General features: G+C 49.3%; 2 protein-coding genes across 3 annotated transcripts in view; both read right to left on the reverse strand.

The window, feature by feature from the left end:
• Nucleotides 1-1,653: 1,653 nt before the first annotated feature.
• LOC142388331 (uncharacterized) lies at nt 1,654-37,313 on the reverse strand. Of its 2 annotated transcripts, none has more exons than XM_075473465.1 (21): nt 36,210-37,313; nt 33,683-33,733; nt 33,063-33,271; nt 32,636-32,678; nt 32,406-32,531; nt 32,201-32,305; nt 31,342-31,560; nt 31,115-31,261; nt 30,769-31,002; nt 29,562-29,780; nt 29,186-29,332; nt 28,615-28,839; nt 27,850-27,996; nt 27,520-27,774; nt 26,704-26,808; nt 26,487-26,624; nt 23,904-24,011; nt 23,616-23,650; nt 21,141-23,505; nt 15,308-15,419; nt 1,654-1,891 (listed from the first exon to the last, which is right to left on the reverse strand). In XM_075473465.1, the coding sequence occupies exons 1-21, from the start codon at nt 36,996-36,998 to the stop codon at nt 1,731-1,733; spliced, it is 5,940 nt and encodes a 1,979-aa protein (XP_075329580.1). In that variant the 5' UTR covers nt 36,999-37,313; the 3' UTR covers nt 1,654-1,730. The 2 variants fall into 2 exon arrangements, with proteins under 2 accessions (XP_075329580.1, XP_075329571.1); XM_075473456.1 differs by lacking the exon at nt 1,654-1,891 and adding an exon at nt 7,223-8,237.
• A 6,134-nt stretch (nt 37,314-43,447) lies between these two features.
• cul9 (cullin 9) overlaps nt 43,448-71,007 on the reverse strand; it is a 62,625-nt gene continuing 35,065 nt past the window's right edge. Inside the window, exons 28-44 of the mRNA XM_075473956.1 lie at nt 70,124-70,295; nt 69,372-69,517; nt 69,153-69,279; nt 66,895-67,100; nt 66,522-66,778; nt 64,965-65,076; nt 64,616-64,867; nt 62,302-62,442; nt 62,060-62,224; nt 54,817-54,980; nt 53,616-53,709; nt 53,127-53,201; nt 52,516-52,626; nt 49,682-49,799; nt 49,452-49,585; nt 47,978-48,060; nt 43,448-45,224 (exon numbers count right to left, since the gene is read on the reverse strand). Coding sequence (XP_075330071.1) covers nt 45,002-45,224; nt 47,978-48,060; nt 49,452-49,585; nt 49,682-49,799; nt 52,516-52,626; nt 53,127-53,201; nt 53,616-53,709; nt 54,817-54,980; nt 62,060-62,224; nt 62,302-62,442; nt 64,616-64,867; nt 64,965-65,076; nt 66,522-66,778; nt 66,895-67,100; nt 69,153-69,279; nt 69,372-69,517; nt 70,124-70,295 — 2,580 coding nt within the window. The 3' untranslated portion in view covers nt 43,448-45,001. The remainder of the gene's footprint in view (nt 45,225-47,977; nt 48,061-49,451; nt 49,586-49,681; nt 49,800-52,515; nt 52,627-53,126; nt 53,202-53,615; nt 53,710-54,816; nt 54,981-62,059; nt 62,225-62,301; nt 62,443-64,615; nt 64,868-64,964; nt 65,077-66,521; nt 66,779-66,894; nt 67,101-69,152; nt 69,280-69,371; nt 69,518-70,123; nt 70,296-71,007) is intronic.

Below are 71,007 nucleotides of genomic sequence, written 5' to 3' on the forward strand. Positions count from 1 at the left end.
GTCAAAAGAGGGTCTCAAAACATCACCCTAAATCAGAGGTCTTCAACAGGGGGTCCGCGACCCCCAGGGGGCCCGCGGAGGTACTGCAGGGGGTCCGCGGAGGTACTGCAGGGGGCCCGCGGAGGTACTGCAGGGGGTCCGCGGAGGTACTGCAGGGGGCCCGCGGAGGTACTGCAGGGGGTCCGCGGAGGTACTGCAGGGGGCCCACGGAGGTACTGCAGGGGGTCCGCGGAGGTACTGCAGGGGGCCCACGGAGGTACTGCAGGGGGTCCGCGGAGGTACTGCAGGGGGTCCGCGACCCCCAGGGGGCCTGCGGAGGTACTGCAGGGGGTCCGCGGAGGTACTGCAGGGGGTCCGCGACCCCCAGGGGGCCTGCGGAGGTACTGCAGGGGGTCCGCGGAGGTACTGCAGGGGGTCCGCCAAGTCTTTGGTTGATTAGACGATTTTTAACGTTTTTAACACCTTTTTTTCAAACAATTTTTTCTCACAAACGTGTGCAAACGTGTGCAAACGTGTGCCATCCACAGATGCTTTGAGGATGCATTGTCCCATCTACATGCATGTTTAAAGTTAAAACCTGAGGATTATTTGAATAGCTCAGTGTTGTATGTACATTAACAGAGGAGCTATATTTATACACGGCACTAGGCCCCGTTAAATATAAAACACAATTGTATGCCATATAAATAGTAGGGGGTCCCTGCTCCAACTCTCCATCAGTTTGGGGGTCCCTGGCCTGAAAAACGTTGATGTCTCAGGCTACGGCTACACGAAAACGAAACGAGGTTTTTTTTTAAAACGGGTACGAAAATTCTTGCGACCACACGGAAACGCGCTGCTGTCCAGACGAAAACGATGAAACGATGCAGTACACACGCCACTGTGTCACGCCACGCTGTGAGACAATAGAGAAGTGTTAAAATTGGCTCACAGCGTCAACGTGTGACTGACGCAAAAACGTTTTGGCTGTAACAATGGAAACGAAACGAGGCCGTTTTCAAACTTTCCCACTCTGGAACCCGTTCTCAAAAACTATCGTTTTGGGGTAGTGGGAACGCCGGCTCCGTGTGGCCGCGACAGCGAAACGATAAGAAAAAGTATCGTTTACAGTGAAAAACGTTTTCGTGTAGCCGCAGCCTTAATGTCACAGGGGGGGGGGGGGGGGTTTCAGGGCCGTCTTTCAAAGCGACAGTAAAACTTCGGTTCAGCCGGCAGTTGGTCAGATGCCTGAGTCCCATCCAGACAGAAGCACGAACAAAACTGCCAGTCCAACGATCAGTGCAACATATCCAGCTCCACCCTCGGCTCCTCCACCCTCGGCTCCTCCACCCTCGGCTCCTCCACCCTCGGCTCCTCCAGCTCCCTTCCCTGCAGGTCAGAAACAGGTGTGAGTATCAGGTGATGACTGAAGAACATTTCTAACTGCTGTCCCACATCATCTCACTGCACTCTGACCAGCTGCTTTCTGCAGAGTCTCAGCAGCAACATCTTTAGAAAACACCTGAAACATCTGATCTGAGATGTTTCACATCAACAACCAGGAAGCTGCTTCAGCTCTGATCCAGAGACAGACACAAACTCACCTGCTGGAGGAACATCCAGGCTGATGGTGCAGATAGGATCCCTGGATAACTTCTCATCATTTATTCCTTCCAGGGCGACTCGACACTCGTAAGTTCCGCTGTCCTCAGCCGTCACATCCTTCAGAATCAGAGACACGTCTCCATCCTTCATCTGTCTGTCCTGCAGATCCACCCGGTCCTTAAAAGATGGATGCTGCTCTGCTGGTACAGGCAGACCATCACGGACGACAAAAACATGTTTATCACCCAGATCAGCTCTGCTGGCAGAGTGACATCCTGTCCAGGTTCAGCTGGGATGGTTTCCTGTCCTGCAGGAGAGGAAACAACACAGAGCAGAGAGGTTAAAGAGGTCAAAGTGGAACTCTGAACTTCCACAGCAGCACCAGAGAGACCACGCTGCTCTGAGCTGGACCTCAGAACCTGCTCTGACTCTAAAACCCGACAGGGTCAGCTTTTATCAGAGGATTAAAGGGACATTACAAAGCTGGAACAGTTTTCTGCTTTTAGAGTGAGAACAATGATCTGATTATTCTGTAAAAACTGCCAATAATCAGCAGAAAGTGGCTCCACACAGAATCTGTGATGGAAGTCAGAAATAAGACGATAATTACACCCACCCCCACTGAGAGGGTTCAGGTGTCTGACATAAAAAAGAAGCTCACAGGCTGCCGCTCAACATGAAGACTGACAGAATTTTAACAAACACTTAAACATTAAAAGTTAATAAATAAACAAGTTTCATTTAGACTAAAACAGTGAGTGAAGCTGAGTCTCAGAGACGCTGCTAACGAGGCCTCATCCTGCAGCGTGTCGCCAACAAACACCGGCGTAAACAGAAGCTTTGGAAACGTTCTCACGATGTAAAACAGCATTCTACTTTTCCTTCTTCACACCACAGATACAGTCGGTTTGGTTTAGCTTCCCGGCTAAAGCTCACCTGATGCAGCCGACACGAGGCCGACAGCCAGCAGAGTCAGCAGAGTCGAACCGTAGCTCGGATCTTACAGCTAACATGTTCTGCTCTAACACAATATCTGCTGACACCTGCACCTGTACGTCGTCTTAACCAATAAAGTGTTTTTCATCCTGAAATCGTCACATTCTCAGGTTCATACGATGCATTCAGTCGGTGCTGCGCAGTTCAACTCAGAGGCTGAAAGTCATTACGCAGCTGGCCCAGTCTGAGGCTTTTTGCTGTGATTCTTCCTTCATTCTCTCTGCTCCCTGTTCTGTTAAATAAAGTCCTCACACACCTGAAAAGCCTTGAATTAAATTAAAAGATGAATCCCGCTGAAAACTGATTCTTTGTCAAAGACGATCTGAGGAAAAGGAAGTAAATGTTCACCCGCGTACAGAAAAACATGCTCTGTTCATCATAAAAACTGCCTCCATTCCTCTCTGTCAGCAGAAATATTAAGAATAATAATGATAATAAAATTAATAATAAGACTTGCCTTTGATTCAGAAAGCTCAGAGAGGAGAGTGAACAGCTTAACTCTGGCTGCCCGACCTACAGACTGATACCTGCCAGGTGTTCTTCTTCTTGCTTATTTTATTTCAGCATGCAAACACAGATTTGTTTCTTCCCATTCACCATTCAAATGTGAGCTTTGAAGTCAGCACAAATTAGCTGGACAAAGGAACGAGTCCACACGTAATAGTTTGTTGTTCAGCTTTTAGATAACCATGCCTTTTGAAGTCTGCCTGCCACCCAACCCACATGAGAGGATCGGGTGCCGATAAGAACCAGACACGGCTGCCCAAGGGACGACCAGCCGCAGCCGGGGGGGACACCGCGGGCTCCGACCAGCCGCAGCCGGGGGGACACCGCAGGCCAGTGGCGGCTGCTGACTTTTAAAACGGGGGAAGCCCACATTACGCTTGGCTAAAAGCATGTCAACTACATTTACTGTCGCTAACTGCTTAGCTGCGAGCAGCTACTAGCTAACAGGACAAACAAATGCACAACAGGAATATGACTGACAAAACTTCCAAACAACAAGGATGTGTTTCTTATTTACAAAAGTGTGTGTGTGAGGATGGAAATGGAAACGATGGGAAATGAGAGAAACTCCGACAGCACTTTCACAGACAGCCAGTCTCTTTGGTATCCGCTTTGGGACTGAAGTTCCCACAGGAGCCAGGGGGGGGCCACGGGGGTCTGACAGGGGTCCCACAGGAGCCATGGGGGGACCACGGGGGTCCCACAGGGGCCCACAGGAGCCATGGGGGGACCACGGGGGTCCCACAGGGGCCCACAGGAGCCACGGGGGTCCCACAGGAGCCACAGGGGTCCGACAGGGGTCCCACAGGAGCCATGGGGGGACCACGGGGGTCCCACAGGAGCCACAGGGGTCCGACAGGGGTCCCACAGGAGTCAGGGGGGGACCACGGGGGTCCGACAGGAGCCACGGGGGTCCGACAGGGGTCCCACAGGAGTCAGGGGGGGACCACGGGGGTCCGACAGGGGTCCCACAGGAGCCATGGGGGGACCACGGGGGTCCCACAGGGGCCCACAGGAGCCATGGGGGGACCACGGGGGTCCGACAGGGGCCCACAGGAGCCATGGGGGGACCACGGGGGTCCCACAGGAGCCATGGGGGTCCGACAGGGGTCCCACAGGAGCCATGGGGGGACCACGGGGGTCCCACAGGAGCCATGGGGGTCCGACAGGGGTCCCACAGGAGCCACAGGGGTCCGACAGGGGTCCCACAGGAGCCATGGGGGGACCACGGGGGTCCCACAGGAGCCATGGGGGTCCGACAGGGGTCCCACAGGAGCCAGGGGGGGACCACGGGGGTCCCACAGGGGCCCACAGGAGCCATGGGGGTCCGACAGGGGTCCCACAGGAGCCATGGGGGGACCATGGGGGTCCCACAGGAGCCACAGGGGTCCGACAGGGGTCCCACAGGAGCCATGGGGGGACCACGGGGGTCCCACAGGAGCCATGGGGGTCCGACAGGGGTCCCACAGGGGTCCGACAGGGGTCCCACAGGAGCCATGGGGGGACCACGGGGGTCCCACAGGAGCCATGGGGGTCCGACAGGGGTCCCACAGGAGCCATGGGGGGACCACGGGGGTCCCACAGGAGCCACAGGGGTCCGACAGGGGTCCCACAGGAGCCATGGGGGGACCACGGGGGTCCCACAGGAGCCATGGGGGGACCACGGGGGTCCGACAGGGGGCCCACAGGAGCCAGGGGGGGACCACGGGGGTCCGACAGGGGGCCCACAGGAGCCACGGGGGGGACCACGGGGGTCCGACAGGGGGCCCACAGGGGTCCCACAGGAGTCATGGGGGGACCACGGGGGTCCGACAGGAGTCCCACAGGAGTCATGGGGGGACCACGGGGGTCCCACAGGAGCCACGGGGGGACCACGGGGGTCCGACAGGGGTCCCACAGGAGTCATGGGGGGACCACGGGGGTCCCACAGGAGCCACGGGGGTCCCACAGGAGCCATGGGGGGACCACGGGGGCCCACAGGGGTCCCACAGGAGTCATGGGGGGACCACGGGGGTCCCACAGGAGCCACGGGGGGACCACGGGGGTCCGACAGGGGTCCCACAGGAGTCATGGGGGGACCACGGGGGTCCCACAGGAGCCACGGGGGTCCCACAGGAGCCATGGGGGGACCACGGGGGTCCCACAGGAGTCTCACAGGAGCCATGGGGGGACCACGGGGGTCCCACAGGAGCCATGGGGGGACCACGGGGGTCCCACAGGGCTCCCACAGGAGCCACGGGGGTCCGACAGGGGGTTCGACAGGGGGCCCACAGGAGCCATGGGGGGACCACGGGGGTCCCACAGGAGTCTCACAGGAGCCATGGGGGGACCACGGGGGTCCCACAGGAGCCATGGGGGGACCACGGGGGTCCGACAGGGGTCCCACAGGAGCCACGGGGGGGACCACGGGGGTCCGACAGGGGTCCCACAGGAGCCACGGGGGGGACCACGGGGGTCCCACAGGGCTCCCACAGGAGCCACGGGGGGGACCACGGGAGTCCCACAGGGGGCAGAAGTGTTTGACACTGTGACTTCTCTGGTTAGAAAGTCGTTAAATCGACCACAAACTGAATTATTTTCCTGTTTTGTTCCCAAACACAAAACTTTGTAAAACATTAAAGTCTGATAAACAGTCAGTGAAACCAAATAAGAGATTTTTCACTCAAACATTCATTCTGAATCCAATGAGACACACAGAGTTTCCTTCTGGTTCTTTATTCAACAAACAACAACATCAGATATCCAGAGATTCATGTTGTTCTGGCTGCTGAACTCCTGGAGACTGATCCGGTCCTGATCCGGTCCTGATCCGGGTCCTGATCCGGTCCTGATCCGGTCCTGAGCCGGTCCTGATCCGGTCCTGATCCGAGTCCCTTTGTTCACCTTAAAGTTTAAAGTTCTAAACCAAACAGAATCCCTTCAGTTCCAGAGGAACGATAAAAACCTGCAGAAGGGGACCCGGTGGGAGGAGCTTATAGAAAGGGGGCCCGGTGGGAGGAGCTTATAGAAAGGGGGCCCGGTGGGAGGAGCTTACAGAAAGGGGACCCAGTGGGAGGAGCTTATAGAAGGGGGACCCAGTGGGAGGAGCTTATAAAAAGGGGGCCCGGTGGGAGGAGCTTATAGAAAGGGGGCCCGGTGGGAGGAGCTTACAGAAAGGGGACCCAGTGGGAGGAGCTTATAGAAGGGGGACCCAGTGGGAGGAGCTTATAAAAAGGGGGCCCGGTGGGAGGAGCTTATAGAAAGGTGCCCGGTGGGAGGAGCTTACAGAATGGGGACCCGGTGGGAGGAGCTTATATAAAGGGGGACCCAGTGGGAGGAGCTTATAAAAAGGGGGCCCGGTGGGAGGAGCTTATAGAAAGGTGCCCGGTGGGAGGAGCTTACAGAATGGGGACCCGGTGGGAGGAGCTTATAAAAAGGGGGCCCGGTGGGAGGAGTTTATAAAAAGGGGGCCCGGTGGGAGGAGCTTATAGAAAGGTGCCCGGTGGGAGGAGCTTACAGAATGGGGACCCGGTGGGAGGAGCTTATATAAAGGGGGAGGAGCTTATAGAAGGGGGACCCAGTGGGAGGAGCTTACAGATTAAAGACATATTGGACGTTTATACGGTGGAGGAGCCGGGTTTATCCACAGGATGAACACTTTGGACCTCGGTATGAGTGTTTAGTTCGGTTTATAAAACCCAGAAGAGAAACTCACTTTGCTTTTATCAATTTTATTATTCAAATAAAAACAAAACATCCATCCATCCATCTTCTTTACCCGCTGAATCCGTCGGTCGGGTCGCGGGGGGGCGGAGCCTATCCCAGCGGTCATTGGGCGAGAAGCGGAGTCCACCTGGACAGGCCGCCAGTCCACCGTGCAGCCGAAAAACAAACTTATTAAAGAAATAAACAAAACTTAAATCTTAAGATAGAAAATTGAGTTTTGGAGGAAGATTTTATTTTTAGGCCACATTTTGTGATTGGGGTGCATCAGTCTCACTTCTTTATGTCCCAGGTTCTGGATAAACTGACCAACATTCGGGTTTCTGAACCAGAACCTGGATCACGTGTATCCCAGGTTACACACATTTTCCATCTTTACTTTCATTAAATCACTTCTTGTTTGATGGTTTAATAAACAAAACATGAAATAAACTCTGTTGAAGCTACTTTTTATTGAGTTAAACAAAAGCACAAACAGTGTGACATCATCGATGCGTCATGACAAACCTTCGCCAGCCAAACACTTGTTAGCAGTTCATAGTTCGACACCAACAGATGGAGTAAAGTCTTTGAACCAAACCGGAGGAACTCCTACACCTCTCCAGGAACGACTACACCTCTCCAGGAACTCCTACACCTCTCCAGGAACTCCTACACCTCTCCAGGAACTCCTACACCTCTCCAGGAACTCCTACACCTCTCCAGGAACGCCTACACCTCTCCAGGAACTCCTACACCTCTCCAGGAACGCCTACACCTCTCCAGGAACTCCTACACCTCTCCAGGAACGCCTACACCTCTCCAGGAACTCCTACACCTCTCCAGGAACTCCTACACCTCTGAGTCCTCGGAGCCCACCTCCGACTCCCACCTCTCCAGGAACTCCTGCAGGTTCAGGTTGAAGACGTCGATGCCCTTCGGGGACAGGTGGACGCCGTTGGCCCGGTACAGGCCCGTGTTGGCGCCGCAGCGAATGTTTTCGTGGCTCAGCGAGACGCCACCCAGCTCGGACACGATGTTGTGGATCCGGCGGTTCACCGTGGTGCGCACCAGGTCCACCTCGTGGCTGTCGGCCGAGTGGCGCCACGCCCTCCGGGGCAGAATGTTGGACCACACCAGGACGCACTGCGGGAAGATGCTCCTCATGGAGGTCAGGTCCTTCTTGACGGAGGCCAGCAGGTCGGTGGGGCTCTCGGTGCTGAGGTCGTTGCCCCCCAGGTGCATGATGATGACGTCCGGGTTGGGCCAGGTGACCTTCAGCTGGTGCAGCTGTGGCAGCAGCTGGGGCCAGGTCATGCCCTGGGTGCCCTTCCACCACACGGTCACCCTGCTGGGGTCCATGCCCAGCTGCATACCTACCTCCGGGGACTTGGCCCGCGACTCGGCCCAGTAAACCAGAGAGTGACCACAGATCCAAACGTTCTTGGGCTCACTGCTCATCGGCTTGCCTAAAAAAGTTCAACAGGACACACATTTAAATCTCAAACCTTCAGGATCATTGGTCAGTTCACAGATTACTGTAGACCTCCGGCTGTTTCACAAAGATCTGCAGGAGTCCTCTGGAGACCTGAGGGAAATTAAAGAGGAACTTCTGGTGTCTAATCCGTCGACCCTCTGCATCATCTGTTAGCTCAGCTGGAAGTCTGGAGGCTGGATATCAGCTGGAAAAACCACAGCCTTCATAGAAGGTTACCTGCACCGATATCAGGCTGAGCCAGAAGGTGATTCAGAGGGTTTATGGTTTAGATCCAGAGTCCTGATCCAGGCCTCTTTTATTTCTGACCTTCCTGTAACCTTTAAAGTGTCCTGATCAACAGTTCTGCATCTTCCTGTTTCTCTTTAGACATTTCCTTGTTAAGCCACTTAACTCTGAGCTACGAACCATTCAGGCAGGAAAAAGGCTCCTAACTCAAGGGATGAACCAGTTTTGGGTCCAACTTAGCAAAGCTCAGAGCAGATAGTCACTTTAAAGCTGCTCAGAACTGAACTAACTCTGGTTCTGACTCAGATTCTGGGTTTATGTTCATGTTGGAACATGTTTCAGTGACGCTCTGCAGCTGTTACCATGGAAACATCTGCAGATATTCACTTTAAAGCTGCTCAGAACTGAACTAACTCTGGTTCTGACTCAGATTCTGGGTTTATGTTCATGTTGGAACATGTTTCAGTGAATCTCTGCAGCTGTTACCATGGAAACATCTGCAGATATTCACTTTAAAGCTGCTCAGAACTGAACTAACTCTGGTTCTGCCTCAGATTCTGGGTTTATGTTCATGTTGGAACATGTTTCAGTGAATCTCTGCAGCTGTTACCATGGAAACATCTGCAGATATTCACTTTAAAGCTGCTCAGAACTGAACTGACTCTGGTTCTGCCTCAGATTCTGGGTTTATGTTCATGTTGGAACATGTTTCAGTGAATCTCTGCAGCTGTTACCATGGAAACATCTGCAGATATTCACTTTAAAGCTGCTCAGAACTGAACTAACTCTGGTTCTGCCTCAGATTCTGGGTTTATGTTCATGTTGGAACATGTTTCAGTGAATCTCTGCAGCTGTTACCATGGAAACATCTGCAGATATTCACTTTGGTGTCTGAAGTCTCCCTGACGGACTGAAGGCTGCAGATCTTTGTGAAAGCAGCCGGACATCAGCTGCTTAAGGTTACCAACACAGTTATAAACTAATCCTTAATCAAACCCGTTTGGCTAACCGTTCAGCACCTGTTCGAGCTTCCTGGCTCACGACATTAAGCACGATGTAAATGACTGAAGTGATAATTACTGCGTCAGGAGACACGTTTTTATGTCCTGAAGCTTCAGATGTAGACGATCACAGAACTACGTTGGAGATGAATGACGTTCCCAGCCGCGTAAGATTACGACTAACGATAGATTTAAGCTTTTAAATATCAACGACTGCAATCAATAGATTAAAACCATCACCTACCTTGACAATCAAGACCGTATCGTCTTTCTGCGAGATCTCTGTTAGAGTTTAAGTAGCGATTCAGACATCAAGCTGGGTCTGAACCCTTCATAACGTGTCCCTAGCTAACAGACTGTCCACGAGACTTTAACGCTGGGAATCATGCAAACAAGAGGCTCTAAAAATCTTATGTTTTACTTGAACAATCTTCAGTCCTTTGACAGTAACTGGAGCAAAAATCTTCACTTTTCTTCTTTCCAAGTTTCAGAAAAATTCTTATTCTAAGTCCAGTATTTCATTTTGGGAAAAGAAATGATGTCAGATCAGACGACCCAATCAGACTTAGAGTAAAAGCAGGGGGTTAGGGTTAGGGTCAACCCTAACCAGGCATTAGCAGCAGGAGGCCGAAGTCACAGGGGAGCCATTCGTACGAGGTCATGCTCCCATCCCAGCATGCAACACGGTATGGAGTGTGGTCATCTTTCCCATAGATATGTATAGAATGGCTAGATGTGTTACGTCTGAGTTTAGAACGTCCGCACCAGTCGGCCATCTTACCACAGGGTGAGATGTCCGGGAGACAGTCAAACCTGAGGTAACCATAGTTACGGTAAGTGATCTGCTCTGACGCCATTATTCTTATCTCGCAGAAATCTCCACCATTTTACATACTAAAAGACCCTGTGCGATATTTTATTTATTCGGTCATCTGTGCAATAATTCACGTCACTACTGTGCAATATCTTATCTATTTATGGTCAGACTATGTGCATACAATGTGTAATTAACACATGTGTAGTGCAATATGGGCAATAACTCAACCATAGTGCTAACTTATTTTATTTAACTCTCTTTACTTTGTATATCTTGTATAGCCTATATTCTTTTTTACACTTTGTTTTAGATTATTCTATATTAATTATATTTTAATTATATATTATATTAATTATTCTATATTATACTGTATTTTCATTTATAGAGATCCTATGTGTGTTTGGAGCTACTGGGGACTTGAATTTCCCTGAGGGAGTCATCCCAAGGGATAAATAAAGTTGAGTCATGGGGCAAATAAACGTGAAATATTTACGTTTTTATTTAAAAAATAAATATGGACTTCGTCTGTAGTGTGATAATTAGCTTACTACTTTGCGGTTTATAATAACCTAAACGTTTGAGAATTAAGCAAGTTATGTCTTGAATGTTTGAATGTTTCACCATCAACACAATGTGGTCGGCGAGAGAGCTGCCTGTGGTAAGATGGCCGCCATCTGCGGACGTTCGACTCCGTTGACCAGCAACGCGGACGAGACATCTAGCCATTCTATACATATCTATGGTCTTTCCTAACACTGGAGGGCCGGTTCTGAATAGTGTGGACAATCATCAAACTATAGGGACCACTGCTTCACGGGCTCTTCAAAACTCCTGGAGTGTCTCCGACTTCCATTTCTGTTCCCAAACTCCATACTGGACCAAAGTGCCCTAAAGCGAGTCTGAGGTCTGGTTGTCCACCCTGGGAACGCTCACCGGGGTGTTACCTGTTACCTGGGCCAAGGCGTAAAAGAAAGGATGAATTAAAGATGAGTCTTGCTGTGTGACAGATGGTCTGCGATGGAGGTGAACCTGCGTCCACTAAGCGGCGAACTTCAGACACGACGTCTGTTCGCCGTCAGTTTCATGAAGGGAATTTAACAGTTCTACATGCTAACTGGCTAACTGTACCAGCAGCGCCCAGAGTTCAAAGTCTAATCCAAAGGCTTATGATACCCGAAAGCTAATTTCTGAGTCTGAGTATGTGTTAGCTTCCGTAGCTAACAGTAGCGTTACTGACTGAAAGGCTAGTTAACAGCTGAGATCATTTAGCACAAATTACAACTTAAACGTACTTGTGATGTAGTTAAACAGCAGGATTAAGGATTAAGAGGCGCAGCTGGTAACATGTCATAAATCAAGGCGTTCAAAGTAGTCGTAGTAGCGTTACCTGTAGATGTGAACACTTACCATTCTGATGGTAGTTTTTCTCAATCTGCTACAGTAGTGAAATGCTCTTTCTACTTTAGCTTTCTGGGCTAACCGGTACTGGAAGGCAGCTCAAACAAAAGTTTGAAATGTAACAAACTTGAATGCGGTTTAACTTCGTGAAAATGAGACTAACGCTCTGATGCTTTCACATTAGCTTCCTGAGCTAACATTAGCAGGCACAAGTTTGTTCAAAGGTAACTTAAAGCACTCCTAACTGAAACATATCATTTACCTGGATAACATTTAGCTTGAACACGATGCCCCATAGTTTACCTCAACGTAGAGTCGACCGTTTTCTGCGTTAACACTGGACTGACGAGGCGTCGTCTTCCTGAGCTAACGTTAGCAGGCAGGAGTTTGTTCAAAGCTAACTTAAAGCACTCCTAACTGAAACATATCATTTACCTGGATAACATTTAGCTTGAACACGATGCCCCATAGTTTACCTCAACGTAGAGTCGACCGTTTTCTGCGTTAACACCGGACTAGCGAGGCGTCGTCTTCCTGAGCTAACGTTTCACTTTCTGAAGAACTAAAGTCTTCATCCCTTCGTCTGGTCTCCCGAAACACAGAGCGACAGCTTGACTAAGACTCGAGGGTCGGTAACCGGACTACATCCCTGCTTAAAAACATCGAGCTGAAGCGTATTCTGAACTTCCTGTGAAGCATCTAGAGCGAAGGTGTCGTTAGCAGTGCGGCACATGTTCAGCTCATCGTTAAAACCGATGAAATTAATGTCTCCAAGCCAAATAAACCACTTCATCGAGTAGAACACAAACTGTTTACCCCCTACATGAAGTAGGGGGGCGTTACGTTGGATCGGCACGGGTACGAGAAGTCCTCTCAATTTTTTCCCGGGCAGTCGAAATAGCTGGCTTCACTCGGCTCAAGAGTGTCGAAAAACAGAATTGAGCAAACTTGACTTACCCTGATGGGCTTTACCTGGACCTGCCTCACAGACTTACCACGTTCAAAAGGGCAAAATCCTGCGTAACAAAGGAACACAGGGTGTTCCCACATCTTCAGGAAGGACTTTGGGCAGAAAGGAACTCAAGTGAACATGGCTCGAGTCTCATTCTGGTCAATGAGGGGTTCATGAACCAAATATTAAGAGCCGAATTATTTCACTGGATTAATTTCAACAATCTGAGTTCAACCCTTTAAAACCTTTACTGAATTAATTTATAAAGCTCATAACGATAATTAGCTTTCCGGTATTTTACAGAACTCAAATGGAACCAGCACCTATTCCCTCTAAGGTTGATTACACTGAGATGGTGCCACAGAGGCTAATAAATCCTCTATGAAAGTCATAGTCTACCATTCCTACCATTTACAGGGGCCACTTTCACACCTCCAGAACATCTGTGTCCATATCTTAGCTCAGGACTGCCCCTCACAGTACAACCCCAGATGTCTACAACCAAGAATTGATAATCAGACTCAGTCCTGGAGTGTTTAAGCCACGTCTATAAAAGCCTGAACTACAGAGCCACCTAGTCTTCATGCAGATGTTCTTCTGATAAAATTGCACAAGAAAATCCTATTTGAGCAGATTTCATGTTGACAAGAGCGATACTATCTAGGTTTAGGTAGGAATAGGTAGTGCTACAGACAAATACAATTTACAGTACAAACCAGGTCCTGAGTGGGATACGTCTTTTATCTTCCTCCTATTGATCCGTTCCTGGACAAAGTTCCAGGTTTATCGCAGCTTTGACATCCGTCTGCAGTCGTTACTGACAAAATCATGAAAATGCTTCCAAGCTTTTAATCTAGCTGTATGTGGGTACACTCAGTGGTCACCAGTGGTGGCTTCTTTGGTCTGGTGGGGGCTATCGTGGATACTCTAAAGTCGTGTTTATCTTCTTATTCTGAAAGATTAAAAGACTCATAACAGGATCCCAATTAGCAACCACGATGGCTTTGTTCCAACTCAAGTCGAACCCTTCACCATAATCTTGGGTTGTAAGAAGAACAACCAGCTGATCTTTCAACCAGCGAGAATTAGATATCTTTATTCTTCTGTTTATGTTTATGCATTTAGCAGACATTTTTATCCAAAGAGACCAACCCAGGGGGGACCAACCCAGGGGGAACCAACCCAACCCAGGGGGAACCAACCCAACCCAGGGGGGACCAACCCAACCCAGGGGGAACCAACCCAGGGGGAACCAACCCAACCCACGGGGAACCAACCCAGGGGGGACCAACCCAACCCATGGGGAACCAACCCAGGGGGGACCAACCCAGGGGGAACCAACCCAACACTAGGGGGAACCAACCAACCCACGGGGAACCAACCCAACCCACGGGGAACCAACCAACCCACGGGGAACCAACCCAACCCACGGGGAACCAACCCAACCCACGGGGAACCAACCAACCCACGGGGAACCAACCCAACCCACGGGGAACCAACCAACCCACGGGGAACCAACCAACCCACGGGGAACCAACCCAACCCACGGGGAACCAACCCAACCCACGGGGAACCAACCCAACCCACGGGGAACCAACCCAACCCACGGGGAACCAACCCAACCCACGGGGAACCAACCAACCCACGGGGAACCAACCCAACCCACGGGGAACCAACCAACCCACGGGGAACCAACCCAACCCACGGGGAACCAACCCGGTGACCACTGAGTGTAAATGTATTTAAGCTGGAAATGGCACTAGCTTGCTCAAAATAACATCACCACATCTACACGTCTAGCTGATAATGAATGCGAGGCATTAAACTTAAATTACTTACACACTAATAATGTGTTTGTAGCGGTGAACACTGAGTTTAGTTTACTTCTACATGAATCAAACAAGAAGTATGATAATGATACAAACTTTAAAAAAAGCTCCTAACTTTACCAAATGTCTAACTTCGTAACTTACGATCTCAACTGAAGTGCGTTCAGGACTCTAAGAATCAGACACCAATGAATTTGTAGAAGAAGAAGGCGTTACTTTTGTAGAGCTCAAATCGCAGTCGGCTTCTTTTCTTGATCGGCAGGACGAAACACAAGCAAAGAACAACTGAGCGCGGTGCGTTCGGCTCTAAAGACGGGTTTATGGGTTCCTGCGGCACATCACTGAGCAGAGCTTCTGGTTACGCACCAGGCGTTCGGATCGTGTCGGGTGCCTGTAAAGCCAGATCCAGGGGAAAACATTCTGGCTTTGACCGTCGGTCTGTCACAGAGTGGAAACAGACGCCATCCTGATACAGAAGACATCCGTCGGATCCAGTTCCTGCCTTCTGGGGATCCTAGATTAGCACCTGGACTGGACCTCGCTAATCTGATTTACACAAATCACAGATTTACGCATCGATCTACAGTGCAGCTACGCTGTAAGTTATCTTCTCAAAAGATGCTAATCAATCTCTGGGCTTCTCAAGAGCGCCTGGATGAAAAGAAAACCTTAAAAAGTGCCCAGTTCGATGAAACCGAAGCAGCGGCACCGGCAGAAATTAGAGGCCCAACACATGTAGAGAATAACTTTACTGAATGCTGAAGGGATTCAAATGTTTCTAGTTGAGTCTAATGTCTGTAAACCAATAAGTTGTGATACCTGGTGGGACCGGCGGGCCATCTTTGTTCTTCTCTGACTGTTTCTTACGGGAGAGCATCTCTTTATACTGCTGCTTACTCTTCTCCAGAAGCCTCTGATTGTACAGATCCAGCTGCAAACACAAACACATTTATACTTTTATCTGGTTCACTGAGATGACCTGAGCTTGCATAAAGGATGTTAGACTGTCAGGATTACAGCAGATCTAATCTAATGGTTCCACAGAGGAACTCTGAGGAACAGCAGCTCAGAAGCCGACACGTTCCTCTTTAAATCTGCACCAACCACCACAAACCTCCGGATAGGGATGGGAATCGAGAACGGTTCTTGTTGAGAACCGGTTCCCAGTGTTTCAATTCCTTGGACTCGTTTGGCGATTTTGCAAACGATTCCCTTATCGATTCCAGTGGGCGCGAATGACGTCACCACGCAACGTTGCGTGGCGAGTCCAGCGCAGCCAGCAGCCAACAGTAAACATGGCGCCCAAGCGGTACAAACGCTCGAAAGTTTGGTTACACATCCCTAAAAAAGAGACAACAGGGCAACTTGCAAAGTGAATATTTCACCAAAGGGAGGAAATACTACCAACATGCAATAACTATGAATGAATGTCACGTTTTCGATCTGCTCCGGACTAACGTTGGTGAATCTGAACCCAGCAACGTTAGCAACGTTAGCAACGTTAGCATGTCCTCGGCTAACACTGCAGGTCACTAACAAACAAACACTGCCTATCATGTTAGCACCATTTGCCTCATTGTAAAAGCTGCAGTTAGTAACGGTTAAGGTTAAATGAATGCAGGAACAGCAGGAGATCCCAGTCAGCCCCGGCCCGGCCGGCTGTTCAGCTGACAGAACTTCGGAGTGGGCGACGCGGCGGGAGGTTTTCACGCCACCCCAGGCTGAGGAGCAGCTTCCACACATGAGAGCACGTAAGACTCGAAACCCAGTGATCAAAAAACATAAACAATTTAAATTCTTCAGGACATTGAATCAGGCTCGGACTGTATGGGACCCATCTTTTAAAAGGGGGGGATTGTTTGGGGGTTATTTAAATGTTCGCAGCCTGGTCCCAAAACGCGAACAGATTGAACATTTATTATGTAACTCCAACGTTGATTTTATTGGTCTAACTGAAACATGGCTCACTAGCTCTTCACCAGAAGCAGCGGTATCATTACCAGAGTACATAACTTTCAGAAAAGATAGGGGGCAGGGGAAGGGAGGGGGAGTTCTCATGTATGTAAAGAACAAGTTCCAATGTAATGAGATTAAATTTCCCAGTGGCATTTTCCTTGAATGTATTGGTGTGGACATTCACCTCTCTCAAGAGATGTCTCTTACAGCTATTTGTGTTTATCGCAAACCCACAGCTGGCCCAGAATTTTATGACCAATTGAAAGCTCTCCTTGCGGCATGTAATCATAAACGTGAAATACTCCTCTTTGGCGATTTCAACGTCAACTGGGAGAACAAACAAGACAGAAAAAAACTTAAACTTATAACTGACTATTTTAATCTCACACAGCTAATAAAGAAACCCACAAGAATCACATGCCGTACGCAGTCCACAATTGATCTTCTGTTCACCAATAAACCGGAAAGAATCCCAAACACTCTTATTTATTAACAGGTCTCTCAGACCACAACGCTATTTTCTTCTCCAGGAAGCTTAAACGAGCAGACAAACTTCCTTCTCAGAACAAACACAGGCCTACTAACACTATGACCATTCCCAATAACCAACATGAAAACGTGGATAATGCGTTAAAAAATGTGGACTGGAGTGTCTTCTTGGCCTGTAAAGACGCGAGTACTAGCTGTGATTTATTCCTATCAAAAGTAAATGAGGTTGTGCTTTCTTTCTCCAGGAGGGGGCGCCCTGGAAGGAGGAATCCCAACTCTCTTCCTTGGCTTAACCCTGAATGTTTAAAACTAATAAAACAAAGGGATCAGCTACTCAAAAAATCAGTCGAGTCTGGGCTTAACACAGACAGACTGAACTTTACATGCGCGAGAAATAAAGTAACATCAGAATTACGTAAAGCCAAGGCAAATTTTTTTATTCAGATAATTGACAATGCCAGAGGAGACGGTAAAAAAATATGGCAAAGTATTAATAAACTGACAGGGAAATGTCCTAAACAAGAAAACAAAGGTTTACAATTAACAATTGATAATCAGCTAGTAAGTGATCCCGCTGTCCTATGTCAAGAACTTAACTCGTTCTTTATTAAATCCATAGAGGACCTTGTCAAGCAATTCACACTCACTGGGGGCTCTGAGCTGTTGAGTGATCACACTGACAATGAAAATAATTTTTACATCCAACAAATTACAGAACAAGATATTATCAAGATCATAACTGCCTTGAACAACTCCAAAGCTAAAGATGTTTATGGTCTTGATTAGGGCTGGGCGATATGGACCAAAAGTCATATCTCGATATATTTAGGTTGAATATCGATATACGATATATATCCCGATATTTTTTTCCGCAAAGTGAGAGCTGTGATATGAAATGCTCAGTCAAAGTCAAAGCCAAATACGAGTACTTTTATTGAAAACTCACTATAAAATGTAAACATAAACACTGTATAACAAAGCTCCGTAAGGTGCACATTTAAATAAAAAAATATCTGAAATAAAATTAGCCTATAAAATAAAATAGGTCAATCTTTTTCTGAGGGCAGCATTTATATATAAAGAGATAACAAAATAAAGTGCTCAGTTTAAGAAAAACGTTTTTAAACATCAGCTTGAGATTACCTGTTTATTTTTGTTAATTTAATAGCTTCTCTGAACAGTCTCAACCAGTTGCCAAGCTGTTTTCAGCTCCCAGTCTTGCATGAAGTGAACTGTCACGCTCATATAAGGTTCGCACAGGTTCTGCTTGACCACATATCGCTGGTCAAAGCAAAATGGGTGACGTTAGCGAGCCGGCCCGCAACGTTCTGTCTGACTTCACTATACATTTGCGGCAGTGCTTCTCGTGCAAAATAGTTGCGACTGGGAAGCTCGTATCTCGGGTCCAGCTTTTTAATTAGCTCTTTGAACCCAACCTGTTCCACTGTTGCAACAGGGACCATGTCTTTGGCAATGTGAAAGGACAGTTGTTGCTTTTCTTCTCATACGGCCCACAGTGGGAAAATGAAGCTTGCAGTGAGCTTTGTCAGGTTGGGGACGGCTTGTGCCTGTGGCTGCTGCAGCGCGCAGTTTCACACACTCTTCATATTGCGCTTTGTGATAAAAAAGATTCGTAGTGCTTCCAGCACTGGCTGCAATGTGCTTATGGCACTCCCTACATATAGCTTGGTTTTGTTGCTCGTCTGACAAGTTGCATCCGAACCATCTCCAAATGATTGAGCCACTGCTTTTTCTTTTACCAACCAAGGGGCTCTCCTCCGTACGCTCCGCAGGTGTTGTTGCCTTCTCCATGTTTGTTTAAGAGTGTCGGAGTGTTCCTCCCCCCTCTGTGCATGAGAGAGGAGGGGCGGAGCCGGAGCGAGGGAAGCAGTGCAGAGAGCTCTGATCAACGGCTTGCCTGAAGCAAGTATTACAGCGCAAATTTGAACTATATCGATATATGCGATATGGTCTAATTCCATATCTTATTTAAAAATCTATCGATATATCTTAAATATCGATATATCGCCCAGCCCTAGTCTTGATACTAGCTTTCTAAAATTACACAAAGAGGTGCTTGCACCCCCACTCACGCACCTCATCAACTTATCTATAGAAAATTCCACTGTCCCCAAGGCATGGAAATTGGCCTCTGTTATTCCTGTATTTAAAGCAGGCGATAAAACTGATATGAACAATTATAGACCAATCAGCATTTTACCTGTCATTTAAAAAATTATTGAAAAATGGGTCTGTAAACAAATCATTGATTACCTCAGTAATAGTCGAACACCTCTGCACCCAATGCAGTTTGGGTTTCGTCCTCACCATTCTACTGAGACTGCACTGGCCATGTTCATGGAAAAGAACAAATGCCACCTAGATAAAAATGGTTGTGTTGGGGCCGTCTTCTTGGACTTAAAAAGAGCATTTGATACTGTTAACCATAAAGTATTATTATCAAAACTTATTCTTTTTAATTTTTCTGTTAAATCTATAACTTGGTTCCAGTCATACTTGTCAAATAGAGAACAATGTACGTCTGTGGATGGTTCTAGGTCCACCTTCATAAGTTGTCCAGTAGGGGTCCCCCAGGGGTCCATTCTGGGCCCCCTTTTATTTTCTCTTTACATTAATGATTTACCTGAATATTGTCCACATGTTGATGTCCAGCTTTATGCTGATGACACAGTCATTTTCACCAAAGCCAAAGACCCTGCAGAAGCAGCACGTGTACTTTCTACATCTCTTACACACATACAAACATGGCTAAACAGATCATGTCTCATATTGAATGCAAAAAAAAACTGTCTGCATGTATCTGTCCAAGCAACCTTCCCGTCTTATGGCTCTGCCTGGTGTCACTTTAGGTACGGAAAAACTAGAAGTGGTCACGGATTTTAAATATCTAGGAGTCATTCTAGACTCCAATCTTTCTTTTAAAAAACATATAAAAATGATAACTAATAAAATTAAATTTCACCTTCATAATTTTAAGCACATTAGAGGTGCTATAGTGCTGCCCTGACATATTTACATGCAATGATTTTTTCTCACCTAAGTTATTGCATCACAAGCTGGACTATGGTGGGGTCTACCACACTCAAGCCAGTGGAGATTGTATTTAAAAAAGCACTCAAAACCTCTTTCTTACCACCATTGTAACATTTTAGATAAGTACAATCTACTGAGCTTTGACAATTTCTGTAAATTTTCTTACAGCTGCTTATTTTATAAAACTTTGCATGGCCTGGCGCCACCCTGTTTACAGGATTTTTTAAATATCGTCAGACACGGGTTACCCGAGCAGTGGCTAACAAAGATGTGGAGGTTCCTTTTAGGAAAACCGCTTTTAGCCATAATGCACTATCTCTTAAAGGCAGTGCATTATGGAACTCAATACCACTGCACATAAGGGAATGTCCCTCTTTAGCCACCTTCAAGAGCCAGATTAAAACGTGGCTTCGAGCTCAACAAACATGTACACACCACTAGTTTGAACCCGCATACACGCACATCACTAATACATAGCCCTATTTTGGGGTCTCTTTGTTTCTATTAACATGCTTATTGCTTTTGTATTTGTACCATTTCTTTTGTTACTAACAGTGTTCTTGTTTGTAATGCTTGTCTTTGATTTTAATTTCTTTGCTCCACCTAGCCTGTCTATTTGGACACCAGATGGAAATTAGCATTTGTGCTAAAATCTGTCACATTTACATGTATGTACACTATGTATATGTTCATTAATGTGCAATGTCCTGAAAAAAAAAAAAAAAAAAAAAAAAGCCTTCTAAGGCATTACATTTAGATGAAATCATGAGAGACAGAGCCTGACTGGCTCAGAGCCAGAGGCTGGTGGTACTACCCCCAGTTCACCTCTACCTCCAGCTTCTCCTTTCACCAGAGCAGGAAGAGTTAAATTACCCAGGCCAGGATAGACCAATGTGGACCTCACTGTTGTTGGGTTGGTGAGGTCATGACTCGTGTTACTTCTAAACTAAACAAAGTTGATGCTGATCGACCGGTTTGTTGTCCTTTTTCTCCAAATGAGAATCGATAAGGGAACCGACAAAGAACCGAATCGTTAAGCAGAATCGAAAATGGAATTGGAATCGTAAAAATCTTATCAATTCCCATCCCTACTTCGGTACCTTCTCCTCTGCAGAATAAGAGCTTACAGTTGAAGTTAAACCACTGATCTCACCTTCTCCTTCTGCTTGGCTTTTATGTCGTCGTCCGTCTCTACCGGGCTGAACTGGCCGGTGGCCGACGGCGCCTCTGCTGGTAAACTGAACTGGACCGATTTAACGGGCTTCACCGGCGGCTGCCCGCTCAGAGACTTCACCGTCTCGATCACCTTCAAGCATCGGGCCACCGTTGTGGAGATGGCCGACTTGTCGCCGCTCGCTGGACTCGAGGTTGTTGGTGTTAACGAGGGCAAAGCTGATGGGGAAGGCTGCGGGGGGCTGGAGGAGCAGGTGGGCGGAGCCGGATCCAGCTGTCCAATGAAAGGCAGGACTGTGTGAGTGGGGGGAGGGGCAAAGGGAGGCGGTCCAGGAAGCCGGCGGGGTGGGGGTCCGGGGGGCGGTCCCGGAGGAGGCTGCAGAGCACGCCGGGGAGGAGGTCCGGGGGGCGGTCCCGGTGGAGGTCCGAGTCTCTGTGGAGTAGAAGAAGTAGAAGAAGAAGCACTGATGGTGTCCGAGGTCTGAGTTTGGGAGATCAGAGCGGTGATGCCGAGCGGCCAGTTGAGCGGTGCGGGTGGATGTTGGTAGTGGGTGGGCGGAGGCACTGGGGGGGGTTTGGGAGAAGATGTGCCCCCCATCGTCTTGGTGAGGCTCTGCAGCTGCTGGGCTTTCTTCAATGCCTCCAACTCCTGCTGGTCCAGGAAGTCTTCGTACTCCAACGCGGCAGCTTTCTGTCGGCTGATCGGCTCCAGGCTGGAAGATCTGATGGGGGAGGGAGAGCTGATGCAATCCAGCTCGACAGAACCGGTTCTGCCGGCCCGGAACTCTTCCCTCGCGGAAGGAAAAGTCTCTCTTTCGGTGGACGAGGACTTCGGGCTGTAGATCTTCTCCTGAGCTCGGCTGGCCAGTTTGGACACTTCTCCTGAACTCAGCTTCAGGCCGATGGTCCGGAGCAGGTTCTGGATCTTCTCGTAAGGTTCTTCCTTTAGTTCCTCGGTGGTTCTCTCCACTGAGGATCGTTTGGGGCTCGGCTGCTTCTCCTCTTTGAGGGCTATGCTGCTGCTCAGCGGCTCCTGGGCCAGTCCCACGATCCGAGAAAAGCCCTTACCGTCCTGAAGCGCCAGCTCGTGAGGCAGAAGGTCATCAGTAACATGAGCCGGCTCCGATTTCGTTTCGGCATCCACCTTTTTGTTGAGCATGTCGAGGAAGCGGTCCAGGGGGGGTTTCTCGGCTGGAGGAGACTGGCGTGGCATTGTGACTTTCCTTTTGGGAGAGGGGCTTCTTGGAGGGGAATCTATGGGGGAAGGAGGTCTGAAGGCGGGTTGGGAGGAGGAAGCAGTGGCTGTGTGTGTCAGAGGAGGCGAAGAAGAGGCAGCAGGAACCGGGCCGGACTGGGGAGGCGGGGAGGAGCCGTGGGGTTCTGGGGACTGGCTTTGTTTGACAGGGGCGTAAGGATCGGGCGGGCGGTCAGCGAACGCCGGGTCATAGTAACGGTCGTCGTACGGTTCGTCATAAACATCGTAACGATCAGTGTAACGACGGCTGGTGGAAGCCGGGCCGCCGTATAGATGCTCTCCATAGAGACGACTTTCAAAAGGGCGGTCGGCGTACGGACGGTCGGCATAAGGCCGCTCGGCGTACGGGTGGCTCGCGTAGGGGTCGCCGTAGGGTTCGCCGTACCGCCGGGCGTGGTAGGGACCATACTGCCGGTCGTAATACGGATCGTCGTAAGGAGGAAGGAGATGATACTCGGGTTCTCCGGGTCGCTTCTTCAGGATGGACCGGACCGGCTTGTATTCGGCGAGCGGCATGGCGATCCTGCCGTGGTCGTAGTCTATGCAGGTCCTCTGTCCGGGCTCCAGTCCTCTGGGGTCTATGTCCACCAGCGCCTTCTTATAGGCGATCATCTCGTTCAGCTCCTCCAGCTCTCGCTTCTTCCTCGCCAGCTCGCTGTCCACGACGGCGCCGCCGCCGCCGCCGCCGCCGCCGCCTCGCCTGGTCGGAGGAGGGCTCGGTTCCCGCCTCCTCTTGCGACCGTCCTCGCGCTCCCTGCTGGTTTTGCTGCTCTTCTTGGCCCCGTCTTTGCTCCTCTCGCGGCTCCGGCTGCGACTCCGGCTGGAGCTCCGGCTGCGACTCTTCGAGCGGCTCTTGGAGCGCCTGTGCGACCTCTCTCGGCTTCGCCTGAACTTGGCGCTCCGGCGCTCTGAGCTGGAGCTGCGTCTCCTCTTCATGATGCGTCCAAACTGGTCTCTGGGCGGACTCCTGCTCTTACTCCGGCTTCGACTCCGACTCCTGCTACGACCGTATTTACGCCGAGGGACGCCGTAATCCTTCCTCAGATTCTTCACCACCGCCTTCAGCTTGTCAGACTCTAGTTTTTCCTTCCTGGATTGTCAGACGTCGAACAGTTTTTCAGTCAGTTTCGATACAAACATGAATTAATTTGTTAATTAAACGCACGCTTTCACACCGAAATAACTGAATTTACAACTCACTCATCTTCTGGTGGTTTCGTCAGCTTGATGGTCATCTGTCAAACAAGAAAAAGACATTTGTTACAACAATAAGGACCTTTATTCACACCCTAAGAGTAACAGAAATTTACTGGTTCAGGTCACAAGAACAAGTTAAAGGGATGGTTGAGAGAATCCTCCTGTGACCCGATGCTGTAGCATAACTACGTTAGCTTTAGCATTAGCATTAAGGTTAGCGTTAAACAAACCCCGCAGCTCGGCGTTCTGCCCACAGTGTGACCAAACAAACCAACGTCCAGTCGTTCTCACCTTTCCTTTGTTTGCGCCGACGCCGCCGAGTTTCCGAACGGGGAGGAAGACTTTCTCAGTGAAGCGTTTGATCCTGATGGCCTGGGTCCCCCCTTCGGCCATTTCATGCTTTGAGAAACAACAGAAACGTATTTCAGAAATATGACGACTGACCTCGTATTTTCATCCAGACAGACTTTAAATTATCTGCATTACTGAGTTCATCGCCTCAACAAAACAAACTCTCACACTTCAAACACACGTCAATGATTTTACCTCCATTTTGAAGTTGGTAAACTTAGATGTTGATCAAAGGTTTGAACCCTAACTCATTGATTTTCCATCATTTTAATCAGTGAACCTTGGTGGAGGTGTGGACTAGTCAGGTGACTTGGACTTGAGTCAGACTTGTTGTTCTCAGCTAGTCTTTCTGAACGGTTCCCTCGGACCTGGGCTGTGTTCGAAACCGCCTACTTCTCCTACTTCTCCTACTTCTCCTACTTCTCCTACTACTCCTTCTAACTTTAACTTTTTTAAGTTCCCAGATGCATACTAGATCCTCCTAAATGTTGGGTATGCATCATGAGGTTACTACTCATACTCAAACTACCCAAGATGCAACGTAACGTGACGTCGCCGATCGTCATTTCCTGTCTAAACGGCAGTTTCAAGCTAGCTACAACGAGGGTAGGTTCACTTCCTGTTTTCAAAACAAAAGCACCAATTGTATGGTAATGGCTTTCCCTATGATAAAAGGCAACGGGTATTTTATTTTGTGAAAATAACAGGAAGTGTGTTGCTAACTGCGGCTAGCTTTAGTAGCGCCGAATTCATGGGAACAAAATTGTAAACAGCCGGTATTTTGTCAGGTTTTCAACACGTTGGGGATCTAAACGACTACTTTCTCTCCTGAAAATGTTTCAAATGTTGCTAAAGTTTACAGAGTTTAGAGCTTAAGAGAAATCAGCTTCAGGCCGGCTGATTTCGGCTCGGGCAGGAGCGCAATGCATTGTGGGTAAACGCTCTGCATGCTGTCTGATCGATGAGTATGCAGTATGTAGTATGTAGTATGTAGTATGCAGTATGCAGTATGTAGTATGCAGTATGCAGTATGCAGTATGTAGTATGCAGTATGCAGTATGCAGTATGCAGTATGTAGTATGCAGTATGTAGTATGTAGGATGCAGTATGCAGTATGTAGGATGCAGTATGCAGTATGTAGTATGCAGTTTCGAACACAGCCCTAGTTCCCTAGGACCTGGCTCTCAGGACCTGGTTCCCTAGGACCTGATTCCCTCGGGCCTGGTTCTCTGGACCTGGTTCTCAGGACCTAGTTCCCTAGGACCTGGTTCCCTCGGACCTGGTTCTCAGGACCTAGTTCCCTAGGACCTGGTTCCCTCAGACCTGGTTCTCAGGACCTGGTTCCCTCGGACCTGGCTCTCAGGACCTGGTTCCCTCGGACCTGGTTCTCAGTAGTGTTGCACCGATACCGTTACCAGTATTGGGCGGGGCCCTGATCGGCACTAAAATGGTGGTATCGGCGAGTACCAACAAATAGGGCACCGATACCATTTCCGATACTTGTATGACACTTGAACGTCTCCCGACACTCGCTACACTGTGTTGTGATCACTGTGCAGCAATTGCTATTGGCCTGCTCCAGACCAATGAGAACGGGCCAATAGCCGCTCTTAACCAATGCCGGGGCAGCTTTTTCTATGTGTGAGGAGCAAGACGTCTGGCGACAGGCACTCTGTCAGCTGGGGAGGGTGCCGTTCGCAGTCATCTAGAGCTGCCGGCGACGAAGACAGCTAGCCAGGGGGAGTTTGTAGCGCGAGTGAGGAGGGGGGGCTGGGTGCTTCCTGTAGTCAAAACAGGGTCCACGATAGAGAGTGCTGGGCCGCCATCGCTCCCTGTGCGGTCGTGACAGCGCACTACCAGCCGACAGCCAGTTACCGTCTTCGCCGTCCAGCAAAGCCCCGGGGAGTTGGACGGCGGCACAAGCTCAGACCCCGGGGGAGGGTCTTATATATATATATATATATATATATATATATATATATATTATATATATATATTATATATATATATATATATATTATAGACCTGGCTCTCAGGACCTGGTTCCCTCGGACCTGGCTCTCAGGACCTGGTTCTCAGGACCTGGTTCCCTCGGACCTGGCTCTCAGGACCTGGCTCTCAGGACCTGGTTCCCTCGGACCTGGCTCTCAGGACCTGGTTCTCAGGACCTGGTTCCCTAAGACCTGGATCTCAGGACCTGGCTCTCAGGACCTGGTTCCCTAAGACCTGGCTCTCAGGACTTGGTTCTCAGGACCTGGTTCCCTAAGACCTGGATCTCAGGACCTGGCTCTCAGGACCTGGTTCCCTAAGACCTGGCTCTCAGGACCTGGTTCCCTCGGACCTGGTTCTCAGGACCTGGTTCCCTCGGACCTGGCTCTCAGGACCTGGTTCCCTAAGACCTGGCTCTCAGGACCTGGCTCTCAGGACCTGGTTCTCAGGACCTGGTTCCCTAAGACCTGGATCTCAGGACCTGGCTCTCAGGACCTGGTTCCCTAGGACCTGGTTCTCAGGACGAGGACTCACCGGCACAACGCTGAACTCCACCTTCTCGTTCAGCTCCAGCTTCTTCTTCTCGATCACCTCGGACATGTGGAAGAAGAGCTGAGGGTTCTGGGAGCACTTGATGAGCCCAAAGGCGTCCGAGAACTCGATCACGATGCCCTGGTTATAGAAACGGGATCAGAGACAGTTGGGATCCTCAGAGGTTTGGACTGAGATCAATCAGAACTTAAAGTCTTACGTGTCGACGTTGCTCTGTGGACTCTTCAAAGGAGTCGGGGAGGATTTCCAGGTAAGTTGCTCGTTCCTCTTTGGTCTCCCGATTGGTGGCGATGTTGAAACGGACCTTCAAGGACAAACAAATCTTTAAGTTTAAAGCTGGTGTTCAGAGTTTAAAGTTCAGAGTTTAAAGAGCAGAGTTTAAAGAGCAGAGTTTAAAGAGCAGAGTTTAAAGATCAGAGTTTAAAGTTCAGAGTTTAAAGTTCAGAGTTTAAAGAGCAGAGTTTAAAGCGCAGAGTTTAAAGATCAGAGTTTAAAGATCAGAGTTTAAAGTTCAGAGTTTAAAGAGCAGAGTTTAAAGATCAGAGTTTAAAGATCAGAGTTTAAAGCTCAGAGTTTAAAGATCAGAGTTTAAAGTTCAGAGTTTAAAGAGCAGAGTTTAAAGAGCAGAGTTTAAAGATCAGAGTTTAAAGTTCAGAGTTTAAAGATCAGAGTTTAAAGCTCAGAGTTTAAAGTTCAGAGTTTAAAGTTCAGAGTTTAAAGATCAGAGTTTAAAGTTCAGAGTTTAAAGATCAGAGTTTAAAGATCAGAGTTTAAAGTTCAGAGTTTAAAGATCAGAGTTTAAAGCTCAGAGTTTAAAGCTCAGAGTTTAAAGTTCAGAGTTTAAAGATCAGAGTTTAAAGTTCAGAGTTTAAAGATCAGAGTTTAAAGCTCAGAGTTTAAAGCTCAGAGTTTAAAGTTCAGAGTTTAAAGATCAGAGTTTAAAGTTCAGAGTTTAAAGATCAGAGTTTAAAGATCAGAGTTTAAAGCCGTTGATGATACGTTCCTGAGGTCTCACCTTGTCTCCATCCAGCATGGTGGCCGTGGTCAGCAGGTCTCTGCGGCCGAAGGGAAGCTGCTTCTGCTCGCCGTCGACGGTCATCACCAGCCGACCCATCTCTGGGTCTTTAGCTCCGCCTCCAGCATTAGCTCCGCCTCCAGCTTCAGCTTCAGCCTGCTGATCCGGCACAAACTCTCCATCCTCCTCCTCCTTTTTGACCTCCTTTGCTCCCTCCATCTCCTTCGTCTCATCTTCATCCATTTTTATTTTTATCTGCAAGAAAAAAATCTTTAAAGCGATTTCATTTTGAATTCTTCTGGAAACCCTAAAGACAAACTTTATTTGTACCTGTCCGATGGCCACCTGCCCCTCCTCCTTCTTCACCTCCTTAAGGGGCTTCCTGCACATGGCTTTCAGGATGGTGCCTTCAAATCGCTCTTTGCTGACGTCGTCCATCGAGTCGGGGACGCTGAACTTGAAGCCGAGCGGCGTCCACTGCAGGAGGTTAGAGAGACTTTACTGACCTGAACAACTAAATCTGAACTAAAGCTAACATACAGCTCCAACTAAATCTGAACTAAAGCTAACCTACAGCTCCAACTAAATCTGAACTAAAGCTAACCTACAGCTCCAACTAAATCTGAACTAAAGCTAACCTACAGCTCCAACTAAATCTGAACTAAAGCTAACCTACAGCTCCAACTAAATCTGAACTAAAGCTAACCTACAGCTCCAACTAAATCTGAACTGAAGCTAACCTACAGCTCCAACTAAATCTGAACTGAAGCTAACCTAAAGCTCCAACTAAATCTGAACTAAAGCTAACCTACAGCTCCAACTAAATCTGAACTAAAGCTAACCTACAGCTCCAACTAAATCTGAACTAAAGCTAACCTACAGCTCCAACTAAATCTGAACTAAAGCTAACCTACAGCTCCAACTAAATCTGAACTAAAGCTAACCTACAGCTCCAACTAAATCTGAACTAAAGCTAACCTACAGCTCCAACTAAATCTGAACTAAAGCTAACCTACAGCTCCACATAAACCTCAAACACCAGTCAAACGAGTCTGTGACACGTTGTCATGTGGTCACGTGGTCACATGACCTAACCTTGTCCTTGGCAGCTGCCAGCGCCGCCGCCACCTCCTCCTTCTTCTTCCTCTCGGCCTCGTCCTCCTCCCTGCGCCTCCTCTCCTCCTCCTGTCGTATCCTCTCCTCCTCCTCTTTCTTCTTCTTCTTCTCTTCCTCCTCCCGTTTCTTCTGCTCCTGCAGGATTCTGTCCTCGCTCTTCTTCTTCATCCTCCTCAGCCTGATGGCCCTTTTGTTGGATTTCACCTGCAGAGACACAACCACGGTTCAGATGGTTCAGACGGGTCAGACGTGTCCTCGGGTCAGACCCGACCCTACCCGACCTTACTCGACCGGACCCTACCCGACAGGACCCTACCCGATCCACCCGACCAGACCGGACCCTACCCGAGTTGACCCTACCCGACCCTACCTGACCCGATCCACCCAACCCGACTCTACCCGACCCTACCCTAACCCTACCCGATCCACCCGACCGGACCCTAACCGACTGAACCCTACCCGACTGAACCTCCCCTACCCGACCTGAACCTCCCCGACCCGATCCACCCGACCATACCCTGCCCGACTCTACCCGACCCGGCGGACTCACCAGGGTCATGGTGAACTCCACCTCTTTGTTGACGTCGTCGGCGTTGAACTCTGCGTCGCTGAAGTTCTCACCGATGTCGAAGGGAATGTCTCCGTGCTCCTCAGACTTAATGACGCCCTCGTCGGCGCCCAGCGAGGTGATGATGCCCTGAGACGAGAGACGCACCTGAGAGGCAGTTTCTCCCAGAACCCCGACAGGTTATCACCACCGTTACATTCAGTTTGTGGGCTGAGGTATCAGCCCTGCGAGCCTCCTCAGAGCAGGTTTGCTTTTCCTGGTTCTGACCCACATGCTTCCTGTTTAAAAACAGCCGCCTGCAGGTGGAAAAGCAGACCTGCTCTGAGATCAGCTGCAGCACTCGGTCGCTAACGGTTACCAGCTCTCGGGTCTCCTTGGTGTAGCTGAAAGTGAACGGGATTTTGGGCTTGATGTTGGCTGCTCGCCGCCTCCTGGTCAGCATGTCCACCAGCAGGTTGATCAGCACGTGGTCGTTCTTCAGCAGCGTGACGCCGCAGTCCCGGTGGTCGAACGTCACGTTGGTCTTGATGGGGCCGATGTTGGCGTGGATCTGGCCCGGATAACCCGGCATGCCGGGCTGGATGGGGGAGGGAAGGACAGTTAGAGGGCGGCGTGACTTCTCTGCCGCCACCTTACGTTCAAAAGCAAACAAAATACTGAACAGTGTGTCCATTGTTAAGGCCAGTTAGCTTAGCACGATAGCACAACATCAATGCCACAGCATCTCAGCAGAAAGCAGCCTGTTCATATATCGAGTCCACTTAGCGGAACAAACACAAGGGAATATTTCACGTTAGCATTTGAATGGAAATCAGTCGGCTTGTTAGCTGAGAGGGAACAGAGAACAGAAAGACGCTAGCCGAGAACAGAAAGACGCTAGCCGAGAACAGAAAGACGCTAGCCGAGAACAGAAAGACGCTAGCCGAGAACAGAAGGAAGCTAACCGAGAACAGAAGGACGCTAGCAGAGAAGTTTGTCCTTGGGCTCTATGATGGGCTCGCCTTGGGCTCTATGATGGGCTCGCCTTGGGCTCTATGATGGGCTCGCCTTGGGCTCTATGATGGGCTCGCCTTGGGCTCTATGATGGGCTCGCCTTGGGCTCTATGATGGGCTCGCCTTGGGCTCTATGATGGGCTCGCCTTGGGCTCTATGATGGGCTCGCCTTGGGCTCTGCCTTGGGCTCTATGATGGGCTCGCCTTGGGCTCTATGATGGGCTCGCCTTGGGCTCTATGATGGGCTCGCCTTGGGCTCTATGATGGGCTCGCCTTGGGCTCTATGATGGGCTCGCCTTGGGCTCTATGATGGGCTCGCCTTGGGCTCTATGATGGGCTCGCCTTGGGCTCTATGATGGGCTCGCCTTGGGCTCTATGATGGGCTCGCCTTGGGCTCTATGATGGGCTCGCCTTGGGCTCTATGATGGGCTCGCCTTGGGCTCTATGATGGGCTCGCCTTGGGCTCTATGATGGGATCACCTTGGGCTCTATGATGGGCTCACCTTGGGCTCTATGATGGGCTCACCTTGGGCTCTATGATGGGCTCACCTTGGGCTCTATGATGGGCTTACCTTGGGCTCTATGATGGGCTGGCTGACGATGCCCTCGTACAGCTCCGAGTCCAGAACCATGTTGGGCCCCAGCTCCAGCTTGTCGGCGGACTTCTTCCAGAACGCGTAGGACGAGCCGTCGTCACCGCTATCAGACTCCGCCCCGTCGAGGGCGGAGCCTGTGGTGGTGCAGAGCGTCAGGAGGAGGGGCTCCTTCACCCGCTGGATCCTGATGGCGCGTTTTCCTGCTCGCAGCTGCGAGGCAACCGCAGGAAGAGAAGAAGAAGAAGATGATGATTCATTTGTCTGAGCGGCTCTTTGGACCAACAGAACTAGACAAGTGGAACCCATCCTGGCTGGTCCTCACCTTGATGACGTGGAACTCCACCTCCTCGTTGGTGTCCTCGGCGGTGAACTCCACGTCGCTGAGGTTCTCCTTGATGTCGAAGGGCAGCTCGCCGTGCTCGTCAGACCTGATGACCCCCTCGCCGTCCTTCAGGCTGATGATGGTGCCCTGTGACGGAGACAGAGAGTCAGAGTTTCATCCCGATCCTGACCCGGCCCACCGGGAATCAGGTGCAGGGCGGTCCGGACCTTCTCCCGGATCTCGTTGGTGTGGCTGAAGGTGGCGGGGATCTTCAGCTTGATGTTGGTGGCTCGCCGCTTCTCCGTGACGATGTCGGTCAGCAGGTTGATGAGCACCTGGTCGTTCTTCAGCAGCGTCACCGCGCAGTCCTTCCTGTCGAAGGGCAGGTTGGTCCGCACCGGGCCGATGGTCACGTACACCTGACCCGGGTACTGCCGCTCGCCGGGCTGCAGAACCAGAGACGCATGTTAGGATGCTGCAAACTGGGACCACCGGGTCGGACTCGGTCCAAACCGGGACCACCGGGTGTAGGGATGGGAATCGAAAACCGGTTCTTGTTGAGAACCGTTCCCAGTGTTTCAATTCCTTGGAATCCTTTTGGCGATTTTGCAAACGATTCCCTTATCGATTCCAGTGGGCGCGAATGACGTCACCACGCAACGTTGCGCAACTGCTGTTAGTAACGGTTAAGGTTAAATGAATGCCTTCTCAGGCATTACATTTAGATGAAATCATGAGAGACAGAGCCTGACTGGCTCAGAGCCAGAGGCTGGTGGTGCTACCCCCAGTTCACCTCTACCTCCAGCTTCTCCTTTCACCAGAGCAGGAAGAGTTAAATTACCCAGGCCATGATAGACCAATGTGGACCTCACCGTTGTTGGGTTTGTAAGGTCATGACTCGTGTTACTTCTAAACTAAACAAAGTTGATGCTAATCGACCGGTTTGTTGTCCTTTTTCTCCAAATGAGAATCGATAAGGGAACCGACAAAGAACCGAATCGTTAAGCAGAATCGAAAATGGAATTGGAATCGTAAAAATCGTATCAATTCCCATCCCTAACCGGGTCGGACCCGGTCCAAACTGACCTGAGGCTCCACAATGGGCTGGCTGACCACAGCCTCGTAGATCTCCAGGTCCACGTTCTCGGTTCCACCCGGAGCTACTTTGACGTCCGTGGCAACAGCTCGTTCCTGTTCCACCAACACACAGAAGAACCCAAAGTGAAGGCAGAGCAGAGACTCGGTGAAGACCGGTCCAGAGGCAGAACCAGCAGAAACCAGCAGAACCCACCTTCTCCTTACAGGCGGTGAAGTGGACCCGGACCCCCGGAGTCATGGCTTTGGGGTTCCCGAAGAAGACCTCGAAGCTGAAGGTGAACTTCTCCAGGTCCTCCCGCTCGATGTAGCCGAAGGTTGGCTGAGGGCCGGAGAGACAGAATCAGAACCGAAGACTCAGAGACAAAAGGGTTCTGCGAGGTGGAAACGGATCAGAACCGTTTCCTGTCAGGAAGAAGAACTCACCCCGATGAAGGAGATGATCCCAGTGGACCTGCCAGGGGGGGGCCTGAGGACACAGAACCAGGGGTCACATGGGGGACAAACGGAACCAGGGGGACAGACAGAACCAGGGGGACAAACGGAACCAGGGGGACAGACAGAACCAGGGGGACAAACGGAACCAGGGGGACAGACGGAACCAGGGGGACAGACGGAACCAGGGGGACAAACGGAACCAGGGGGACAGACAGAACCAGGGGGACAGACAGAACCAGGGGGACAGACAGAACCAGGGGGACAAACAGAACCAGGGGGACAGACAGAACCAGGGGGACAAACAGAACCAGGGGGACAGACGGAACCAGGGGGACAGACAGAACCAGGGGGACAAACAGAACCAGGGGGACAGACAGAACCAGGGGGACAGACAGAACCAGGGGGACAGACTTACTTTTCGAAGGTGCGTTTTCCCAGCAGCCCCAGAGCTTTCGCCATCTTGTTGGCGTCATATTTCGGCTTGGGTTGCGGGATGGGTGCCGGGGGGGCGGGGGGTGGGGTGGGGTCAGGGGTCGGTGCCGGGGTCACGGCAGGCGCCTCGGGGGCTTTTTTGGTCTCAGCTGAAGTGGACTCACCAGACGGAGCAGAAATCAGAGCTTTGATCTGAAACACAGAGAAACCGGCGGGTCAGCCGGCGTCCTCTGAGGCCCGAGAACGATAAGATCAATAAGATCAATAAGGTCAATAAGGTTGGATCAACCCAGAGCTGAGAAACGGCGCCACTTTTTCTGGGTCATGTGACGCATCTAAAGCACGCACAGAGGACATGATTAATCAGTCCGTTAACAAACAGAATGATCACATGATACAAAGGAGAAAATATCCACCAATCAGAGTGTAAACTGAAGGGATGATGTCATCAAAAGGCAGCACACCTCAACACCTCCAGTTTCTGAGGCAGAATTAAGATCCACTGTGTGATATTCAGTGGTCCTGAATCTGTGATCAGGTCCAGATAATCAGATCACTTTCGCTCTAACATGTTCACCGACTCCGGCTCGAGTCTGTACTCACCCACTCGGGCTGATCTGGTGGCGGGTTCGGCATCGGTTCCTCCAGAACCGGCTGAACACAAAAAGAGAAATTTGTTTAGTCATCGAGAATCAAACAGACCGGAAACCAGCAGCAGATTCACACTGTAGAAATAATAAGTTCTATAAGATCAATAAGCCCAATATAAGATCAATAAGTTCTATAAGATCAAAAAGTCCAATATAAGATCAATAAGTTCTATAAGATCAATAAGCCCTATTTAAGATCAATAAGTTCTATAAGATCAATAAGCCCAATATAAGATCAATAAGTTCTATAAGATCAATAAGCCCAACATAATATCAATAAGCCCAACATAAGATCAATAAGTTCTATAAGATCAATAAGTCCAATTTAAGATCAATAAGTTCTATAAGATCAAAAAGTCCAATATAAGATCAATAAGTTCTATAAGATCAAAAAGTCCAATATAAGATCAATAAGTTCTATAAGATCAATAAGCCCAATATAAGATCAATAAGTTCTATAAGATCAAAAAGTCCAATATAAGATCAATAAGTTCTATAAGATCAAAAAGTCCAATATAAGATCAATAAGTTCTATAAGATCAATAAGCCCAATATAAGATCAGTAAGTTCTATAAGATCAATAAGTCCAATATAAGATCAATAAGTTCTATAAGATCAAAAAGTCCAATATAAGATCAATAAGTTCTATAAGATCAATAAGCCCAATATAAGATCAGTAAGTTCTATAAGATCAATAAGTCCAATATAAGATCAATAAGTTCTATAAGATCAAAAAGTCCAATATAAGATCAATAAGTTCTATAAGATCAAAAAGTCCAATATAAGATCAATAAGTTCTATAAGATCAAAAAGTCCAATATAAGATCAATAAGTTCTATAAGATCAATAAGTCCTATAAGATCAAAAAGTCCAATATAAGATCAATAAGTTCTATAAGATCAAAAAGTCCAATATAAGATCAATAAGTTCTATAAGATCAAAAAGTCCAATATAAGATCAATAAGTTCTATAAGATCAATAAGTCCAATATAAGATCAATAAGTTCTATAAGATCAAAAAGTCCAATATAAGATCAATAAGTTCTATAAGATCAATAAGCCCAATATAAGATCAATAAGTTCTATAAGATCAAAAAGTCCAATATAAGATCAATAAGTTCTATAAGATCAAAAAGTCCAATATAAGATCAATAAGTTCTATAAGATCAAAAAGTCCAATATAAGATCAATAAGTTCTATAAGATCAATAAGTCCTATAAGATCAAAAAGTCCAATATAAGATCAATAAGTTCTATAAGATCAAAAAGTCCAATATAAGATCAATAAGTTCTATAAGATCAAAAAGTCCAATATAAGATCAATAAGTTCTATAAGATCAATAAGTCCAATATAAGATCAATAAGTTCTATAAGATCAAAAAGTCCAATATAAGATCAATAAGTTCTATAAGATCAATAAGCCCAATATAAGATCAATAAGTTCTATAAGATCAATAAGTCCAATATAAGATCAATAAGTTCTATAAGATCAATAAGCCCAACATAATATCAATAAGCCCAACATAAGATCAATAAGTTCTATAAGATCAATAAGTCCAATTTAAGATCAATAAGTTCTATAAGATCAAAAAGCCCAATATAAGATCAATAAGTTCTATAAGATCAATAAGCCCAATATAAGATCAATAAGTTCTATAAGATCAATAAGTCCAATATAAGATCAATAAGTTCTATAAGATCAATAAGTCCAATATAAGATCAATAAGCCCAATATAATATCAATAAGTTCTATAAGATCAATAAGTCCAATATAAGATCAATAAGTTCTATAAGATCAATAAGCCCAATATAAGATCAATAAGTTCTATAAGATCAATAAGTCCAATTTAAGATCAATAAGTTCTATAAGATCAAAAAGCCCAATATAAGATCAATAAGTTCTATAAGATCAATAAGCCCAATATAAGATCAATAAGTTCTATAAGATCAATAAGTCCAATATAAGATCAATAAGTTCTATAAGATCAATAAGTTCTATAAGATCAATAAGTTCTATAAGATCAATAAGCCCAACATAAGATCAATAAGTCCAATATAAGATCAATAAGTTCTATAAGATCAATAAGCCCAACATAAGATCAATAAGTCCAATATAAGATCAATAAGTTCTATAAGATCAATAAGTCCAATATAAGATCAATAAGCCCAATATAATATCAATAAGTTCTATAAGATCAATAAGCCCAACATAAGATCAATAAGTTCTATAAGATCAATAAGCCCAATATAAGATCAATAAGTTCTATAAGATCAATAAGCCCAATATAAGATCAATAAGTTCTATAAGATCAATAAGCCCTATTTAAGATCAATAAGTTCTATAAGATCAATAAGCCCAATATAAGATCAATAAGCCCAATATAAGATCAATAAGTTCTATATAAGATCAATAGCTGATCAATAATGTCAGCTGACCCTCATATCTGACAGCAGGTCGTCTGAATAAAACGGACCGGCTCACCTCGGCGGTCCAGCTGGGGGGGGGGAAGCCCGGGAACCCGAAGGCTGGAGGCGGGACCACCGGGGCTGCAGGGTCCGGAGGGGGGCCCCCGGCTGGGGGGGCTGGGGCCACGCTGGTGGGCAGCACAGGTGGGACTACAGGGGGCAACGGGCCAGGTGGAACCGGCTCGGGTCCCCACGGCTCCGTCGGCCCCCCGGGGACCCAGTCCGGGGGTCTGGGTCTCCACTCGGGGTGACGAGCCCAGTCCGGAGGGGGGATCCAGTCCTCGGGAGGGGGGCCCCAGCCTGGGCCCGGGGGTCTTCTTGGATCCCAGTCGGGATGGAGGGGCCCCCTGAGGTCCCAGTCAGCAGGGAGGGGACCTCTGGGGTCCCAGTCCGGAGGAAGGGGGCCTCTGGGGTCCCAGTCCAGATAAGGGGGGCCTCTGGGGTCCCAGTCAGGAGGTGGAGGCCCTCTCGTACCCCATCCTTCAGGGGGGGGTGGCCCCCAGCCTCCAGGCGGCGGAGGGCCCCATTCCTCAGGTGGAGGGCCCCAGCCTCCCGGTGGAGAAGGGCCCCAGCCCCCAGGTGGAGGAGGGCCCCAGCCTCTCGGTGGAGAAGGGCCCCAGCCCCCAGGTGGAGGAGGGCCCCAGCCCCCAGGCGGAGGAGGGCCCCAGCCCCCAGGAGGAGGAGGGCCCCAGCCCTCAGGAGGAGGAGGGCCCCAGCCCGGAGGTCCCAGTTCGAATGGAGGTCCGTCATCCCCGGGAGGACCCATGGGAGGTCTGCCCCGCATCGGCCCGTCTCCCAGGCCCATGTCCTCAGCAGAGCGGGGCTACAGCGCTCCTGACGCCGGCAGCGAGCCCTGAAGGTGTCGCTGTAGCTAGCAGCTAAGTTAGCAGCTAGGTTAGCCGGCTAACCAACGAACGGCGCTAGCTTCGGAGTGAAACTCATCCGTTAACTCGACACTTCTGCGACTTCCAGCGAATAAACTTCTCTACCACTCGGTGTGCGGCTTTAACTGAAACATCTACCGGGAAAGGCTCTTCACTTTAACCAGCTTTGGGTCTCGGTTCCGCCGCTGAAGCGCCGCTAAACGGTCTGTTGTGTCGTTTCACGTCTTCTTCTTCAGGTTGACTTCTGCAGACTGCAGGCAGCTGCTGCCCCCTGCCGGCCGGATGGTTAACTGCAGGTAATCTCAGATCAATGAAACAACCCACATGAACACTTCTGTGAATCACCTAAAATCACTTGAAAATACCGCAGGTTACGTTGTAAATGAGCCTCAGTGAATTGGGTAGAAACTGTTATTCTCCACCTGAATGAAGACTTCAGTTAACAGAATTAAAATCTCTCCATTTATTTAGTTTTAGTTCATTAATATAAATATTACTGTGTCTGATTTGGTGCAACAATAAAGAGCAGCAGAGAAAAAGAGTTAAATCAGATGAAGTTTGTATAAATAATAAATATATTATTTACATTTATTTGAAAAATGTGAATCAGCTACACATTTTTATTCAGAAACAAACATCTTCTCTTAATATTTGTTTTTATTTACGGTAAACAACACAATAATAAGATTTAAATCCATTTTTAATCATATTAAACAGTCTTTTTCTCTGATCTGAGGGAGATTATTTTGTGCTTTTTACATCATCAGAGCAGCTATAGTTGGTTTGTTCATAATGGTCTGATCCATCTGATTCTTATTGGGACATGAACTGGATCGGTGTCGGTTCTGTATCCGGTTCCTCCACACGGCAGGATCGGTGTCGGTTCTGTATCCGGTTCCTCCACACGGCAGGATCGGTGTCGGTTCTGTATCTGGTTCTGTATCTGGTTCTGTATCTGGTTCTGTATCCGGTTCCTCCACACAGCGGAACGGAACACGCAGAACTGGGTTTTATTTAAAATTTCTTTAACTATATAACATTTTTACGTGACTTATCTGAGCCTTTGAATATCCTTCAGCCACTTATCACACCCAAAAATCTGTTTTAAACCATTTGATCAGCATTTTGCCTAATTTATTGATCATTATTGACCATTTATTGATTCTTTTAAAGTGTCCCCCTGGTTCCGTTGCATGCAGAAGTGGAACGCGGCCCTCATTAAAGCCCAGAACTGCGAGGATCATTTTATTTGATGTCTCAGGGACTTCAGCACCAAGCTGTGCTTTGGAGAGATGAGCCTGAGCCAACAAGGGTGGAGCGGTACCTGCCACCCTGGATCCAACAAGGGTGGAGCGGCACCTGCCACCCTGGATCCAACAAGGGTGGAGCGGCACCTGCCACCCTGGATCCAACAAGGGTGAACCGGTACCTGCCACCCTGGATCCAACAAGGGTGGAGCGGCACCTGCCACCCTGGATCCAACAAGGGAGAACCGGTACCTGCCACCCTGGATCCAACAAGGGTGGAGCGGTACCTGCCACCCTGAATCCAACAAGGGTGAACCGGTACCTGCCACCCTGGAGCCAACAAGGGTGGAACGGTACCTGCCACCCTGAATCCAACAAGGGTGGATCGGTACCTGCCACCCTGGATCCAACAAGGGTGGAGCGGCACCTGCCACCCTGGAGCCAACAAGGGAGAACCGGTACCTGCCACCCTGGATCCAACAAGGGTGAACCGGTACCTGCCACCCTGGATCCAACAAGGGAGAACCGGTACCTGCCACCCTGGATCCAACAAGGGTGGAACGGTACCTGCCACCCTGGATCCAACAAGGGTGGAGCGGTACCTGCCACCCTGGATCCAACGAGGGAGAACCGGTACCTGCCACCCTGGATCCAAAAAGGGTGGAGCGGCACCTGCCACCCTGGATCCAACAAGGGTGGAGCGGTACCTGCCACCCTGGATCCAACAAGGGTGGAGCGGCACCTGCCACCCTGGAGCCAACAAGGGTGGAGCGGTACTTGCCACCCTGTATCCAACAAGGGTGGAGCGGCACTTGCCACCCTGGATCCAACAAGGGAGAACCGGTACCTGCCACCCTGGATCCAACAAGGGTGAACCAGTACTTGCCACCCTGTATCCAACAAGGGTGGAGCGGCACTTGCCACCCTGGATCCAACAAGGGAGAACCGGTACCTGCCACCCTGGATCCAACAAGGGGGAACCGGTACCTGCCACCCTGGATCCAACAAGGGGGAACCGGTACCTGCCACCCTGGATCCAACAAGGGTGGAGCGGCACCTGCCACCCTGGAGCCAACAAGGGAGAACCGGTACCTGCCACCCTGGATCCAACAAGGGTGAACCGGTACCTGCCACCCTGGATCCAACAAGGGGGAACCGGTACCTGCCACCCTGGATCCAACAAGGGGGAACCGGTACCTGCCACCCTGGATCCAACAAGGGTGGAGCGGCACCTGCCACCCTGGATCCAACAAGGGGGAACCGGTACCTGCCACCCTGGATCCAACAAGGGGGAACCGGTACCTGCCACCCTGGATCCAACAAGGGGGAACCGGTACCTGCCACCCTGTATCCAACAAGAGTGGATCGGTACCTGACACCCTGGATCCAACAAGGGTGAACCAGTACTTGCCACCCTGTATCCAACAAGGGTGGAGCGGCACTTGCCACCCTGGATCCAACAAGGGAGAACCGGTACCTGCCACCCTGGATCCAACAAGGGGGAACCGGTACCTGCCACCCTGGATCCAACAAGGGGGAACCGGTACCTGCCACCCTGGATCCAACAAGGGTGGAGCGGCACCTGCCACCCTGGAGCCAACAAGGGAGAACCGGTACCTGCCACCCTGGATCCAACAAGGGTGAACCGGTACCTGCCACCCTGGATCCAACAAGGGGGAACCGGTACCTGCCACCCTGGATCCAACAAGGGGGAACCGGTACCTGCCACCCTGGATCCAACAAGGGTGGAGCGGCACCTGCCACCCTGGATCCAACAAGGGGGAACCGGTACCTGCCACCCTGGATCCAACAAGGGGGAACCGGTACCTGCCACCCTGGATCCAACAAGGGGGAACCGGTACCTGCCACCCTGGATCCAACAAGAGTGGATCGGTACCTGACACCCTGGATCCAACAAGGGTGGAGCGGTACCTGCCACCCTGGATCCAACAAGGGTGGAGCGGTACCTGACACCCTGGATCCAATAAGGGTGGAGCGGTACCTGCCACCCTGGATCCAACAAGGGTGGAGCGGTACCTGCCACCCTGGATCCAACAAGGGTGAACCGGTACCTGCCACCCTGGATCCAACAAGGGTGGAACGGTACCTGCCACCCTGGATCCAACAAGGGTGGAGCGGTACCTGCCACCCTGGATCCAACGAGGGAGAACCGGTACCTGCCACCCTGGATCCAAAAAGAGTGGAGCAGTACCTGCCACCCTGGATCCAACGAGGGGGAACCGGTACCTGCCACCCTGGATCCAACAAGGGTGAAGCGGCACCTGCCACCCTGGATCCAACAAGGGTGGAGCGGTACCTGCCACCCTGGAGCCAACAAGGGTGGAGCGGTACCTGCCACCCTGGATCCAACAAGGGTGGAACGGTACCTGCCACCCTGGATCCAACAAGGGTGGAGCGGTACCTGCCACCCTGGATCCAACGAGGGGGAACCGGTACCTGCCACCCTGGATCCAACAAGAGTGAAGCGGCACCTGCCACCCTGGATCCAACAAGGGTGGAGCGGTACCTGCCACCCTGGAGCCAACAAGGGTGGAGCAGTACCTGCCACCCTGGATCCAACAAGGGTGGAGCGGTACCTGCCACCCTGGATCCAACAAGGGTGGAGCGGTACCCGACACCCTGGATCCAACAAGGGTGGAGCGGCACCCGCCACCCTGGATCCAACAAGGGTGGAGCGGTACCTGCCACCCTGGATCCAACAAGGGTGGAACGGTACCTGCCACCCTGGATCCAACAAGGGTGGAGCGGTACCTGCCACCCTGGATCCAACGAGGGAGAACCGGTACCTGCCACCCTGGATCCAAAAAGGGTGGAGCAGTACCTGCCACCCTGGATCCAACGAGGGGGAACCGGTACCTGCCACCCTGGATCCAACAAGGGTGAAGCGGTACCTGCCACCCTGGATCCAACAAGGGTGGAGCGGCACCTGCCACCCTGGATCCAACAAGGGTGAATCGGCACCTGCCACCCTGGATCCAACAAGGGTGGAGCGGTACCTGTCACCCTGGGTCAGTTCTGACTCCTTTCTTCTTCACCTTCTCCACCAGCATCGTCTCAGGTGAGGACAACGCAGGAGCCTCTCTTTACATATTGGACGAATTCAAGAATGATGGATCTGGTCGGCTGGTCTCTCAACGCAATTGATCAAATTTTCTCTAATGCAAAGTTGGGGGAAGGAGAACCCTCATGCCCTGGCGGGACATTCTTAGGTGGATACTCTATGGACCCCTGGGGGAAGTGGAGGATTGTGTGTTTGTCTATGTTGTCAGTCGAGGATGTTGAAGATATATATACACATTTGGATTTATGATTACTGATTTCCTGCTGTTTGGAGTTGGAGGATACCTGGCATGTCAAGAAATTAAGAGAACGTGGGCAGCGTTTGAGGGGGTCAGCAGAGCAATTAAAGCTGCAGTCTGCAACTCTTTTTCAAGCATAATGCCTGGAACTGTCTGGGGATTCTGAAAGTAGTACATTAAATACCCCAATACAAAAAAAAAAAGAGTTCTCTAGGTCCCCTATATGTCCCGCTAGGTCCCTCCAAAGCCAGCAGGTTTGTTTACAAAATTGCAGACCGGACCGGTAAAAGGTAACCAATCAGGTTACGAGCTGGGCTATGCTGCCTGTCAATCACCGATTGTGCACGCGCGATACAAGGTAGGCTCGTCCCCATGCTTATTTATCTGGACTATTGAACTTCATTACGGGCTAGTCTACTTACTGTGTCTTCCATGATCGCAAATGACAGGTGAGTTGATGAATGAGGAGTCGTGTAGGCGCATCTGGCGTGCACGTAGACGTGCACGAGTTCTCATGTGTTTTGAAGGGGCGGGACAGGAAGTTGAATAACTTTTTATTTTTCGGTTAAAAAATAAGCATTTCTTGCATTTTGCGACTACGGAGGTCACCGTTTTCAACTTCAAGCGTTCTGATAGATCATGTAAACTCTTAAAATGCCAAAAAGTAGGACTTTACGTATGACAACAACAAATCTTGCAGACTGCAGCTTTAACACTCGGACTGAGATGCTACGTGAGCAGGAAGCTGGATGCGACCCTTACACAGGTTCGCAGGCTGGATGAGGTTCCTGGACTCAGAAGAGAAATGGATTAAATCTGGGAGAAAGTTGATCGCTCGGACCGGGCAGAAAGGTCCTGGATTTGGCTTTACATCCCACAATTTGGCTGTTTGGATTCGCCATTGAGACCCTCCAGCAAAGACTTCAGTGCAGGCGGAAAAATTAAGAGTCTGCCTGACCTAAACAACTTTTGTTATCTCAATCTGGCTCCCCTGTGCTGGCCTTGGCTGCCAGCTGCAAAATTGTTTCTCCAAGTTGTTATGTAAACAGACGCTCTGCCCCATGTGCTCCCTCCCCTTCCTGAGGACTCCTGTGGAAACTGTTTAGGCTGGCTGATAAACTTTCCATCGCATTATCAAGGACAATGGCCTCTGAGACAGTGCTTCATGGACTTACTTGCACAGTCACACCTCCTCACCAGTCCCAATGCTTCATGTTGTGTGTATGTTTTTCTTTTTGTGCTGAGGTTTTTTTTGCAATCTCAAACTGTATCCTGGTAAGGGTAAAGTGTGAAATATGATTTTTTTTCTCCTCCTCTCACCTAATGTGGTTCCTTTTTTCCATCTGGCAGCGCTCATCACTGAGCTGCATGGCCGCGGTCACCCGTCTCCCTTTGTTTTTGTTTTTATGTCGTCTGTCTAGATGGGTCGTACTGGAACTGCTTGTAATTTCCCCCTCGGGGCTTAATAAAGTATTTTGAATTGAATTGTCCCTGTAATCACCTCCACAAGTGAAACTGGAAACATCAGTTTAAACTGATGTTTCCAGTTTAAAACATTTAAAACAGCTTTCCCATAGGCAAATTGTTTTTGAATTGGCTCTATATGAACGAATTGGATTATTTTATGAATAAATGATTACAATTAATTGAATTCAAATTGGCTTGAATTGGACTTTATTATCTAAGTGCCTTGAGATGACATTTGTTGTATTTGGCGCTATATAAATAAAAATGAATTGAATTGAGTTGAATTGATGTTTAATGGATGGCGTGTTGATGCAGGACGCCAGTCAGCCGGCAGCGTTGCAGAAAAAGCTTTTATTTAGTTTTGCTGGCTGAAGCCGCTCGACTCCAACAAAAGAAACGAGAAAGAACTTTATAGAACATCAATAATATGAATATAGGATCTCAAAATTACAGCAAAACACGGAGCAGGAACTTCAGACGTTCCGACTCCTGGACAACAAACCCAGAGGCTCCAGGTTCTGACAGGTTCTGCCAGCCGCTCAGTCTCAGATGCACAGAAGCATCCGACGCTTCCAAAGTGTAAAGAAAAACTACGGTGAGAGGAAACCTAAAGGTGGAGCCGGGCTTCAGCTTCCCCCCCGATGAAGGCGGCTTCCATCGGAAGCTTCTGGCTTCAGGACCACCGGCCGGTTCTGAATCATTCTTAATCATCAAGCCCTTAAAAAAAGAAACAGCAGGCAGAAAAAAGGAAAACCCAGTTTCAACTGGATCTGAACTGGATTTGCAGCTGATCTCTTACAAAGTTTTTATACACTGGTTTAAACTGGTTCCATCTAGTTTAAACTGGTTTAATCTGGTTTCAGAGTAGTTTCATCAGTTTTTTAGACCGGTTTAATGTGAATCCAGACTGGTTTAATCTGGTTACTGACTGGTTTAATTTGAATCCAGACTGGTTTAATCTGGTTACTGACTGGTTTAATTTGAATCCAGACTGGTTTAATCTGGTTACTGACTGGTTTAATTTGAATCCAGGCTGGTTTAATCTGGTTACTGACTGGTTTAATTTGAATCCAGACTGGTTTAATCTGGTTATTAAATGGTTTAATCTGGTTACTGAATGGTTTAATCTGGCCAGTAACTGGTTTAATCTGGTTATTGACTGGTTTAATTTGAATCCAGACTGGTTTAATCTGGTTATTAAATGGTTTAATCTGGTTACTGAATGGTTTGATCTGGTTATTAAATGGTTTAATCTGGTTACTGAATGGTTTGATCTGGTTATTAAATGGTTTAATCTGGTTATTGACTGGTTTGATCTGGTTATTAAATGGGTTAATCTGGCCAGTAACTGGTTTAATCTGGTTAATGATGGGTTTAATTTGAATCCAGACTGTTTTAATCTGGTTACTGACTGGTTTAATCTGGTTACTGACTGGTTTAATCTGGTTACAGACTGGTTTAATCTGGTTACAGACTGGTTTAATCTGGTTATTGACTGGTTTAATCTGGTTATTAACTGGTTTAATCTGGTTACTGACTGGTTTAATTTGGATCCAGACTGGTTTAATCTGGTTACAGACTGGTTTAATCTGGTTACTGATGGTTTAAAGTAGTTCGGACCAGTGATGAGCGAGTGAACAAACACAGATAAAGTCAAACATGACATTCAGAACAAAATGGCCGCCAACATTTGAACCGTCACAGGTCAGAATTAAACTCAGAACGTGTTCTGTTCTCCTTCGGTTCTCGGTTCTAATCAAACAGAACCGAAGTCAAAGCGAGTGCAGAGGTGTGGGGGGGTGCTCGGGTGAGGGACGCTGTTTCCCATCGTCTCTGATGTCCTCAGGTGGCGTCGCGCGGTGATGAAGGGGGGCGGGTTTGAGTCCCGGGTCAGTCGAAGGGACTGAAGTCCCGCTCCAGGTTCTCGGACTCGTCGTCGTCGGAGAAGAAGTCGTCCTCGTCGATGTCGTCCTCGTCGTAGTCCTCGTGCCACTCGGGAACGTATTCTTCATCGTACTCGTCGTCCTCGTCCTCCGCCTCGTCGCCGCCGTCCTCGGCCGTGTGGTTGTTGTTGTCCGAGTCCCCCGAGTCCGACCCTCGGTCCAGCTTGGACCTGAGAGACAGAGGGAAAGGTTAAAGGTTGTTAAAGGTCGTTAAGGTTGTTAAAGGTCGTTAAAGGCCGTTAAAGGCCGTTAAGGTTGTTAAAGGTTGTTAAAGGCCGTTAAAGGTCGTTAAAGGCCGTTAAAGGTCGTTAAGGTTGTTAAAGGTCGTTAAGGTTGTTAAAGGTCGTTAAAGGCCGTTAAAGGCCGTTAAAGGTTGTTAAAGGTTGTTAAAGGTCGTTAAAGGTCGTTAAGGTTGTTAAAGGCCGTTAAAGGTCGTTAAAGGTTGTTAAAGGTTGTTAAGGTTGTTAAAGGCCGTTAAAGGCCGTTAAAGGCCGTTAAAGGTTGTTAAAGGTTGTTAAAGGTTGTTAAAGGCCGTTAAAGGTTGTTAAAGGTTGTTAAAGGTCGTTAAAGGTCGTTAAAGGTTGTTAAAGGTCGTTAAGGTTGTTAAAGGCCGTTAAAGGTTGTTAAAGGCCGTTAAAGGTCGTTAAGGTTGTTAAAGGTTGTTAAAGGTCGTTAAAGGTTGTTAAAGGCCGTTAAAGGCCGTTTAAGGTTGTTAAAGGATGTTAAAGGTTGTTAAAGGCCGTTAAAGGTTGTTAAGGTTGTTAAAAGTCGTTAAGGTTGTTAAAGGTCGTTAAAGGTTGTTAAAGGCCGTTTAAGGTTGTTAAAGGCCGTTAAAGGCCGTTAAAGGTTGTTAAAGGTCGTTAAAGGTTGTTAAAGGTTGTTAAAGGCCGTTAAAGGTTGTTAAAGGATGTTAAAGGCCGTTAAAGGTTGTTAAAGGCCGTTAAAGGTTGTTAAAGGTTGTTAAAGGTCGTTAAAGGTTGTTAAAGGCCGTTAAAGGTCGTTAAAGGTTGTTAAAGGCCGTTAAAGGTTGTTAAAGGTCGTTAAGGTTGTTAAAGTCGTTAAGGTTGTTAAAGGCCGTTAAAGGTTGTTAAAGGCCGTTTAAGGTTGTTAAGGTTGTTAAAAGTCGTTAAGGTTGTTAAAGGTCGTTAAAGGTTGTTAAAGGCCGTTTAAGGTTGTTAAGGTTGTTAAAAGTCGTTAAGGTTGTTAAAGGTCGTTTAAGGTTGTTAAAGGTCGTTTAAGGTTGTTAAAGGTCGTTAAAGGTTGTTAAAGGCCGTTAAGGTTGTTAAAGGTTGTTAAAGGCCGTTAAAGGTCGTTAAAGGTTGTTAAAGGCCGTTAAAGGTTGTTAAAGGTCGTTAAGGTTGTTAAAGTCGTTAAGGTTGTTAAAGGCCGTTAAAGGTTGTTAAAGGCCGTTTAAGGTTGTTAAAGGTTGTTAAAGGATGTTAAAGGTTGTTAAAGGCCGTTAAAGGTTGTTAAGGTTGTTAAAAGTCGTTAAGGTTGTTAAAGGTCGTTAAAGGTTGTTAAAGGCCGTTAAAGGTTGTTAAAGGTTGTTAAAGGATGTTAAAGGTCGTTAAAGGTTGTTAAAGGCCGTTTAAGGTTGTTAAAGGCCGTTAAAGGTCGTTAAAGGTTGTTAAAGGCCGTTTAAGGTTGTTAAAGGCCGTTAAAGGTTGTTAAAGGATGTTAAAGGTTGTTAAAGGCCGTTAAAGGTTGTTAAAGGTTGTTAAGGTTGTTAAAAGTCGTTAAGGTTGTTAAAGGATGTTAATGGCCGTTAAAGGCCGTTAAAGGTTGTTAAAGGCCGTTAAAGGTTGTTAAAGGTTGTTAAAAGTCGTTAAGGTCGTTAAAGGTTGTTAAAGGCCGTTAAAGGTTGTTAAGGTTGTTAAAAGTCGTTAAGGTCGTTAAAGGTCGTTAAAAGTCGTTAAAGGTTGTTAAGGTTGTTAAAGGTCGTTAAAAGTCGTTAAAGGTTGTTAAGGTTGTTAAAAGTCGTTAAGGTCGTTAAAGGTCGTTAAAAGTCGTTAAAGGTTGTTAAAGGTTGTTAAAGGTTGTTAAAGGCCGTTAAAGGTTGTTAAAGGCCGTTAAAGGTTGTTAAGGTTGTTAAAAGTCGTTAAGGTCGTTAAAGGTCGTTAAAAGTCGTTAAAGGTTGTTAAAGGATGTTAATGGCCGTTAAAGGCCGTTAAAGGTTGTTAAAGGCCGTTAAAGGTTGTTAAAGGCCGTTAAAGGTTGTTAAAGGCCGTTAAAGGTTGTTAAGGTTGTTAAAAGTCGTTAAGGTCGTTAAAGGTCGTTAAAAGTCGTTAAAGGTTGTTAAGGTTGTTAAAGGTCGTTAAAAGTCGTTAAAGGTTGTTAAGGTTGTTAAAAGTCGTTAAGGTCGTTAAAGGTCGTTAAAAGTCGTTAAAGGTTGTTAAAGGCCGTTAAAGGTCGTTAAAAGTCGTTAAAGGCCGTTAAAGGTTGTTAAAGGCCGTTAAAGGTTGTTAAAGGCCGTTAAAGGTTGTTAAAGGCCGTTAAAGGTTGTTAAAGGCCGTTAAAGGCCGTTTAAGGTTGTTAAAGGTTGTTAAAGGATGTTAAAGGTTGTTAAAGGCCGTTAAAGGTTGTTAAGGTTGTTAAAAGTCGTTAAGGTTGTTAAAGGACGTTAAAGGCCGTTAAAGGTTGTTAAAGGCCGTTAAAGGTTGTTAAGGTTGTTAAAAGTCGTTAAGGTTGTTAAAGGTCGTTAAAAGTCGTTAAAGGTTGTTAAAGGTCGTTAAAGGCCGTTAAGGTTGTTAAAGGCCGTTAAGGTTGTTAAAGGCCGTTAAAGGTTGTTAAAGGTTGTTAAAGGCCGTTAAAGGTTGTTAAAGGCCGTTAAGGTTGTTAAAGGTCGTTAGGGTTGTTAAAGGCCGTTAAAGGTTGTTAAAAGTCGTTAAAGGTCAGACCAGCAGCAGAACCGTGCAGAACTCACGCTTTGTTGGCGTCCGGCTGGTTGGACGCCTGGATGGACTCGGGTTCCTGGCCGTTCTTGGTCTGATACCCGACCCTGAAGTCCTGGTTCAGACACGGGAAACAAGCATCCGTCAGAGGCCGAACAGGAGCTGAACTGGAAGCATTTTATACCCAAACTGAACTGGTTCGGACTGACCGAACTGAACTGGCTTCAGACTGAACTGAACTGGTTTCAGACTGAACCGAACTGGTTTCAGACTGAACTGAACTGGATTCAGTCTGAACCGAACTGGTTTCAGACTGAACTGAACTGAACTGGATTCAGTCTGAACTGAACTGGATTCAGTCTGAACCGAACTGGTTTCGGACTTAACCCAACTGGGTTCGGACTGACTGAACCGAACTGGTTTCGGACTGAACCGAACTGAACTGGTTTCGGACTGAACCGAACTGAACTGGTTTCGGACTGAACCGAACTGAACTGGTTTCGGACTGGACTGAACTGGTTTCGGACTGAACTGAACTGGTTTCAGACTGAACTGAACTGGTTTCAGACTGAACTGAACTGGTTTCAGACTGAACTGAACTGGTTTCAGACTGAACTGAACTGGTTTCAGACTGAACTGAACTGGTTTCAGACTGAACTGAACTGGTTTCAGACTGAACTGAACTGGTTTCAGACTGAACCGAACTGGTTTCAGACTGAACTGAACTGAACTGGATTCAGTCTGAACTGAACTGGATTCAGTCTGAACCGAACTGGTTTCGGACTTAACCCAACTGGGTTCGGACTGACTGAACTGAACTGGTTTCGGACTGAACCGAACTGAACTGGTTTCGGACTGAACCGAACTGAACTGGTTTTGGACTGAACCAAACTGAACTGGTTTCGGACTGAACCAAACTGAACTGGTTTCGGACTGAACCAAACTGAACTGGTTTCGGACTGAACCAAACTGAACTGGTTTCAGACTGAACTGAACTGGTTTCAGACTGAACTGAACTGGATTCAGACTGAACTGAACTGAACTGGTTTCAGACTGAACTGAACTGAACTGGATTCAGTCTGAACCAAACTGGTTTCAGACTGAACTGAACTGGATTCAGTCTGAACTGAACTGGATTCAGTCTGAACTGAACTGGATTCAGTCTGAACTGAACTGGATTCAGTCTGAACTGAACTGGTTTCAGACTGAACTGAACTGGTTTCAGACTGAACTGAACTAGTTTCAGACTGAACTGAACTAGTTTCAAACTGACTGAACTGGACTTAGTCTGAACCAAACTGGTTTCGGACTGACTGAAATGAACTGGTTTCGGACTGAACCAAACCGGGTTCGGACTGAACCGAATTGAACTGGTTTCAGACTGAACTGAACTGGTTTCGGACTGAACTGAACTGGTTTCGGACTGAACTGAACTGTTTCGGACTAAAATGAACTGGTTTTTGACTGAACTGGTTTCGGACTGAACTGAACTGAACTGGTTCGAACCTGGGTGGAGTGCTGCAGGATGGCCAGCAGGCGCTCCTGGATGCGGCGGATCAGTTCCAGGCCGGTGTTCAGGTGTTCTGGTTTCAGCAGCCGGACACATGAGGCCAGATCGGTGCACTGCAGCAGTGTCTCCTCTGAAAGCACAACCAGAACCGGGTCAGAACGGGTCAGACCGGGTCAGAACCGGGTCAGAACCGGGTCAGAACCGGGTCAGACCAGGTGCAGCTCACCCAGCAGGATCTGCAGGGCGTTGGTGTGCAGGTCCAGAGCCTCCGTCTGCTGCTCCATCACGTCCATCTTCTCCGTCTCCTGGTTGTAGTAGCTGTAGACGCAGGAGTAGGCCAGCACCTGCAGACAGGGAGCAGGGCACAGTTAGCAGCCGCCCTCCTTCAGACAGGGAGAAGGGCACAGTTAGCAGCCGCCCTCCTTCAGACAGGGAGCAGGGCACAGTTAGCAGCCGCCCTCCCTCAGACAGGGAGCAGGGCACAGTTAGCAGGGCACAGTTAGCAGCCACCCTCCTTCAGACAGGGAGCAGGGCACAGTTAGCAGCCACCCTCCTTCAGACAGGGAGAAGGGCACAGTTAGCAGCCGCCCTCCCTCAGACAGGGAGCACGGCACAGTTAGCAGGGCACAGTTAGCAGCCACCCTCCCTCAGACAGGGAGCAGGGCACAGTTAGCAGCCGCCCTCCCTCAGACAGGGAGCAGGGCACAGTTAGCAGCCGCCCTCCTTCAGACAGCGAGCAGGGCACAGTTAGCAGCCGCCCTCCTTCAGACAGGGAGCAGGGCACAGGGAGCAGGGCACAGTTAGCAGCTGCCCACCCTCAGACAGGGAGCAGGGCACAGTTAGCAGCCGCCCTCCCTCAGACAGGGAGCAGGGCACAGTTAGCAGCCGCCCTCCTTCAAACAGGGAGCAGGGCACAGTTAGCAGCCGCCCTCCTTCAAACAGGGAGCAGGGCACAGTTAGCAGCCGCCCTCCCTCAGACAGGGAGCAGGGCACAGTTAGCAGCCGCCCTCCTTCAAACAGGGAGCAGGGCACAGTTAGCAGCCGCCCTCCCTCAGACAGGGAGCAGGGCACAGTTAGCAGCCGCCCTCCTTCAAACAGGGAGCAGGGCACAGTTAGCAGCTGCCCTCCCTCAGACAGGGAGCAGGGCACAGTTAGCAGCCGCCCTCCTTCAAACAGGGAGCAGGGCACAGTTAGCAGCCGCCCTCCCTCAGACAGGGAGCAGGGCACAGTTAGCAGCCGCCCTCCCTCAGACAGGGAGCAGGGCACAGTTAGCAGCCGCCCTCCTTCAGACAGGGAGCAGGGCACAGGGAGCAGGGCACAGTTAGCAGCCGCCCTCCCTCAGACAGGGAGCAGGGCACAGTTAGCAGCCGCCCTCCTTCAAACAGGGAGCAGGGCACAGTTAGCAGCCGCCCTCCCTCAGACAGGGAGCAGGGCACAGTTAGCAGCCGCCCTCCTTCAAACAGGGAGCAGGGCACAGTTAGCATCCGCCCTCCTTCAAACAGGGAGCAGGGCACAGTTAGCAGCCGCCCTCCTTCAAACAGGGAGCAGGGCACAGTTAGCATCCGCCCTCCCTCAGACAGGGAGCAGGGCACAGTTAGCAGCCGCCCTCCCTCAGACAGGGAGCAGGGCACAGTTAGCAGCCGCCCTCCCTCAGACAGGGAGCAGGGCACAGTTAGCAGCCGCCCTCCCTCAGACAGGGAGCAGGGCACAGTTAGCAGCCGCCCTCCCTCAGACAGGGAGCAGGGCACAGTTAGCAGCCGCCCTCCCTCAGACAGGGAGCAGGGCACAGTTAGCAGCCGCCCTCCCTCAGACAGGAAGCAGGGCACAGTTAGCAGCCGCCCTCCCTCAGACAGGGAGCAGGGCACAGTTAGCAGCCGCCCTCCCTCAGACAGGGAGCAGGGCACAGTTAGCAGCCGCCCTCCCTCAGACAGGGAGCAGGCCACAGTTAGCAGCCGCCCTCCCTCAGACAGGGAGCAGGCCACAGTTAGCAGCCGCCCTCCCTCAGACAGGGAGCAGGGCACAGTTAGCAGGGCACAGTTAGCAGCCGCCCTCCCTCAGACAGGGAGCAGGGCACAGTTAGCAGCCGCCCTCCCTCAGACAGGGAGCAGGGCACAGTTAGCAGGGCACAGTTAGCAGCCGCCCTCCTTCAGACAGGGAGCAGGGCACAGTTAGCAGGGCACAGTTAGCAGCCGCCCTCCCTCAGACAGGGAGCAGGGCACAGTTAGCAGGGCACAGTTAGCAGCCACCCTCCCTCAGACAGGGAGCAGGGCACAGTTAGCAGCCGCCCTCCCTCAGACAGGGAGCAGGGCACAGTTAGCAGCCGCCCTCCCTCAGACAGGGAGCAGGGCACAGTTAGCAGCCGCCCTCCCTCAGACAGGGAGCAGGGCACAGTTAGCAGCCGCCCTCCCTCAGACAGGGAGCAGGGCACAGTTAGCAGCCGCCCTCCCTCAGACAGGGAGCAGGGCACAGTTAGCAGCCGCCCTCCCTCAGACAGGGAGCAGGGCACAGTTAGCAGCCGCCCTCCCTCAGACAGGGAGCAGGGCACAGTTAGCAGCCGCCCTCCTTCAGACAGGGAGCAGGGCACAGGGAGCAGGGCACAGTTAGCAGCCGCCCTCCCTCAGACAGGGAGCAGGGCACAGTTAGCAGCCGCCCTCCCTCAGACAGGGAGCAGGGCACAGTTAGCAGCCGCCCTCCCTCAGACAGGGAGCAGGGCACAGTTAGCAGCCGCCCTCCCTCAGACAGGGAGCAGGGCACAGTTAGCAGCCGCCCTCCCTCAGACAGGGAGCAGGGCACAGTTAGCAGCCGCCCTCCTTCAGACAGAGAGCAGGGCACAGTTAGCAGCCGCCCTCCCTCAGACAGGGAGCAGGGCACAGTTAGCAGCCGCCCTCCTTCAGACAGAGAGCAGGGCACAGTTAGCAGCCGCCCTCCTTCAGACAGGGAGCAGGGCACAGGGAGCAGGGCATAGGGAGCAGGGCACAGTTAGCAGCCGCCCTCCCTCAGACAGAGAGCAGGGCACAGTTAGCAGCCGCCCTCCTTCAGACAGAGAGCAGGGCACAGTACCTTTCGGGCCTGAGCCAGCACTTTGCAGGCGTCGATGACGAAGGTGAGCGACTTCATCTGCAGGGCTTCGTTAATGGACGACACTTTGCTCTCCAGGTTCACCGCGAAGTCCTGCGACAGAAAACACACGATCAGAACCGACTGACCCGCTACACCGAGGTCAGACTCCTGGGGGTCAGAGGTCAGACTCCTGGGGGTCAGACTCCTGGGGGTCAGAGGTCAGACTCCTGGGGGTCAGACTCCTGGGGGTCAGAGGTCAGACTCCTGGGGGTCAGACTTCTGGGGGTCAGACTTCTGGGGGTCAGACTCCTGGGGGTCAGAGGTCAGACTCCTGGGGGTCAGACTCCTGGGGGTCAGACTCCTGGAGGTCAGAGGTCAGACTCCTGGGGGTCAGAGGTCAGACTCCTGGGGGTCAGACTCCTGGGGGTCAGACTCCTGGAGGTCAGAGGTCAGACTCCTGGGGGTCAGACTCCTGGGGGTCAGAGGTCAGACTCCTGGGGGTCAGACTCCTGGGGGTCAGACTCCTGGGGGTCAGAGGTCAGACTCCTGGGGGTCAGACTCCTGGATCCTGGGGGTCAGAGGTCAGACTCCTGGAGGTCAGGGGGGGCTACCTTGGCCTGATGGTGGAAGGTGCATCGTTCATTGTAGTCCTGGAACTTCTTCTCCTGCCGGGCAGCTTTGCTCACCTGCAGGAGGAAAAGGACGACGGACCGTCAGAGGAACAGAACCAGAATCTATCAAAGCCACGTCCCAACCATTATCCCAGACCATAATTATCCCCGCTGAATAATTCCACTTTGCATTCTATATATTGAAAATATAGCAGTTTTTGTGGGTTTTTTTTACAGAAATTGGCGTTTACATCATATAAACTAGTATTTAAAGGGTTAAATTTCTGAAAATAATTGAAAACTTAGTAGTTATGATCAGAACTGAAGTGGAATAAAATATTCATTAAAAAAAAGTGGAAAAAATATTAACATGATGGTTTTAAGTTGTTTTTAAAGAGGACAGAAATGTCAGTCTGAGGGTTAAACCAGCTGCAGCTAAAACCTCTCCTCTGATTGGACGTGTGATCATGTGACTGCGTGGGAACCAACCATGGCAGAGCAGTTGTAGTAATCTTTGTGCGTGGGCTTCCAGGGTTTCAGGCAGCGCCAGCAGAAACCATGGTTACACTTGGCACAGGTCATACTGCGAACAGAGCAGGAAACCATCATCATCATCATCATCATCATCATCATCATCATCATCATCATCATCATCATCATGCTAACAGCACCACCACACTAACACCACCACCACGCTAACACCACCACCATCATCATGCTAACAGCACCACCATCATCACCCTAACAGCACCACCACCACAACCACCACCACCATCATCATGCTAACAACCACCACCATCATCATGCTAACAGCACCACCACACTAACACCACCACCACGCTAACAACACCACCACCACGCTAACACCACCACCATCATCATGCTAACAACCACCACCATCATCACGCTAACAGCACCACCATCATCACGCTAACAGCACCACCATCATCACGCTAACAGCACCACCATCATCACGCTAACAGCACCACCACCACAACCACCACCATCATCATCACGCTAACAGCACCACCACCACCATCATCATCACGCTAACAGCACCACCACACTAACACCACCACCACGCTAACACCACCACCATCATCATGCTAACACCACCACCACCATCATGCTAACACCACCACCACCACAACCACCATCATCATGCTAACACCGCCACCTCCATCATGCTAACACCATCACCACCACCACGCTAACACCACCACCACCACAACCACCATCATCATGCTAACACCACCACCACCATCATGCTAACACCACCACCACACCACCATCACCACCATCATCATGCTAACACCACCACCACCATCATCATGCTAACACCACCACCACCATCATGCTAACACCACCACCACACCACCACCACCACCACGCTAACACCACCACCACCACCATTATGCTAACAGCACCACCACGCTAACACCACCACAACCACCATCATCATGCTAACACCACCACCATCATCATCATGCTAACACCACCACCACCACCACCATTATGCTAACAGCAACACCACGCTAACACCACCCCCACCACAACCACCATCATCATGCTAACACCACCACCATCATCACGCTAACATCACCACCACCACCATCATGCTAACAGCACCATCATGCTAACACCACCACCACCATCATGCTAACAGCACCATCATGCTAACAGCACGTACTGCAGGCAGCCTTCGTTCTTCTCGATCTGCGCCTGGCAGCTCGGGCAGCGTTTGGAGATCAGCTTGGCGAGGTGTTTGCTCTGCGCCTCCATGCTCATCCCCTCATAGTAACCTCCGTCATCCATCCACTGGGACATGTGGCTGCAGCTGGCCGGGTAGTGGGCCTGGGGGACAGCACACCACATGTTAGAGACAAACCTCAGGAGTGAACAGCAGCAATACTAGATTCTCCTAAATGTTGGGTATGCATCATGAGGTTACTACTCATACTCAAACTACCCAAGATGCAACGTAAAGGGCAAATTAGACTTCTGCAACTGCGCACATCAATTGTCGCTAGGGTCTGGTCGCGAACCAGTTTTGCTGTTATGCATCTGCGCCCTCGGTCTGGAATTTCTAGGGACGCACAGCAGTTTCCCCCCAAAAGTAGTCGAGAACTCGTGAGAATTTCGGTGGGCAGTGACGAGAACTTCGGCGGCGCCGGCGGAAGTGTTTATCTTTCAAAACAACAATGCAAGATATGGATCTGGAGTTGCTCGACATCGAAGAAGAACAGCTTCTTTTATTAGAGTTGGCGAAAATGCAAAGGAGGAAGCGTAGGTGGCCACACAGACAACCGGAAAGGCACACCAAGGACCAATCACAGCTGCTTTTTGTCTGCGCACTTTCGCTTGAGCTCTGCGTGGGTTTGCGTCCGTCCGACGTGTAGTCAGGATTTTTTTGAGGTGCGCGACGACGGGTGCAGACCCTCTGCGCGGGGGGGCGTGGTCGAGACAGATTTGACGGTTGCAGAGGCTATGCGTCGAAAGCATGAACCGCCCTTAACGTGACGTCGCCGATCGTCATTTCCTGTCAAAACGGCAGTTTCAAGCTAGCTACAACGAGGGTAGGTTCACTTCCTGTTTTCAAAACAAAAGCACCAATTGTATGGTAATGGCTTTCCCTATGATAAAAGGCAACGGGTATTTTATTTTGTGAAAATAACCGGAAGTGCGTTGCTCACTGCGGCTAGCTTTAGTAGCGCCATAGTATGCAGTATGCAGTATGCAGTATGTAGCATGCAGTATGTAGCATGCAGTATGCATTAAGTGCGTTTAAATGTGTTTAAGGTGCGTGACCTCTGACCTCGGGGAAGTTGCAGCTGAAGCAGGAGGACCAGCAGCACCTGGAGCAGGTGCCCATGTTCTCCTTACAGAGTTTAAATGTGTTTAAATGTGTTTAAGGTGCGTAACCTCTGACCTCAGGGAAGTTGCAGCCATTGCAGCAGCATGCAGTATGTGGTATGCAGTATGCAGTTTGTAGTATGCAGTGTGCGGTATGCTGTATGCAGTATGCGGTATGCGGTATGCAGTATGCAGTATGTAGTATGCAGTTTGCAGTATGCAGTATGCGGTATGCAGTATGTAGTATGCAGTGTGCGGTATGTGGTATGCAGTATGCAGTATGCAGTATGCAGTATGTGGTATGCAGTATGCAGTATGCAGTATGCGGTATGCAGTATGCAGTTTGTAGTATGCAGTGTGCGGTATGTAGTATGCGGTATGCAGTATGCTGTATGCGGTATGTGGTATGCAGTATGCAGTATGCGGTATGCTGTATGCAGTATGCAGTATGCGGTATGCGGTATGCGGTATGCAGTATGCAGTATGCGGTATGCGGTATGCTGTATGTAGTATGCGGTATGCGGTATGCGGTATGCGGTATGCAGTATGCAGTATGCAGTATGCGGTATGCAGTATGCAGTATGCTGTATGTAGTATGCAGTATGCGGTATGCGGTATGCGGTATGCAGTATGCAGTATGCAGTATGCAGTATGCAGTATGCGGTATGCGGTATGCAGTATGCAGTATGCAGTATGCAGTATGCGGTATGCGGTATGCGGTATGCGGTATGCGGTATGCAGTATGCAGTATGCGGTATGCGGTATGCTGTATGTAGTATGCAGTATGCGGTATGCGGTATGCAGTATGCAGTATGCAGTATGCGGTATGCGGTATGCGGTATGCGGTATGCAGTATGCAGTATGCAGTATGCGGTATGCGGTATGCTGTATGTAGTATGCAGTATGCGGTATGCAGTATGCTGTATGTAGTATGTAGTATGCAGTATGCGGTATGCGGTATGCTGTATGTAGTATGCAGTATGCAGTATGCGGTATGCTGTATGTAGTATGCAGTATGCGGTATGTAGTATGCAGTATGCTGTATGTAGTATGCAGTATGCGGTATGCTGTATGTAGTATGCAGTATGCGGTATGCGGTATGCGGTATGCAGTATGCAGTATGTAGTATGTAGTATGCAGTATGCAGTATGCAGTATGCAGTATGCGGTATGCGGTATGCGGTATGCAGTATGCAGTATGCGGTATGCGGTATGCTGTATGTAGTATGTGGTATGCAGTTTGTAGTATGCAGTGTGCAGTATGTAGTATGCGGTATGCAGTATGCAGTATGCGGTATGTGGTATGCAGTATGCAGTATGCAGTATGTAGTATGCGGTATGCGGTATGCAGTATGCAGTATGCAGTATGCAGTATGCGGTATGCGGTATGCGGTATGCGGTATGCAGTATGCAGTATGCGGTATGCAGTATGCAGTATGCAGTATGCAGTATGCGGTATGCGGTATGCGGTATGCGGTATGCAGTATGCAGTATGTGGTATGCAGTTTGTAGTATGCAGTGTGCAGTATGTAGTATGCGGTATGCAGTATGCAGTATGCGGTATGTGGTATGCAGTATGCAGTATGCAGTATGTAGTATGCGGTATGCGGTATGCAGTATGCAGTATGCAGTATGCAGTATGCGGTATGCGGTATGCAGTATGCAGTATGCAGTATGCAGTATGCAGTATGCGGTATGCGGTATGCGGTATGCGGTATGCAGTATGCAGTATGCGGTATGCGGTTTGTAGTATGCGGTATGCGGTATGCAGTATGCAGTATGCGGTATGCGGTATGCAGTATGCAGTATGCAGTATGCAGTATGTAGTATGCGGTATGCTGTATGCGGTATGCAGTATGCAGTATGCGGTATGCGGTATGCAGTATGCAGTATGTAGTATGCGGTATGCAGTATGCAGTATGCGGTATGTGGTATGCGGTATGCAGTATGTAGTATGCGGTATGCGGTTTGTAGTATGCGGTATGCGGTATGTAGTATGTGGTATGCGGTTTGTAGTATGCAGTATGCGGTATGTAGTATGCAGTATGTAGTATGTGGTATGCAGTTTGTAGTATGCGGTATGCAGTATGTAGTATGTGGTATGCAGTTTGTAGTATGTGGTATGCAGTATGCAGTATGTGGTATGCGGTATGTAGTATGCAGTTTGTGGTATGCAGTATGCAGTATGCGGTATGTAGTATGCAGTATGCAGTATGCGGTATGCAGTATGCGGTATGCAGTATGCGGTATGTAGTATGCAGTATGCGGTATGTAGTATGCGGTATGTAGTATGCAGTTTGTGGTATGCAGTATGCAGTATGCGGTATGTAGTATGCGGTTTGTAGTATGCAGTATGCGGTATGTAGTATGCGGTATGTAGTATGCAGTTTGTGGTATGCAGTATGCAGTATGCGGTATGTAGTATGCGGTATGCAGTATGCGGTATGCGGTATGCAGTATGCGGTATGCAGTATGCGGTATGCAGTATGCAGTATGTGGTATGCAGTATGCGGTATGCAGTTTGTAGTATGCAGTATGTAGTATGCAGTATGCAGTATGTAGTATGCAGTATGTAGTCTGCAGTTTGTAGTATGCAGTATGCAGTATGCAGTATGTGGTATGCGGTATGCTGTATGCGGTATGCGGTATGCGGTATGCAGTATGCGGTATGCGGTATGCGGTATGCAGTATGCAGTATGCGGTATGCGGTATGCTGTATGTAGTATGCAGTATGTGGTATGCAGTATGCGGTATGCAGTTTGTAGTATGCAGTATGTAGTATGCAGTATGCAGTATGTAGTATGCAGTATGTAGTATGCAGTTTGTAGTATGCAGTATGTAGTATGTAGTATGCAGTATGCAGTATGCAGTATGTGGTATGCGGTATGCTGTATGCGGTATGCGGTATGCAGTATGCAGTATGTGGTATGCGGTATGCTGTATGCGGTATGCGGTATGCGGTATGCAGTATGCAGTATGCGGTATGCGGTATGCAGTATGCAGTATGTAGTATGCAGTATGCAGTATGTAGTATGCAGTATGTAGTCTGCAGTTTGTAGTATGCAGTGTGCAGTATGTAGTATGCGGTATGCAGTATGCAGTATGCGGTATGTGGTATACGGTATGCAGTATGTAGTATGCGGTATGCGGTTTGTAGTATGCGGTATGCAGTATGTAGTATGTGGTATGCGGTTTGTAGTATGCAGTATGTAGTATGTAGTATGTGGTATGCAGTTTGTAGTATGTGGTATGCAGTATGCAGTATGTAGTATGCGGTATGCAGTTTGTAGTATGTAGTATGCAGTTTGTAGTATGCGGTATGCGGTATGTAATATGCAGTATGTAGTCTGCAGTTTGTAGTATGCAGTATGCAGTATGTAGTATGTGGTATGCAGTTTGTAGTATGTGGTATGCAGTATGCAGTATGTGGTATGCGGTATGCGGTTTGTAGTATGCAGTATGCGGTATGTAGTATGCGGTATGTAGTATGCAGTTTGTAGTATGCAGTATGCAGTATGTAGTATGCAGTATGCAGTATGCGGTATGTAGTATGCGGTATGCAGTATGCGGTATGCAGTATGCGGTATGCAGTATGCAGTATGCAGTATGTGGTATGCAGTATGCGGTATGCAGTTTGTAGTATGCAGTATGTAGTATGCAGTATGCAGTATGCAGTATGTAGTATGCAGTATGTAGTATGCAGTATGCAGTATGTAGTATGTAGTATGCAGTTTGCAGTATGCAGTATGCAGAATGTAGTATGCAGTATGTAGTATGCAGTTTGTAGTATGCAGTATGTAGTATGCAGTATGTAGTATGCAGTTTGTAGTCTGCAGTATGTAGTATGCAGTATGTAGTATGCAGTTTGTAGTCTGCAGTATGTAGTATGCAGTATGTAGTATGCAGTATGTAGTATGCAGTATGTAGTATGCAGTATGAAGTATGTAGTATGTAGTATGCAGTATGTAGTATGCAGTATGTAGTTTGCAGTATGTAGTATGCAGTTTGTAGTCTGCAGTATGTAGTATGCAGTATGTAGTCTGCAGTTTGTAGTCTGCAGTATGTAGTCTGCAGTATGTAGTATGCAGTTTGTAGTCTGCAGTTTGTAGTCTGCAGTATGTAGTATGCAGTTTGTAGTCTGCAGTTTGTAGTCTGCAGTTTGTAGTCTGCAGTTTGTAGTATGCAGTTTGTAGTCTGCAGTATGTAGTCTGCAGTTTGTAGTCTGCAGTATGTAGTATGCAGTATGTAGTATGCAGTTTGTAGTCTGCAGTTTGTAGTCTGCAGTTTGTAGTATGCAGTTTGTAGTCTGCAGTTTGTAGTCTGCAGTATGTAGTATGCAGTTTGTAGTCTGCAGTATGTAGTATGCAGTTTGTAGTCTGCAGTATGTAGTCTGCAGTATGTAGTATGCAGTATGTAGTCTGCAGTATGTAGTATGCAGTATGTAGTATGCAGTTTGTAGTCTGCAGTTTGTAGTCTGCAGTATGTAGTATGCAGTTTGTAGTCTGCAGTATGTAGTCTGCAGTATGTAGTATGCAGTTTGTAGTCTGCAGTTTGTAGTATGCAGTTTGTAGTCTGCAGTATGTAGTCTGCAGTATGTAGTCTGCAGTATGTAGTATGCAGTATGTAGTATGCAGTATGTAGTCTGCAGTTTGTAGTCTGCAGTATGTAGTCTGCAGTATGTAGTCTGCAGTATGTAGTATGCAGTTTGTAGTCTGCAGTATGTAGTCTGCAGTATGTAGTATGCAGTTTGTAGTCTGCAGTTTGTAGTATGCAGTATGTAGTCTGCAGTATGTAGTCTGCAGTATGTAGTCTGCAGTATGTAGTATGCAGTATGTAGTCTGCAGTTTGTAGTCTGCAGTTTGTAGTCTGCAGTATGTAGTATGCAGTATGTAGTCTGCAGTTTGTAGTCTGCAGTATGTAGTCTGCAGTATGTAGTCTGCAGTTTGTAGTCTGCAGTATGTAGTCTGCAGTTTGTAGTATGCAGTATGTAGTATGCAGTTTGTAGTCTGCAGTTTGTAGTCTGCAGTATGTAGTATGCAGTTTGTAGTCTGCGGTATGTAGTATGCAGTATGTAGTATGCGGTATGTAGTATGCGGTATGTAGTATGCAGTTTGTAGTCTGCAGTATGTAGTCTGCGGTATGTAGTCTGCAGTTTGTAGTCTGCAGTATGTAGTATGCGGTATGTAGTATGCAGTATGTAGTATGCAGTTTGTAGTATGCGGTATGAAGTATGTGGTATGCAGTATGCGGTATGCAGTATGCAGTATGCAGTATGCGGTATGTAGTCTGCAGTTTGTAGTATGTAGTATGCAGTATGCAGTATGCAGTTTGTAGTCTGCGGTATGTAGTATGCAGTATGTAGTATGCAGTTTGTAGTATGTAGTCTGCAGTATGTAGTATGCAGTATGCAGTATGCAGTATGTAGTCTGCAGTTTGTAGTATGCAGTATGCAGTTTGTAGTATGTAGTATGTAATTCAATTCAATTCATTTTTATTTATATAGCGCCAAATACAACAAATGTCATCTCAAGGCACTTAGATAGTAAGTCCAATTCAAGCCAATTGGAATTCAATTAATGTAGTATGTAGTATGCAGTTTGTAGTATGCAGTATGCAGTATGCAGTATGTAGTATGAAGTATGCAGTTTGTAGTATGCAGTTTGTAGTATGCAGTATGCAGTATGTAGTATGCAGTATGCAGTATGTAGTATGCAGTATGCGGTATGTAGTATGCAGTTTGTAGTATGCAGTATGCAGTATGCAGTATGTAGTATGAAGTATGCAGTATGCAGTATGTAGTATGCAGTATGCAGTATGAAGTATGCAGTTTGCAGTATGCAGTATGCAGTATGAAGTATGCAGTATGAAGTATGCAGTATGCAGTATGTAGTATGAAGTATGCAGTATGCAGTATGTAGTATGCAGTATGCAGTATGAAGTATGCAGTTTGCAGTATGCAGTATGTAGTCTGCAGTATGCAGTATGAAGTATGCAGTATGAAGTATGTAGTATGCAGTATGCAGTATGTAGTATGTCTGTCTAAATGTGTTTAAAGCGTGTTTAAGGTGCGTGACCTCTGACCTCGGGGAAGTTGCAGCTGAAGCAGGAGGACCAGCAGCACCTGGAGCAGGTGCCCATGCTGCCCATGTTCTCCTTGCAGAGGATCTGGTCGCAGCCTAGAGGGTTGGTGCACCACGTCAGGTTGGAGCAGCACTCCACGTAGCCTCGCATCAGGGCGCTCTCGTACTGCCGAGAGGAGCAGAGAGAGTGAGCACGCCGCGGACCCCCGGGCACCCCGCCGGCGGTCATGTGACCAGCGTTACCTTGGCGATGGTGTCCTTGTCGGTGAGCATGCTGAGGAAGAACTGTGAGGTGGGCTGGGCCTGGCAGTCTGTGATTGGACAGTTGCAGTTCATGACCAGGTTCTGTTCGATCCTCGCCGTCAGGTACTCCTGCCAGCACGACTGCAGGACAACACACGCAACCGTTAAGAACACGGAACCGTCACACACACGGAACCGTCACACACACGGAACTGTCACACACACGGAACTGTCACACACACGGAACGTCACGCACCCGGAACGTCACGCACTCGGAACGTCACGCACTCGGAACGTCACGCACACGGAACCGTCACGCACACGGAACCGTCACGCACACGGAACCGTCACACACACGGAACTGTCACACACACGGAACCGTCACACACACGGAATGTCAAGCACACGGAACCGTCACACACGCGGAACCGTCACACACGCGGAACCCTCACACACGCGGAACCCTCACACACGCGGAACCCTCACACACACGGAACCCTCACACACGCGGAACGTCACACACACGGAACGTCACACACACGGAACCCTCACACACACGGAACGTCACACACGCGGAACGTCACACACGCGGAACGTCACACGCAGAACCCTCACACACACGGAACGTCACACACACGGAACCCTCACACACACGGAACGTCACACACACGGAACGTCACACACACGGAACCCTCACACACACGGAACGTCACACACGGAACGTCACACACGGAACGTCAAACACACGGAACGTCACACACACGGAACGTCACACACACGGAACGTCACACACACGGAACGTCACACACACGGAACCCTCACACACACGGAACGTCACACACGGAACGTCACACACGGAACGTCAAACACACGGAACGTCACGCACCCGGAACGTCACGCACTCGGAACGTCACGCACTCGGAACGTCACGCACTCGGAACGTCACGCACACGGAACCGTCACGCACACGGAACCGTCACGCACACGGAACCGTCACACACACGGAACTGTCACACACACGGAACCGTCACACACACGGAATGTCAAGCACACGGAACCGTCACACACGCGGAACCGTCACACACGCGGAACCCTCACACACGCGGAACCCTCACACACACGGAACCCTCACACACACGGAACCCTCACACACGCGGAACGTCACACACACGGAACGTCACACACACGGAACCCTCACACACACGGAACGTCACACACGCGGAACGTCACACACGCGGAACGTCACACGCAGAACCCTCACACACACGGAACGTCACACACACGGAACCCTCACACACACGGAACGTCACACACACGGAACGTCACACACACGGAACCCTCACACACACGGAACGTCACACACGGAACGTCACACACGGAACGTCAAACACACGGAACGTCACACACACGGAACGTCACACACACGGAACCCTCACACACACGGAACGTCACACACGGAACGTCAAACACACGGAACGTCACACACACGGAACCCTCACACACACGGAACGTCACACACGGAACGTCACACACACGGAACCCTCACACACACGGAACGTCACACACGGAACGTCACACACGGAACCCTCACACACACACGGAACCCTCACACACACGGAACGTCACACACACGGAAAGTCACACAGAAAACGTCACACACACGGAAAGTCACACACACGGAACGTCACACACACGGAACGTCACACACGGAACCCTCACACACACACGGAACCCTCACACACACACGGAACCCTCACACACACACGGAACCCTCACACACACGGAACCCTCACACACACGGAACGTCACACACACGGAAAGTCACACACACGGAAAGTCACACAGAAAACGTCACACACACGGAAAGTCACACACACGGAACGTCACACACACGGAACGTCACACACACGGAACGTCACACACGGAACCCTCACACACACACGGAACCCTCACACACACACGGAACCCTCACACACACACGGAACCCTCACACACACACGGAACCCTCACACACACACGGAACCCTCACACACACACAGAACCCTCACACACACACAGAACCCTCACACACACACGGAACCCTCACACACACACACACACACACACACACACACACACAGAACCTTCACACACACACACACACACAGAACCTTCACACACACACACACACACACACACACAGAACCCTCACACACACACACACACACACACGGAACCCTCACACACACACACACACACACAGAACCCTCACACACACACACACACACACACACACACGGAACCCTCACACACACGGTGACTCAGCAGTTCTGACCTGGCAGCAGTAGTGCAGGCAGCTCAGCGACGGCGTCGGCTCCACGCCGCCGGGGGTCCGGGGGCCCAGGCAGACGGGACAGGTGGAGGCGGGGCTCGGTGGCGGCTGGGGGTTTCGGCACTTCAGCCCGGCGGCCATGATGAGGGCGTCGGGGTCGTCGGTGTAACGCTGCACCAGCAGGTCCACGTTCCACTTACAGTGGACCAGCAGGTGCTCCGCCCAGTCCAGGTCCAGGCTCAGAGTCGCCGACACCTGAGGGGTCAGAGGTCACAGAGACGAGGTCACAGAGACGAGGTCACCTGACTGCGCCCACAAACACGCACGCCAACGCCGCGGCCGTGAGTCCCACCTGCTGCACCGTCCGCTGCATCAGCTGACGGACCTCCTCCTGGGTCATCGTGCGGCCCATGGAGAACAGAACGGCATCCAGGACGCCGTCCTCAAAGCGCCGCGGCACCAGACTGTCAACACACACACAGAAAGCCCACCAATGTACACACCTGAAAACACACGCACACGCAGACGCACACGGCCTGATCCAGATAACGCTTCATCTGTTCTGGTTCTGTTGGGCCCTTTAAATGTTGAACTCATGGAGGCAGGACAGCAGGGGGCGCTGTTCCACCTCTGAACCTGTCGCTGCAGGTTGTTTACATATTTAATGTTTACATGTTGAAGGTTTACATGTTTAATGTTTACATGTTTAAGATTTACATGTTTAATGTTTACATGTTTAAGGTTTACATGTTTAACGTTTAACATGTTTACGTTTAAGGTTTACATGTTTAATGTTTACATGTTTAATGTTTACATGTTTAATGTTTAAGGTTTACATGTTTAATGTTTACATGTTTAAGGTTTACATGTTTAATGTTTACATGTTTAAGGTTTACATGTTTAACGTTTAACATGTTTACGTTTAATGTTTACATGTTTAAGGTTTACATGTTTAATGTTTACATGTTTAATGTTTAACATGTTTACGTTTAATGTTTACATGTTTAAGGTTTACATGTTTAATGTTTACATGTTTAAGGTTTACATGTTTAACGTTTAACATGTTTACGTTTACTCTTTACGTTTAATGTTTACATTTAAAGTTGACATGTTTAATTGATTGCACGTTTTCATGATTACATGTTTAATGTTTAAATTTTCAATGTTTACATGTTTGTTTACATCTTTAAATGTTTACGTGATTACATGTTTACATGATTACGAGTTTAATGTTCACATTTTTAATGTTTACATGATTACATGTTTAATCTTTAATCTTTACATGTTTAATGTTTACGTTGAATGTTTACATGTTTAAATGATTGCATGTTTAATGTTTACATGTTTAATGTTTACGTTGAATGTTTACATGTTTAAATGTTTAATGTTTAAATTTTCAATATTTACATGTTTGTTTACATATTTAAATGTTTACATGTTTACGTGTTTAATGTTTACATGATTACATGTTTACGTTTAATGTTAACATGTTTAATGTTGACATTTTTAATGTTAACATGTTTAATGTTGACATGTTTGTAATCCAGATGTTTCCTGTTCTTCCTTAAAGCTTCCAAACACTAAATCTGACCCAGGAACCTGAGAATGTCTCACTTTAGAGCAGGTTGGACTTATCGCTGTCGTTCCTGCTCATTTCTCTGAGACGTAAAAGAAGATGAACCAGATCAGTTTCAGCAACATTAAAGTTTATTTCCTTAAATTTTGAGATAAAAAAAGTCAGAATTTTACAAAATAAGTCCAACAGCAAGAAGCAGATTCAGAAGTTTAGATTCTTTTAATATAAAATGAAACATTTACAGTTTAGCTGAACCACTACGAGTGTGCGAAGCAGGAAGTGAAGCCCTGACAGACTGAGCGCGTGCGTGAGGTCAGAGGTCAGAGGTCACACCTGATGTCGGCCAGGCTGTTGGCGGCAGCGTCCTCCCCGGGGTCGGCGCGGCTGAAGGAGAACTGGGCCTGGCCCTTCTGCGGCGTGGTCGGGTCCTCGGGCACGAACTCCACGATGTGCGGGTTGTCCTCGTTGCGCCGGACGCAGCCTTTGCTGATGACGTGCATGATGCAGGAGAGCACGTCGCCCGTGCTGCAGCTGAAGCGGCCGGCGCCCGGAGACCGGGACGCCTCCTGCTTCTGGCACGACTCCAGAACCTGAGGGAGACCAAAGGGAGACCGATGAGAGACGACAGGGAGACCAATGAGATGTGATCACATTCGGCGCCGGGCGCCACCGCAGCCCATTGGCCAGTTGACTGACGGCGACTCACCCTGAACACCAGGTTGTCGATGTGCATCTCCTTCTCCTGCTTCATGATGTGGACGATCAGGCAGTAGATGAAGTTGCGGTTCCTCTCCAGCGTGCTGGCCGCGTCCTCGTCCACGTTCAGGTACGTCTGCGTGGGCAGCAGCCGCACCGAGGACGGGGCGCCGTCCAGGCTGCGAGAGGCCACCTGCTGGTCCAACCGCAGCACACCTGAGAGCAGAGGGGCGGGGTTAGGGGCGGGGTTAGAACAGAGGGGCGGGGTTGGAGCAGGAGGAGGGGTTAGGGGCGGAGTTAGGGGAGGAGGAGGAGTTAGGGGCAAGGTTAGAGGATGAGTTAGGGGCGGGGTTAGAACAGAGGGGCGGGGTTGGAGCAGGAGGAGGGGTTAGGGGCGGAGTTAGAGGCCGAGGAGGCGGAGTTACAGGAGGAGGAGTTAGGGGCGGGGTTAAAGGAGGAGGAGTTAGAGCAAGAGGAGTAGCTAGAAGCGGGGTTAGAGGAGGAGTTATAGCAGGAGAAGGAGTTAGGGGCGGGGTTAGAACAGAGGGGCGGGGTTGGAGCAGGAGGAAGAGTTAGGGGCGGAGTTAGAGGATGAGTTAGGGGCGGGGTTAGAACAGAGGGGCGGGGTTGGAGCAGGAGGAGGGGTTAGGGGCGGAGTTAGGGGAGGAGGAGGAGTTAGGGGCAAGGTTAGAGGATGAGTTAGGGGCGGGGTTAGAACAGAGGGGCGGGGTTGGAGCAGGAGGAGGGGTTAGGGGCGGAGTTAGAGGCCGAGGAGGCGGAGTTACAGGAGGAGGAGTTAGGGGCGGGGTTAAAGGAGGAGGAGTTAGAGCAAGAGGAGTAGCTAGAAGCGGGGTTAGAGGAGGAGTTATAGCAGGAGAAGGAGTTAGGGGCGGGGTTAGAACAGAGGGGCGGGGTTGGAGCAGGAGGAAGAGTTAGGGGCGGAGTTAGAGGATGAGTTAGGGGCGGGGTTAGAACAGAGGGGCGGGGTTGGAGCAGGAGGAGGGGTTAGGGGCGGAGTTAGGGGAGGAGGAGGGGGCAGAGTTAGAGGCCGAGGAGGAGGCGGAGTTACAGGAGGAGGAGGAGTTGGGGCGGGGTTAGAGCAAGAGGAGTAGCTAGAGGCGGGGTTAGAGGAGGAGTTAGAGCAGGAGGAGGAGTTAGGGGCGGGGTTAGAACAGAGGGGCGGGGTTGGAGCAGGAGGAGGGGTTAGGGGCGGAGTTAGGGGAGGAGGAGGAGGCGGAGTTACAGGAGGAGGAGTTAGGGGCGGGGTTAGAGGAGGAGTTAGAGCAGGAAGAGGAGTTAGGGGCGGGGTTAGAGCAGGAGGAGCTAGAGCATGCGTTAGGGGCGGAGCTAGAGCAGGAGGAGGAGTTAGGGGCGGGGTTAGAACAGAGGGGCGGGGTTGGAGCAGGAGGAGGGGTTAGGGGCGGAGTTAGGGGAGGAGGAGGAGGCGGAGTTACAGGAGGAGGAGTTAGGGGCGGGGTTAGAGGAGGAGTTAGAGCAGGAAGAGGAGTTAGGGGCGGGGTTAGAGCAGGAGGAGCTAGAGCATGCGTTAGGGGCGGAGCTAGAGCAGGAGGAGGAGTTAGGGGCGGGGTTAGAACAGAGGGGCGGGGTTGGAGCAGGAGGAGGGGTTAGGGGCGGAGTTAGGGGAGGAGGAGGAGGCGGAGTTACAGGAGGAGGAGTTAGGGGCGGGGTTAGAGGAGGAGTTAGAGCAGGAAGAGGAGTTAGGGGCGGGGTTAGAGCAGGAGGAGCTAGAGCATGCGTTAGGGGCGGAGCTAGAGCAGGAGGAGGAGTTGGGGCGGGGTTAGAGCAAGAGGAGTAGCTAGAGGCGGGGTTAGAGGAGGAGTTAGAGCAGGAGTTAAATGAGGAGTTAAGAGGCAGAGTTAGGGGAGGGGGAGGAGTTAGGGGCGGGGTTATATGAGGGGGAGGAGTTAGATGAGGAGGATGAGGAGTTAAGTGCAGAGTTAAAGGAGGAGTTAGGGGCGGGGTTAGAGGAGGGGGAGCTAGAGCATGCGTTAGGGGCGGAGCTAGAGCAGGAGGAGGAGTTGGTGCGGGGTTAGAGCAAGAGGAGTAGCTAGAGGCGGGGTTAGAGGAGGAGTTAGAGCAGGAGGAGGAGTTAGGGGCGGGGTTAAATGAGTGAAGAGGCAGAGTTAGGGGAGGGGGAGGAGTTAGGGCGGGGTTATATGAGGGGGAGGAGTTAAGTGCAGAGTTAAAGGAGGAGTTAGGGGCGGGGTTAGAGGAGGGGGAGGAGATGAATGTTAAACCATGTCTCACCCCGGCTGGGATCGTCCGGCTGGCTGCAGGTCAGCGGTCCTTCATGGCTGATGAGCGGCTGCAGAGCGTGCAGCAGGACGGCGGCCGACACGCCGCTCACCTGCAGCAGATCCTCGACTCTGACGTCCTGCAGACACAAAAACACGGTGAGCGCACACCTGGTATATGATGCTGGGAGCGTGTCCTGGGCACTAGGACCCAGAGGCGGCGCGGCGTTACCTCCCGACTGTTGAACTGCAGCAGGATGAACATCTGCAGCGTGGAGACGTGCAGCGTCCAGCAGCCCAGCTGCAGCTCAGCGTGACCGAGCCACGTCCACTGCAGCCGCCGCGGCTTCGAGTGGCTCAGGCTGTAGATGGCCTGACCTAAAGGCAGGGAGGACCCGGGTTAGCATGGTTTATATCAGGGACCATCCGAGTTAAAGTTAGCCTGGTTTATAACAGGGACAACACGGGTTAAAGTTAGCCTGGTTTATAACAGGGACAACACGGGTTAAAGTTAGCCTGGTTTATAACAGGGACAACCGGGTTAGCATGGTTTATATCAGGGAAAAACTGGGTTAAAGTTAGCATGGTTAAAGTTAGCCTGGTTTATAAAAACCCGGGTTAAAGTTAGCCTGGTTTATAACAACCCTGGTTAAAGTTAGCATGGTTAAAGTTAGCCTGGTTTATAACAGGGACAAACCGGGTTAAAGCCAAAGGTTATTAGAGTGTATAACAGGTTATTAGACTTTATAACAGGTTATTAGACTTTATAACAGGTTATTAGAGTCTATAACAGGTTATTAGAGTCTATAACAGGTTATTAGAGTGTATGATAGGTTATTAGAGTTTATGACAGGTTATTAGACTTTATGACAGGTTATTAGAGTCTATAACAGGTTATTAGAGTCTATAACAGGTTATTAGAGTCTATAACAGGTTATTAGAGTTTATGACAGGTTATTAGAGTTTATAAATGGTGGAGCTCACTGTGGGTGTAGAACTGGGTGAACTGGGTGAGGTACGAGCAGAGCTCAGCTGGGAAATATTTTGTCGGCTCATCCAGGAAGCAGAGCGAAGACACGGCCCAGCAGCGTGGAGACAGAACCAGAACCTGGATCTCAGCCTCTTCCTCCGACTCCGCCCACTCCTCCTCCATCATCTGAGTGGATGAAACTGAGCCTTTAACAGAACTACACCAGCAAACAGTCCTGTTTATTCTTCCTTACAGAAATAATCTGACCCGGTAAACTCTCCCTGTGGAACACATAATCTGGGTAAACTCTTCTTATTGAACACATAATCTGGGTAAACTCTCCCTGTGGAACACATAATCTGGGTAAACTCTGCCTGTGGAACACATAATCTGGGTAAACTCTCCCTGTGGAACACATAATCTGGGTAAACTCTGCCTGTGGAACACATAATCTGGGTAAACTCTGCCTGTGGAACACATAATCTGGGTAAACTCTCCCTGTGGAACACATAATCTGAGTAAACTCTGCCTGTGGAACACATAATCTGGGTAAACTCTGCCTGTGGAACACATAATCTGGGTAAACTCTCCCTGTGGAACACATAATCTGGGTAAACTCTTCTTATAGAACACATAATCTGGGTAAACTCTGCCTGTGGAACACATAATCTGGGTAAACTCTGCCTGTGGAACACATAATCTGGGTAAACTCTGCCTGTGGAACACATAATCTGGGTAAACTCTGCCTGTGGAACACATAATCTGGGTAAACTCTGCCTGTGGAACACATAATCTGGGTAAACTCTCCCTGTGGAACACATAATCTGGGTAAACTCTGCCTGTGGAACACATAATCTGGGTAAACTCTCCCTGTGGAACACATAATCTGGGTAAACTC

Source organism: Odontesthes bonariensis, chromosome 2, assembly GCF_027942865.1.
Source record: "Odontesthes bonariensis isolate fOdoBon6 chromosome 2, fOdoBon6.hap1, whole genome shotgun sequence".
Classification (NCBI taxonomy): Eukaryota; Metazoa; Chordata; class Actinopteri; order Atheriniformes; family Atherinopsidae; genus Odontesthes; species Odontesthes bonariensis.

Coding starts and splice junctions, on each gene's coding strand:
- LOC142388331 (XM_075473456.1), bottom strand. CDS start 36,998: ATGGGCCTGGGAGACGGGCCGATGCGGGGCAGACCTCCCATGGGTCCT. Junction 32,532..32,635: donor GGATCATCTCCTTCATCGGG/GTGAGTTCTTCT, acceptor TCCGGCCCTCAG/CCAACCTTCGGCTACATCGA. Junction 32,306..32,405: donor TCACCGCCTGTAAGGAGAAG/GTGGGTTCTGCT, acceptor TTGGTGGAACAG/GAACGAGCTGTTGCCACGGA.